Below are 72,089 nucleotides of genomic sequence, written 5' to 3'. Positions count from 1 at the left end.
ATTTACATGAACCACTTTATGCTTTTTTAATTGGTCTGTGGTTATCACATATGTCACTGTGTCAAGCTTTTCCCTTATGGTATATGGTCCCTCCCAGTTGGCCTGTAATTTATCATGTTTCCTGGGTATGAATGCCATAACCATATCTCCCACATCATACACACGTTCTCTGGCTGTTCTGTCATACCAGTAACTTTGCTTCTGCTGAGCTTGACTTAAATTCTTTTGCACAACTTCCATCATTGATGCTAATTTTTTGCGGAAGTCTAATACAAAATCGACTACAGATATTTTGTACTCTCCCAGGGTCCCTTCCCATGAATTTTTTAACAGTTCCAAAGGTCCCCTCACTTTTCTAGCAAACATCAGTTCAAAGGGTGAGAAGCCTGTTGACTCCTGAGGGACCTCTCTGTATGCAAATAAGAAGCACCCCAAATGTTCATCCCAGTCTTGTGGGTGATCTTGAACATAACTTCTTATCATGCCCTTCAGAACTCCATTGAATCTCTCAGTTAACCCATTAGTTGCTGGATGGTAAGTAGTTGTCTTTAAATGTTTTAGACCACAACACTTCCACATACATTGCATCACTTCTCCCATGAATACACTGCCTTGATCCGTCAACACTTCATGAGGGAAACCCAGTCTCATAAAGATTTTTAATAAAGCCTCTGCCACTACAGGGGCTTCCACGGATCTTAGTGCTTCAGCGTCTGGGTATCTGGTGGCAAACTCCACCACCACCAATAGATATTTCTTGCCATGCCTTGTGGGTTTGGAAAAAGGGCCCACCAAATCTATTCCCACTCTATAAAAGGGTTGTTCTATTATAGGAAGGGGCTTCAATGGTGCTTTTGTCTTTACTCCACTTTTCCCCACCTTTTGGCATATGTCACAAGATAAACAATATTGTTTTACGTCTTTAGAAATATTTGGCCAATAATAGTGTGCAGCCAATCTTTTCTTGGTCTTCTTTATTCCAAGATGCCCTGCATATGGGACATCATGGGCTACCTCTAGCAATCTGGCTCTGTATTTGCTAGGTACCATCAATTGTTTCACTGGTTCACATTCATTCTCTCTCTCAGCAGGCATCCACAGTCTATATAAAATCCCATTCTCACACACAATTTGATTCCTCAGATTGTCAGTAAAGGGAATCTTTTGTGTAAGGGCTTGGTCCTTCATTTGCTTCAAACTTGCATCCTTATCCAGCTCTTCCCTGAACTGCTCTGCCTCTTCACTAGAGACCATTCGATACAGTTTGTCTCTTTTAGCAAGCCTGCCAGGGGTTGCTATGGCGACCTTAGGCTCAATAACAGGTTCCACCCTGTTTTCTTCGGCCTCTGTTAACATGGTTTCTGTTGCTTTGCCAAGTTGTTGTCTGGTCACCACATATATTTTTCCTTGTGCCCCCATAACATCTCTTCCCAGTATCACTGGTTCTTGTTGTTGGGCATTAATACCTACTTTACATATTTCCTCCTTTCCTCTCCACTTTAATTTTATCAGGGCCATGGGTATGCTTTCTGGTTCACCCCTCACTCCTTGGATTGTCACAGTTTCCTGAGTTAATATTTCCTCAGATTTTATCAAATCTGGCCTCAGTAACATCTGAGCGGCACCAGTATCAAGCAATGCCCAATAATTTGTCCCTTGCACACTCACTTCTTCCCTCAGACTCGAATTAAAGTCTTTTACATTTGTCCAGTTTATCTGGCAGAACTGAACCTTCTTCGTTTCTAGCTCCCTTGGTTCTGTTTTCACTGCCCTTCCCTGAGCAGGATTACTGGACTTCCGGTTGAGCCGCAGCCAGGGTAAGAAGTGTTTTAACTTCTCTCCAAGACTGTCCTCCTTTTGCCCTTGAGCCTTTTCACAAAGCAAGTCGTTCAAAGTCTGTTTGAATTTATAAAAGACTCTTATTACTACTCCCACTGAAGAGTAAACAAATATTTAAGCGCTCAGCTCAGATAATACGTGAGTCTCTGCCAACTTTTATCTACTCACCCTTAATTGCCTATGTTCATACTATACTATACTGAAGACCTTCACCGGCACTCTCCCAGAAAACAGAGCACAAACAAGCCTCTTTTATTAATTGACTGCTCATTCATGCTTGACCCAGCTATTTATTCCTTTTTGTATAAACTCTGTCAAAGGAATTGCAGGGGTCTATAATGGTCTACACAAGGCAGAAATGCAAAGAATTAGGCTTGTCTGAGGAGGAGAACAACCAACAACAACTTACGATCACACAGTTCTTCCCTCCCAAGCTAAAGCCAATCTCTCCGGGAAGGAAGCCGTTTGAATGGACCTTGGATCGTCAGCTCTCTAATCATTTAATGAGCGATCCTCCACAAACTAAGAATTTGATGGAGGAACTTTTGGATGCAGGCTTTAATTGCTCTTCCGGGGATGATGATGTTCCAACAGAATTGCTAACCCTCGACTCGCTGCATGAATTGCAGGACTTTACAACTCCATTTGCAATTACTCATCCTCCTCCCGAGACGCCTATCCAGCAGAATACAGCTGACTCATATCCCTCCCTACTGGCAAGAGACGATATTATGCTAAAAGAACTGTCCTCGATTAAAGCATATATCATAGAGACCAACAATCTATTGACAACACTAGTCCAAGCCATGGGAGTATTACTCAGCAACAAATCTAATAAATCGGAAAACAGTCACTCTAGCCCAGATGCCTCCTCTAGCACTACAAATACAGTTAATAAAAGGACCTCAAAGATACACCCCTCCTCCAAGGCACCAACAAGGGCCACAAAAAAATCTAAAAACATCAAAAATGTCAAACATAATCCAGGGAAGAAAATGAATTTCAAGCCTCTCTTTAAGCTCCTAGATCCTCCTGTAAAACATCTGGAGACAACTCTTCGGCCTCGCGACACTGGCGTCCAGAAAATTACCTCCCAGAAGGATCATTCTAGGATGACTTACACATCTGATCATCATTCTATTAGACCCAAGGATTCCTATGGAGAGAAAGATTCGTCCTCCAAGTCCAGTCCAGCAAGACAAAGCTTTAAGCCTGATCTACCTAGATTGAATACTCTTCAATCAACAAAGAACCAATTGCCCATTAGGAAGGAAGATCCTTCATATTTATCTAGGACAAAGGCGAAATTCATTCCCCAACTATCACCTAGTACATTTTCCGGGGCCCCTCCCTGGAACCTAGTGTTACAATCAAAGAAGCTCGCCGTTATCTATCATCAAAAAAACTCTAACACTCGACCTTTCTTTCCGAATATTACTTTTTTAGATTCATGCTTTAGCCGTGCTCTTAAATCCACACATAGGCAGAGCTTGATTAATCATATGACTAATCTTTCCTCTAATTCTAGACCTTGGAGACTTATTATCACTTTCCACTCTGAACATGTGACAAACAGGCTATATGATGCTAAGGAGATTTTACAAAGGCAAGGTATTCTGCTATACCGTTATTTTCTAAATACTTCCTCCCCTAGACCGTTAATACTACCCCAGTCCATTAATATAAGTTCTCCTGACAGTTCACTTTCTAGTATTAAGTCGATCTCTTCCCCATATGATCAATCTACTATAAGTATGGGGCACAAAGACAAAGAAACTAATCAGACATTCTCTACTGATAAGGAACTCTCAAGCTCTCAGTTTCTTATGAAAATTTATGGCAATTTCCCCAACGGAGAAGAGACCTTTGCCTCCCACTCCTTCGCATTGCTGCCCCCTCAGGACCAACTTGATGTTCTGCTAAGACTAGAACATTTTAAGGACCATCTGTTGAACATCTTTAAAGAAAGGAAGACTGCAGAGAAACAACGGCCAACAGAGACCGCCCCAACCCTCAACTATTCTACTCTGCCTGAAGAGACTGCACCGTTCTCAAATGATCGGCCCCTTTACCATCCCTTATCTGCCTTCCCTAATACTAATCAGTTTTTAGGGACTTCACCTACCTCCCCTAATACAGTTGGTTTGGGCAGCGATCTACCTGACTCTCATAAAGAAATATCTTCCTTTCCCATTACAAAGGTATTCCATTGACAATATAAATCTCGTTCCCATAACCTCATTCCTTATGCCTCTTGTATTAGCCTTCCCAAACGCGATAAACCAAATGACATTCTTAATTTACTTTCTTGGAACATTGCTGGCTGGTCGTCTAAATGCAAATCTCCTGATATGATATCATATATTTCCCATTTTGATTTAATTTTTCTTCAAGAAACATGGGCAGTTGATTCAATCTCTCTGGTAGATTTTAATACCATAGAAAATCCTGCTGTTATACCTAAGGGCAGAGGTAGACCTAAAGCAGGGTTGGCCATTTTATATGCAACCTCTCTGGCTGCTACTATTTCCAAACTCCCCCCTTGTGGATCCTTGGCTATGGCTGCTATTCTAAAACTAAATGATCTATCACTTTTACTAATCAATGTTTATATCCCGCCTCAGCCAACCAAGAAAGACGTATCTAAAGCCTGGGAGACCTTAGAGACTTATATCCTGGACACTGAATCGCGTTTTCCCCACATTCCCTTAATTTTAATGGGTGATTTTAACGCCAGGATAGGCCCAAATAAATCCACCATGTTTTCCTCCAACCTATGGGATGCCATAGACCTTAACGAAATATGGTCTCCCTATGAATGATCTTCCAAAGACCAAAAGGTAAACTTCGGAGGTACCTGCTTAATTCTTATGGCGGGCTGCTTTAATCTTTCAATCTTGAATGGCCACAGCCTATACGACGGACGTGCTGAATTTACTTTTATTTCGGGTCGGGGCAGTAGTTTGGTCGATTATGCTCTAGTCTCCCCTATATTACTTAAAGATATTACCCACTTCTCAGTAGGATCTAGGCTAGATAGTGACCATCTCCCTCTATTGCTGTCAATTTCAACATCCAAGACAGCCCATTCTAAATCCATTTCTTTATCTCATAATAATAGTTCTATCCAACTCAGACATAGAACAGTTAAGTGGCCCCAGGCCATTTCAGATAGATTAATTGCATTCTTGTTATCCCCTCTGGCTCAGGAGCTCAAGGAAAGGATAATAAGGTCCACAGATTCTCAATTCAAACTTGCTGCCTATTCTGACCTGACTTTAGCATTAGCTCCTGTCTTAAAATGCAACCCCATTCCCCCCAGACCACACGGCTCATCTAACGAGAGTCGTTGGTTTGACAGCGAATGCATTGAAGCTAAGAGAAATTTAAGAATGATCTACTCCCAATATAGAATGAATAATTTAAACCATCTTCCGCCAGAATATTACATCACCAAGCGCAAGTATAAATCTATGTTACGCTTTAAAAAGAAACAATTTATTCATGCAGTGTGGAAGTCACTAATAAATGCTGCCAAATTAAACAATTCTAAGCTATTTTGGGCCATGGTTTCGGACTCTCTTGCTTTCCACAATTCAGCTGCTTGTCACATCCCTTCCCAGGTATGGGAAAACCATTTTTCAGCTATATTCAAGGATATAACTGGAACCCACTCCTTTAAGTTAAACTGCCCAAATATTTCAGAACTTCCCCCTTGGAATCCTGTTACTCAGGATGAGATTATCCTTCTCATCAATGGCTTGAAATCTGGTAAAGCTCCAGGACCGGACTCTATTCCCCCTGACTTATTGAAGACTCATTCTTCATGGTGGGCGCCTCTTCTTTCCAATCTTTTTACATGGATAAATTCCTCCGGCCTTATTCCATCTTCATGGCTTGAAGCAATTGTGATCCCCATATATAAAAAAGGGTCCAAGGATAATCCTAACAACTATAGACCCATCAGCCTACTATCTATAGTAGGGAAACTGTATGCTTCATACCTTAATGATAGATTGACTTCTTGGATTGAGGAGAAATCCATTCTTGGCCCCGAACAGTCAGGTTTTAGGAAAAATAGATCTACCCTAGACCACTGCATACTTTTGAGACATTTAGCTGAAAAATATAACAGCCCCCTAGGCAGAGGTCTATACGTGGCCTTTATTGACCTTCAAAAGGCCTTTGATTCAATCCCTAGAGACAGGCTCTGGAAAAAACTTTCGCAAACTTCCATCGAAAAAAGACTTTTATTTCTCATCTTTCAACTTTACCAGTCCTCCACCTTTCGGGTTCGATGTAGTACCGACGGCTCAATGTCTAATCCCATCTTGGTAAATAGGGGAGTCAGACAAGGATGCATACTGGCCCCCACACTTTTTAATCTTTTTTTAAATGATCTCAGCTCTCATTGTCAATCAGTTAACTTCCACTCCCCTAAAATAGCCAACCAAGCCTGCCCCTTATGACTATACGCTGATGACACGGCCTTACTATCTTTATCTAAAATAGGTCTCAGAAGGCTCTTACGTGCATACATGGCCTATTGTACAACTAATCATTTGTCTATCAATTATGATTTTTTCCCCACAATTAGCAACGCCTGAATGGAGAATTAATGGTCAGAGGATCAGTCAGGTTCGAGATTACAAATACTTGGGGATCACGTTTAATTCCTCATTATCATGGACCCCTCATATCCGAGCCTCTGTCACCGTGGCTAGGACTACAGCCAAAGCGCTACTACACTATCACTTTCATAAAGGTGCTCAATACGTCCCTGCAACCATTAGAGTATTTGCAGCTAAGATTACTTCCCAACTTTTGTATGGTAGCCCAATTTGGACCCCTAATACATGTCCCAAAATAGAAGCGATTCAAACTAATTTTCTTCGTGCCATTCTAGGTGTACCTCGCTGCGTTCCCAACGCTGTACTGAGGCTTGAAACAGGAACGCCCTCCTTAGAATCCCTTGCTTGGTCACGTACACTGTGCTTCTGGGCCAAAATGGCCTCCTCCAATCATACGCAGGGACACTCTTTGGCTATTCAACTAGATCCCTTTAATTCCTCTTGGGCCAAATCGATCTTACATAAATTCTCCTCCCTTGGTATCTCATGGGAATCACTAACTACCTCAGACCCAAACATAATCAAAGCTACCATACACAGGAGATTAAGAGACATAGACCTTCAGCGGGACATAGCTAACGCTGCTAAAACCTGTTCCCCATTATACTCTGGCTTGAGATTCTTCACACCTTTCCCTGCCCCATACTTAGAGTTCTTAGACAGCCCTTGCTATAGATTAGCTTTCACTAGGGCCAGGTTTAACTGCCTAACATCAGCCCTTCTAGAAGGCCATTATCGTGGCATCCCACAAGACCAACGTATTTGCTCCTGTCCCTGTAATGATATCGAATCTCTTACACATGTCCTATTAATCTGTCCCTTCTATACCATCCCACGAGATAAGCTCCTAAAACCCTTATTTAAATATCTTCCACCTCATTGCACATCTACAGACCAATTACATTTCTTACTAAGTGGTAAGAACAAATCCATTTCGTTTGGGGTTGCCAAATTCCTTCATTTGGCCCAATCCATACGTGGCAAAATCACCACTAATCCTCTGCAATGACAGTTTTTATTTGTAAACCTTTTATTGAAATTTTAATTGTCTGTTCTTCCAAATGTACCTATGTAATTTTATGTATAACGGGTCATTGACTGCACAATAAATATTTATTGAGCAGGATTACCAATGGGGTTGGCAACCTCACATTGAAAACGTAGGTGCCCCGGTCTACCACATTTATAACATAATTTCTCCTCCATTTTAGGGTACACAGATCCACTCTGGGGTGTCCTGTGCCCTTCAGACTTTATTGGAGGACTCACTCGCTGTGGTACCACATCCTTTCTGCCACCATTATATGGTCTGGGTTTAAACTCTCTTGATGTTTTCCCCACCCAGCCAGTTCTATTGGAGGCAAAGTGATCTGCCAACTCTGCGGCCTCTTGAACAGATGTAGGGGAACGGTCTTTGACAAGGAGCCTTATTTCTGGTGGTAACTGATGGTATAATTGATCCAGTATCATGAGGCTTTTCACCTCTTCCACTGACTGAGCTTTGGCACTTCCCATCCACTTTCCAAATATGTCCATCAATTTTGCTCCCAGTTCAACAAAAGACCTCCCTGCTTGGATCTGACAGTTTCGAAATAACTTCCTAAAGTAGTCAGGTCCCAGTCTGAATCTTTTGTACACTGCCTCTTTAAACTCGGCATATGTGACAGGCCTGTCTGAGGGGAAATATTGGTATACCTCTGCCAATTCCCCTTTGATCAGATTTGATAAATATTGCATATATTTATCCTCTGGTAGCCCCCACATTTGAGCTGCCTTTTCAAAGGTGTTGAGGTAAATCTGTGGGTCTTGTCCAGGTTCAAACACCGCAAAATCTTTTGGTGTCACCTTTATTTTGGTTTCATTTCTGTCCTTTCTTGTTTCATCAGAATGAAACTTCTCTCAAATTTTAACTTTTCCACCTGTATTTCAGCATCCACTCTCATTCTCTCAATTTCCAACTCCCGCTGTTTTTCCTTCTCTGCACCTTCCATCCTCAATCTCTCAGTTTCCAACTTTAACTTCTCTCTCAAATACTCTATATAAGCGGGATTGCTTGAGTACCCTTCTGGGTTCTCTTCTCTGACAGGTTGTTTTTGTTGAACAGATGCGAATGCTATCAATGCTACTCGCAATTCATCTACCCCTTTACCCTCGTGAGGTAAATTGAATGTTATGCACTTCTCCACCAGCTCCTCTCTTTTCATCTTTATATATTCAGCCATGTTTTTAGTAGTTCACTCGCACTTTGCCACACACTCTGCCAGTCACTCTCACAAGTAATCTTTATTTGTTATTTCTTTTAGCCACACCACTTTTAGGGACTCTCTATTGTTCATATCCCACCACTACCATCACATGTGACGCCCTTCCCTGGTTCTCCCTGTCAGGTTCCCACCTGCTTGTGGCTACTGCCTTTCACTAGGCACCACCAGGGATACCACCAGTCCGGACCGTCCTTTATATGGTTTCTCACTCCGCTCTAGCACAGATCTCACTAGATCCCCCTGCTAGGCAGCACCACCAGTCACCTCCTATAACCAATACTCCCAGAGACTTTGCCTGAGTCTCTCTCTAGCTGGTTACTTTTGTGACTGCGTGCTTATGCTGTTCCCAACCCCCTTGTATCTTTATAGATAACGCATACAACTCTGGGTTGCTCTGGATACTTGAATTGTTATTATTCCTCCCTTCACTGCTGCCACCATTAGATACTGTTTCTGTTCAGCCTTGGTAATTACCTTGCCCTCCCTTCTGGTATGTATATCCCCCAGCCAAGGATCAGGCCTTTGGTAAACCAAATAAGTATTTATTAAATATCAGAAATAACAAGATTAGTTTTAGAATGTTTCACAAGCGTATGGTTTCATCTATTCCTGTTTTGTACTTGACTTATTATTAATCAGAACTCCAACTCCCTCTTTCTCCACACTCCCAACATCCACCACCAAACACCTTCTTCTCCACCCTACTAACATCCACCCAGATTCAACTGTCATTCTTCCATTTATACTCCCAGCCACTCAAATGCTCAGCCAATCATCCAGCATTCTACTGCTCATGTACTCCCCCTTCCTCTTTCACTCCACTTACCATATGTCTTTTATATAAACAGCACTTACCATATTTACCCTACAAGCAGGAACATCACAGTCAATACCAGCACCTTGAATCGAGCTCGGAAACATAAAGGCAGCCAGTGCAAGTGGGCCAGAATCGGTTTTATATGTTCAGACCGTCTGGTCTCTGTTACCAATCTGGCCACTGCATTTTGCACAAGCTGCAGTTTCTGAACCATCTTCAAAGGCAGCCCCACGTAGAGTGCATTGCAGTAATCTAATTTAGAGATTACCAGAGCATGGACAACTGAAGCCAGGTTATACCTGTCCAGATAGGGACATAGTTGAGCCACCAACCAAAGTTGGTAGAAGGCACTCTGTGTCACTGAGGCTACCTGAGCCTCAAGGGACAGAGATGATTCTAGGAGAACCCCCAAGCTACGAACCTGCTCCTTCAGGGGGAGTGCAACCCCATCCAGGACAGGTTGGACATCCACCATCCGGTCAGAAGAGCCACCCACTAACAGTATCTCAGTCTTGTCTGGATTGAGCCTCAGTTAATTAGCCCTCATCCAGTCCATTGTCTCAGCCAGGCACCAGTTCAGTACATTGACAGCCTCACCTGAAGAAGATGAAAAGGAGAAATAGAGCTGTGTGTCATCAGCATACTGATGGCAACGCACTCCAAAGCTCCGGATGACCACACCCAACGGTTTCATGTAGATGTTGAACAGCATGGGGGACAGAACTGACCCCTGCAGAACCCCATAAATTATTTATTTATTATTTGATTTATATCCCACTCTTCCTCCCAGCAGGATAATGTTTACAATATGACTCACTAATTAAAAACTGAAGACAGGATAATTTATCTTTAGTTGTTGGCTTTTTTTATTAAAAAATGGAATACTTTATATATAAGTGAGTTGTACAGCAACAACAGCAGCATCTAATCCTTCATTATTGGATGAGTTTCAGTTGGTGCAGCTTGAGGAAGTGGACAAGGTACTTGGAATGGTGCGTGCGACCACGTCTGTGCTGGATCCTTGTCCATCTTGGCTAGTGAAGGCTAGTAGGACTGGTACCACCGGCTGGGCTAAGGAAGTGATAAATGCCTCCTTGAGTGAGGGAGTAGTCCCTAGTAGCCTCAAGGAGGCAGTAGTAAGACCTCTTTCAAAGAAACCTTCCTTAGACCCAGATGACCTGAACAACTATAGACCGGTGGCGAATGTCCCCTTTTTGGGCAAGGTTCTAGGGCGGGTGGTTGCTGGTCAGCTCCAGGCGCTCTTGGATGAGACCGATTATCTGGATCAGTTTCAATCCGGTTTTAGGCCTGGTTTTGGCACTGAAACAGCCTTGGTCGCCCTGTACGATGACCTTTGTCGGGAGAGGGACAGAGGGAGTGTGACTCTGTTGATTCTCCTTGATCTCTCAGCGGCGTTTGATACCATCGACCATGGTATCCTTCTGGGGAGACTCGCGGAGTTGGGAGTTGGAGGAACTGTTTGGCAGTGGTTCCGCTCCTACTTGGCGGATCGTCACCAGAAGGTAGTACTTGGGGAACATTGCTCGACACCTTGGACTCTCCATTGTGGAGTCCCTCAGGGGTCGGTTTTGTCCCCCATGCTTTTTAACATCTACATGCAGCCTCTGGGTGCGGTCATCAGGAGTTTTGGAGTGCGTTGCCACCAGTACGCTGATGACACGCAGCTCTATTTCTCCTTTTCATCCTCTACAGGTGAGTCTGTGGATGTGCTGAACTGTTGCCTGACCGCGATAATGGACTGGATGAGAGCTAATAAACTGAGACTCAATCCAAACAAGACCGAGACACTGTTGGTGAATGCCTTCCCTGTTCAGATGGTGGATGTTTACCCTGTTCTAGATGGGGTTACACTCCCCTTGAAGGAACAGGTTCGTAGTCTGGGGGTGCTTTTCAATCCTTCCTTGTCTCTTGAGGCACAAGTGGCCTCGGTGGCAAGGAATGCGTTCTACCACCTTCGGTTGGTAGCCCAGCTACGCCCCTATCTGGACAGGGATGACCTCGCCTCAGTTGTTCATGCTCTGGTAACTTCTAGGTTGGATTACTGTAATGCGCTCTACGTTGGGCTGCCCCTGAAGACAGTTCGGAAACTTCAGCTAGTGCAAAATGCAGCAGCCAGACTGCTGACAAGGACCAGCCGGTCAGCACATATAACACCTGTTCTGGCCCATTTGCACTGGCTACCCATCTGTTTCTGAGCCAGATTCAAGGTGCTGGTCATGACCTATAAAGCCTTACATGGCGTGGGACCGCAATATCTTGTGGAATGCCTCTCCCACTATGAACCTACCCGGTCACTTCGCTCAGCAGCTAAGGCCCTCCTCCGGGTACCAACACGTCAGGAAGCCCGGAGGACAGTTACACGATCTAGGGCCTTTTCTGTAGTGGCCCCTGAATTGTGGAATAGCCTCCCCGAAGAAATATGCCTGGCGCCTACGCTGCTATCTTTTCGGCGCCAGGTTAAGACCTGGCTATGCTCCCAGGCATTTTAATGTGTTTACTTTTATATTTCTGTGGTTTCTGTTTGTGTTTATTATTGTTCGGCTGTTTTTATTATGATATTTGTATTTTAATCTTTTTGTACACCGCCCAGAGAGCTATTCGCTATGGGCAGTTTAAAAATGGAACAAATAAATAAATAAAATAAAATAAGGGCAAGCCATCTTTTCCAAAGAAGTTCTTTTGTGAAAATTTTGTCAGTAGTCTGTATTATGGTTGCATGACAAATGGATAAAAAATTCCTGTGTCTAAAAATGATGCAATTATATTTTGGGTTGTCTGGTGGAAGCCAGATCAGAGAGACTTCCTCAGTCTTTGAATATAAGAAGAGCCGGCCTGATGGATCAGGCCAGTGGGCCAGCTAGTCCAGCATCCTGTTCTCAAAGTGGCTATCCAGATGCCCCAATGGGAAGCCCATATGCAGGATCTGACTGCAAGAACACTTTCCCCTCCTATGGTTTCTAACAACTGGTATTTGGAAGCATACTGCCTCTGACAGTGCGGGTAGAATATAGCCGTCATGGCTAGTAGCCATTGATAGCCTTATCCTTCATGAAACTGAGATCTTGGAAGAAGCTAGAGTATACAGGGTAAATGCAAAGTGGTGCACACTGGAGCAAATAATCTTAAGTTCACATATATGCTGATGGCGTTTCAGCTCTCAATGGACACCAACAGACCAGAAAACAGATCTGGGAGTTGTGGTGGATAGTTAGATGGCAATGTCGGTCCAGTCCAGTGTAAGGCAACTGTGAAAAAAGGCATGTTTGTGATCATTAGGAAAGGGACTGAAAATAAAACTGCCAATATCATAATGCCACTACACAAATCTATGATGAAACCACACTTTCAATACTATGTACAGTTCTGGTCACCTCACCTCAAAAATAATATTGTAGAGCTGGAAAAGGTTCAGAAAAGGGCAACCAGAATGATCAATGGGGATGGAGCAACTCCCCTATGAGGAAAGGTTGCAGTGTTTGGGGCTTTTTGGTTTAGGGAAAAAGGTGAGTCAGGGAGAGGGACATGAAGTGCAGTGGATAAGGTTGTGCACGGTGTGGGAAAAGGGGGTAGAGAGTTTCCCCCCCCTTCTCTCACAGTACTAGAACCCAGGGCCATCTGATGAAGCTGAATTTTGGAAGATGGTGGAAAGACAAAAAAAGGAGTAGGACCATAGCATCTCCAGATAGGTCTGGCAGAGACCCCTATCTGAAACCCCGGAGAGCTGTTGCCAGTGTAGACAATACTGAGCTAGATGGACCAATGGTCTGACTTGGCATAAGGCAGCTTCCTATGTTCATATGAAGTACTTCTTGACATAGTGTATAGCTGAAGTATGGAATTCACTCCAACAAGAGTGAATTTTGGTCAAGCAGACAATTCTGGATATTGGCAGACAGTGTGATAGCCCTGTCAAATCACTCCTGCTCCCCTATAGCCCTAGGACTAAATGTTCTACCTTGCAAAGAATGTGCCCTTTATTTTATCAAACTATCTATGCCAAAGTATTTTATTATTATTATTATTTTGTCATCATTATGTGCCTTCAAGTTGATTACGACTTATGGCAACCCTATGAATCAGCGACATCTGTCGTGAACCACCCTGTTCAGATTTTGTAAGTTCAGAACTGTGGCTTTCTTTATGGAATCAATCCATCTCTTGTTTGGCCTTCCTGTTTTTCTACTCCATTCTGTTTTTCCCAGCATTATTGTCTTTTCTAGTGAATCATGTCTTCGCATTATGTGTCCAAAGTATGATAACCTCAGTTTCATCATTTTAGCTTCTAGTGATAGTTCTGGTTTAATTTGTTCTAACACCCAATTATTTGTCTTTTTCGCGGTCCATGGTATCAGCAAAGCTCTCCTCCAACACCACACTTCTCTTATCCACTTTTTTCACTGTCCAACTTTCACGTCCATACATAGAGAAAAAATCCTGTCAAACTAATCTCATCTCTTTTTTTGATCGGGTCACTAGCTTAGTAGATGGTGGAAATGCTGTAGATGTCATCTATCTAGATTTCAGCAAAGCATTTGAGAAAGTCCCCCACGGCCTTTTGATTAGCAAACTGGTCAAATGCGGACTACATGGAAATACTGTCAGGTGAATTCACAACTGGTTGGAAAACCGTACTCAAAGAGTGGTCATCGGTGGCTCTGCTTCGGACTGGAAGGAGGTTTCAAGTGGAGTGCCACAGGGTTCTGTCCTGGGGCTGATACTCTTCAACATTTTTATCAATGACTTAGATGACGGGGTGGAGGGAAGCCTCATGAAGTTTGTGGATGATACGAAACTGGGAGGGATAGCTAACACAATGGAAGACAGGAATAAAATCCAAAGGGACCTGGATAGACTAGAAAATTGGGCTGAAATTAATAAAATGAAATTCAATAAAGACAAATGCAAGATTCTGCATTTAGGCCACAAAAACAAAATGCACGGGTACAGGATGGGAAATACCCAGCTTAGCAGTAGTGCGTGTGAGAAGGACCTTGGAATTGTAGTGGATTGCAAGTTGAACATGACCCAGCAGTGTGATGCTGCGGCAAAAAAGGCAAATGTGGTTTTGGGCTGCATAAACAGAGCTATAGTTTCCAGGTCGAGGGAAGTAATAGTCCCACTATATTCTGCATTAGTCAGGCCTCATCTGGAATACTGCGTTCAGTTCTGGGCGCCTCATTTTAAGAAAGATATAGACAAGTTGGAGCGGGTTCAGAAGAGGGCAACAAGGATGATAGCCGGTATGGAAAACAAGTCTTATGAGGAAAGGTTGAAGGAACTTGGCATGTTCAGTCTGGTGAAGAGAAGGCTGAGGGGTGACATGATTGCACTCTTTAAGTACCTGAAGGGCTGTCAAATAGAGGAGGGTACAGATTTGTTCTCTGCTGCCCCAGAGGGTAGGACTAGGTCTCATGGTTTTAAGTTGCAGGAGCGTAGATTCAGATTGGACATTAGAAGGAACTTCTTGACAGTAAGGGCAGTTCGGCAATGGAACCGACTGCCTAGGGAGGTGGTGGGATCCCCTTCGCTGGATGTCTTCAATCAGAGGCTGGACAGCTATCTGCGGGAGATGCTCTAGCTGTGGATTTCCTGCTATGAGCAGGGAATTGGACTCGATGGCCTACAAGACCCCTTCAAGCTCTATTGTTCTATGATTCTATGATCAAGAAAACCATGGTCTGAATGATCCCGACTTTAGTGTTCAGTGATACATTTTTGCATTTGAGGAGCTTTTCTAGTTCTCTCATAGCTGCCCTCGCCAGTCCTAGCCTTCTTCTGATTACTTGATTATTGTCTCCATTTTGGTTAATAACTGTGCCAAGGTATTGATAATCCTTGACAAGTTCAATATCCACGCTGTCAAGTTTAGAGTTACTTAAATCTTCTGTTGTCATTACTTTCATTTTTTTGACGTTCAGCTGTAGTCCTGCTTTTGTGCTTTCCTCTTTAACTTTCATCAGCATTCGTTTCAAATCATTACTGGTTTCTGCTAGTAGTATGGTATCGTCTGCATATGTTAAATTATTGATATTTCTCCCTCCAATTTCCACACCTCCTTCATCTTGGTCCAATCCTGCTTTCTGTATGATGTGTTCTGCATATAGATTAAACAAGTAGGGTGATAAAATACATCCCTGTCACACACCCTTTCCGATTGGGAACCAATCTGAATGAATGAATGAATAAATCTATTTCAGTCCATGACCAGCAAACAATCTGTTTCTCCATATTCTGTCCTTATAGTAGCCTCTTGTCCAAAGTACAGGTTGTGTATCAGGAAAATCAGATGCTGTGGCACCCCCATTTCTTTTAAAGCATTCCATAGTTTTTCATGATCTACACAGTCAAAGCCTTTGCTGTAATCTATAAAGCACAGGGTGATTTCCTTCTGAAATTCATTGCTCCATTCCATTATCCAACGTACATTTGCGATATGTTCTCTGGTACCTCTTCCTTTTCTAAATCCAGCTTGGACATCTGGCATTTCTCGCTCCATATATGGTAAGAGCCTTTGTTGTAGAACCTTGAGCATAACTTTACTTGCATGGGATATTTAGGCCATAGTTCAATAATTACTGCATTCTCTGGGATCCCCTTTCTTTGGAATTGGAATGTATATTGAACTCTTCCAGTCTGTGGGCCATTGTTTTGTTTTCCATATTTGTTGAAAATTTTGTTTGACAAATTGTTGACAAATACCTATAGGTATGGGGGAGAAATTCAATTCAGTTCTCGTTTAAATCTGAATTTATCAAATTTGCTCTTTACAAAACAATACAAGGACCTAAACACAGCCATCCTTGCAAATGCACAGTAATTTCAATCTTGTGATACAGATCTCCAACCAAACAATGTTTACTAAAAAGCAGGCATTAGGGAAAACTATGCATGAAAATGAATATACTAGTGAAACTAATATACAAAAATATATTAGGAGAAATTGTTTGCAAAAATATCTATGTTAGTCGAACCTTCATACAAACATAAGTTTAGGAGGAGAAATTCACACTAAAATGCTGAAGAATTTTCCTGAGGACTAAACCCCCCCCTCCAATTGCTGCATTTCAAATTGGAAAAATGAGAAAATTAGAGAACCCAAATGGACAGATCTTTCCATCCCTAGCTACCCATCACCCCATCCTTGGCCCATCCTTGGCCCAGCACCCGCCCTTATCTGCGATCACTAGGGGAAGAATTTAGGGCAGAAGGCCATGGCCCCATTCAGCATGATGGGGCCCCTGATATGAAGGGTTATCTTACCACATTAATAAATGAAGTAATACTATCTAAAGAGCTCTTCTTTCATTGCCTGCCTGCTTTCTACTCCCTCTAGTTTTCTCTTGCTGGAGGAGGCTTCCCATTTCTTAACAGGCAGAGGTGGTAAGTGTAACATGTAGCCAGGCCTTTAGCTTCTGTTGTAGAGCTACAATGTGTCTCCTTATAAGACCATTCTCTGGGTCAGGAGTAGGCGAGTCCATTTGGGGATGGAGGAACTTCCTCTGGTTGCATTGTGTTGATCTCTTCCATGGTTACTGGTTGTGCTTGTTTGGTCTGTATCTGCTGAGTGAGATGGGAAAGGTTGGGCAGAGTTGATAGATGTGATTAGTCAACGGCAACAGCTAATGACAGTTGTTTCCTCCTCTTCCTCTGCTGCTGCTATGGAATGTATACTGTAAATATGTTCAACAGATACTTCAAATGTACAGCTCAAATGTCACTAAGAGTTGTGTGCTGAAACCTCTGCACCAGTTTCTTGAAAGGTTTCTTCTCCCATTAAAAAGAGACCTCTGTTTTCTGCCTCAGTTGCAGGGTGCTTTAGAATTTCTTTCGATTTTTGGTGGGTGCAGGCATGGTTGAGCTTACCATCACTGCAGTGCTGTAACCACTGTGCCCCAAATGTCTATCCCAAAATCAAGTGTTGCAAATCTTGCATTTGAAAATTATCAAAAGGGGGTTGGTTTTGATGGATATTCTGGTATATGTATATAGGTAATATAGCACTTGTACCCATTTTGTAATATTTGTAATTATATATGCAAAACAAATGATCAAAGGAGAGAGAAAATTTCAGGAAAATTCTCATGTGTGGGATGCAAGTTTTTTTCTCTGAGCCTGTACTGTGCTCAGTATCTGCACTGACTAGCAGGGGCTCTCCAGGATTTGGGGCAAGGGCCTCTCCTGATCCTACCTGGAGATGCTGGGGACTGAACCTTGGACTTTCTGCAAGCAAAGCAGATGCTCTACCACTGAGCTGCATGTCTTCTTTAGCATGAACTCAGGAGAAGCAGTTATTCCCCAGGCAGAAGGAGAGGCAAGGGAAGGATGTGGCAGTGTGTTTGATCAAAGGGACTCAGCTGGGGCTCCTGACAATGCGCCCACAGGTACCATTTAAAGCTGGTGCCTAGCAAGAGCATGAGTCCTTGATGTGAATGGAAGGGTGAGGGCCAAAGGGCTCTCGTCCTCTGGCTTTCAGTGGAGGGTGAGAAGTTGGAGCATGAGATGGAGAGGGCATTAATGGAGTGTCAATCCAGGCAGCATGATTATGTGGAGATGGAGAATAAGAACTAAATGGCACCTCAACGCACCCTGCACTTCTGGAGGCATGGATGGCTACTTTGTTGTTGGGAGTTCATTGTTCAGTGGAAATATATTTGTTTTTTTCTTGCTTTTGGTGGCTAGGGTTAGACTGTCTTCTAGGTTTTATAGTACCATTTGCTGTGATTTTATTACTGACATCATTGATAATTTACTATTATTTTGATTGTGTTTTGTGATTTGTAATGATATGGCATATTCATTTTTTATGTAAACCGCTTTGAGATCACTTGTGACCCAAAGCAGTATATAAACATCATCATCACTCTGGGAGACAATCTGGGATCAGGGGGGCACAATGCTCCCAGAAGCCAGTTCAGTCCCTAGCAACTCCAGGTGGGACTGGGAAAAGTGCTTGTCTGAAACTCTGGAGAGCCAATCAGTGTACATGGACCCAGTATTGGCATAAGGCACCTTCCTATGTTCCAGAAAAAAGGAAAAAGACAAGAAAGGAAGGGGTTGGACAATGGCTGGAAAAAGGGCATCTTTTGACTGAGCAGAAAAAGGATCCTCTTTATGAGGTAAAAAGACAAATTGAAATGCCAAACTTGGGTGTTGGAGGAAGTCAAGACGCCTGGAGACAGAGCCAGGGAACGCAGCTGCCTGGAGTTCATTGTTAACAGCTCTCTGCTAGCGTCAGAATATGAATGGCAGGAAACAGACACAGGTCTCTCGGCCACAGTGGCCGTCCGCCGGTCTGCATTACCCACCCCTCTGCCTGCCAGGTCCTCCTTATGTCCTTGTAGTGTCCTTGTGAAGGAGCCAGCCACTGTGGCATCTGGGCTTGTTAAATCATTTGGTGATGTTCTGTAGGGAAGTAGGGAAAGCATAGCGAACTCCTGATGTGCTGAGTCAATGGAAATGCCCACATTGCCACAAGTACATTGCATTTCTTGGAATGGGTTCTCTCTGGATCTGCAAGTTTTGAGCTTCAGTAGGTTCCCACACTTTTGGCTGATAGAGAACAAACTTCTAGCCTAGTCTGGAGAATTTCTGGCCCGATTGTTAGACTACAACTCTTATCATTCCTAGTGATTGACCATGGTAGCTGGGGCTGATGTGAGTTAAAGTCTAACAATACCAGGAGGGCACCACATTGGCTGTCCCTGGAGTGGAGAGAGATAATGCATTGGTTGTCCATATGCTACCAGGCCAGGTTCAAGCTTCTTGTATTTATTTACAAGGCCCTTAACCACTTGGGTCCTTGCTATCTGAAGGATGGCCTGATTCTTCCTGCACCTAGACTCACAAACAGTTAATGTGGCACAGTCTTCCTGCACTTATGCTCATAGAAGAAGCATGTGGTATAGTCCTCCTGGACCCAGACTCATGGAAGAAGCATGGGGTACAGCCCTCCTACACCTAGGCTCCCATAAGATGCATGTAGTACAATCTTCCTGCACCTGGGCTCACAGAAGAAGCACATGGTACAGCTCTCCTACATCAGGCTGATAGAAGAAGCATCTAGGCATGCAGGAAAAGCATGTGGTACATCCCAGAAGAAGGTCGTTAGGTGAGGATTCCACTAACTCCTGACACATGGAGTGTGAACCCAACCCAATGAACAGGAACCCAGGTGCATGCTTGGGGCTAGCAAATAGCCCTGCCCCCCTGGCCTCAATGCGTTTCCATTGCTCCCATCCCTTGCTGCTTGCTGCACCCCTCCATCCTGCCCACCTGCCTGCACCCTTGGGCTAAGGCGCAATGTCATACCAGCTCAATAGTATGTGCTGAGGCTCTTGGGTCAGCAATAGCCACTATGATAATATAATAGCCCTGTCTGAGGGCACTTTAATGACCAATTAATCTATTTTGGCATGAGCTTTTGTAGGATAAGAGGGGAACGGGAGTGATTGTCATGCCAAATAAATCCCATGGTGTAAGAACATAGGAACAAAGTCAGAGCATTGGTCCATCTAGCTCAGTATTGTTTGCACTGATTGGCAGTGGCTCTCCAGGGTTGCAGGCAGAGAGTTTTTCCCTACCTGGAGATGCCGGGGATTGAACCTGGGACCTTCCGCATGCAAAGCAGATGCTCTACCACTGAGCTATGGCCCTTCCCTCTAGACCAGCCTTTCCCAACTTGTGGACCACCAGATGTTGTTGGACCACAATTCCCATCTTTCCTGACCATTGGCAATGCTGGCTGAGGCTGATGGGAGTTGTGGTCCAGCAACATCTGGTGGCTCACTAGTCAGGAAAGGCTGCTCTAGACACTCCTTCAGTGGAAGTTTTAACGTTCCTAAATAAGGCATTGCTACATCTCAAGTACCACATGGGTCTCACAAGTGTCCTTGGGGAAAACCTGCAAACAGGTAAGTCAATGTACTAGTAACAGCTGAGATTAATTTGGGAAACCACAAAGGTCATTTTCATACCACAGGCTTAAAGAAGTTCTCGTTTCCATCAGTCTGTAATGCAAACAACAGAACCACCATTGGCAAAATAAATGATCATTTGTGTTATAAATTCTTTTCCTCTGCATTCTCTTTCCCATCAACAACTATGGGAGTTAAGATTAATAGTGGAACAGTGGTCCACAGGTGATTTTAGCCTCCTCTGTGAAAATGCTCTGCTGAAAGACATGATGGTGTGGTCTAGTATTCAGAGAACTTGGGAGATGTGCCTATAAACATGAGCCATTGCAGTTTTCTGTGAAGGGATCCCAAAGTGGCAAGCCAATGTCCTCCCCAGCAATCCCTGCTTCCATGATGATGGAAGCTTCTATGTCAATCATCACCATAGTGATGGATTCAATGCAATCCAATGTAAACAAATATAAAGTGATGCATATCAGGGCAAAATAATCTTAAGTTGACATATATGCTCATTGGGTCTGAACTGGTGGTTACTGACCAGGAACAAGGCCTTGGGGTCATAGTGGATAGCTTGTCAGAGCTTGGAAAAGTTACTTTTTTGAACTACAGCTCCCATCAGCCCCAGCCAGCATGGCCACTGGATTGGGCTGATGGGAGTTGTAATTCAAAAAAGTAACTTTTCCAAGCTCTGAGCTTGATGAAGATGTTGGCCCAGTGTGCAGCAGCTGTGAAAAAGGAATACCCCTTGCTAGGGATCATTATGAAAGGAACTGAAAATAAAACTGCCGATACCGTAATGCCATTATACAAATCTTTGGTGTGACTGCATTTGGAATACTGTGTGCAGTTCTGGTCACCCCATCTCAAAAAGTATATAGCAGAGTTGGAAAAGGTTCAGAAAAGGGTAACCAAAATGACCAAGGGGATAGAGTGACTGCTCTATGAGGAAAAGTTGCAGCATTTGGAACTTTTCGGTTTAGAGAAAAGGCAACTAAGAGGTGACATGATAGAGGTGTATAAAATTATCCATGGCATGGAGAAAGTGAATAAAGAAAAGTTTTTATCCCTCTCACATAATACTAGAACTCGTGGACCTGCAATGAAGCTGATTCAGGATAGACAAAATAAAGTACTTTTTCACATAGGAAGGCACCAGGCTGGTGAAGGTTGCTCTCTCTATAATGTTATTCAACATGTTTGCTTGCCGCCCTGGGCTCCTGCTGGGAGGAAGGGTGGGATATAAATCAATCAATCAATGTTTATATAATAGTGTTTGCTTTGTAGATCTGATGTGATATTTATAAATTTTATTTGCAAAATATACTGCAAAAATATACTAAAAAATATCATGGTAGTGAACAGCATAAAATCAACAATAAAATTACATTACTGAAACAAGTACAAAATTCATCACAATGGGTTGTATTCACTGTATTTCTAAGCAGATCATTTTGTCAGCACAAAGAATTCTCCTTCTGCAATGGAACAATATCCTCCTCTCCTCCCCCCTCCACATTCCCTAAATCTGCGCTAGGGGTTCCCCTGATCCTACAGACTCCATTTGGCGACATCATGGAGTGCACATGGGGGGAGGAGGGGAGGGGGAGTCTGGTTGTGCTAGTTGGAATAATTCTACTAATGCAAGAATTTAGCTGAATTCCACCTAACAGGATTTAATGTATATGGAATCAAAGCTTGCCCCTGGATTTCAATTACAGCTGTTGAAGAATTAACTCCTTGTGAATTCCTATACAAACTGAAGTGATCTACACTTCCCACATTAATTAATTACACATTGGAATGCAGTTATCATCTGGCTTTCATGCTTTCTAAATGTTCTGATGCAGTTGCTGGCACACATAAAAATCAAAACATGTTTGAAAATGCACATTTATAGAGCAAAATACATTTAGAACCTTGTACTTAAATGTAAATCTTCATGCAGCTTAAAGCGGAAATAGGGGAGAGCACAGTGATGCAAACTGAAAATAGACAAATTTGCCCAGCCTTCCTTTGATTAGCATTGTGGTAATACATTTTTCATGCTGACATTGGGAAAAGGTTTTGTTTGAAACTGATCCCTAGATTTTATTTTTTATCACTTTCATAAGCCTACACTGAATAGTCTGAAAACAAATGGCCAAACCTTCCAAACCAAATATATTTGATAAGCAACACAATTCCTCCCACATTCACTGCAGAAGTATTATTTGCAAGATAGGAGATCCTGGCAATTTTATTGTTAAACTGCCTTGTGTTTATTGGGCATTGAGCTCAGAGGCTGATGTCATCATTGTAACTTGAGTCTGCAGCTTTTGCTCTGAATTTGCCTTTAAATAGCCCTGCCGTAGCGGAGTTCTCTACAGGAGCTCTGGGTGAAAGAACTCCAAGGCAAAAACCGTTGCTGCATCTGACATCGTGAAAGCAACGAGAAACAGGTTGCCAGCATGTCCACCTCCTTAAGGGTGAGCCCTTCTGTTCACGGCTATCGCTTTGACACAGCTTTACGCAAGAAAGCAGTGGCGAACATCTTTGAGAACCTGGATCAAGAGTCACTCCAGAAGCTGTTCAGAAATTCTGGGGACAGGAAAGCTGAAGAAAGGGCCAAGATAATCCTGGCCACCAACCAGGATCTGGAGGAGAAAGCAAGATCGCTCATGGCTTTGAAGCAGAGGACAAGAGAGAAACTTTTCCAGTTCCTGAAGTTTGGGAAACACTCCATCAAAGTCCACTGAAGAGTTCTGAAAGGGAGGACAGGATGAAAAGAACTCATTCAGCCAGACTCATCATTCTCATGCAAGAGCGTCTTCAAGTGCTTTGAAACTGGCAGGGGGACAGATTCCAGGAATGTCGGTCGTGGAGATTCAGTCCCGTTTTTGCACCTTTCAACTTTCACAGCCAAAGGCTTCCTCTGTTGACTCAAACTTGCAAGCTGCAATGGGCGAGAAAGGCAAGAAAGCCGGCCTGCGAACAACAGAGAGAGCTGTCCGTGAGTCACAATGATGGAACAGGTGGGAGGACGATCACACGATCAGACTCAACTTTTCCCGGCCAACAACAGACTCAATCATTTTTTTTCTTAACTGTCTGTCTGACAATCTGTCCTGACACTTGTTTATTGAACGCACAAAGCCTTGTCTAAGCCTCCCTGTTGTCTGCTGGGAGGAAAGGCACTGGAAAATGATCAGTGACTAACTCTTTGCATTTGTTGAAAATGCACACCGTCTTGGTGTTTAATGCACGCATACGTCATAGAGAGAACTTTGTTTCAGGACACTGTGAAGCAACCCTATGGCTTACAATGATGCTTACAAGCAGAAGTGGGTCGTTCAACTAATTGCACAAACTTCTTTTTTTAAAAAAGTTTCTTCCTGAACTGTGAACTGTGCAAGTCTTTTGGGGACTCTGATTTCTCTTTGCATCAATGTCTTTTTAAAAAAATTTTTAGTTTGCTATAGTTAAAATTCTTGTAGTGAATTTAACAGGCGACAAGCTCTGTTAATGTTGTATGATGATGCTGTAGTTGTGCTGCCATTAATTTATTGCACATGCTAATCTGAAGAGCAAATAAATTATAAGGTTGATAAAAGTGCTTTTGGCTTGAAATGCTTTACTGGAACCAAAAATAGGGTTTACGTGTCCCTAATGCCCGCCTTCTTTTTGTTTCTTACCCCTCCAACCATTGGCCATGTTGAATGGGGGTGATGGGAGTACCTGGAGGGCCACAGGCTCCCTACCTCTTCCCAGTGCCAGGGCTCAGCTTTGAAATCCAGTGTAGAACTGAGGCAAGGGTGACTTTGAGCATGTGCAAAGTAGATTCTTCTTACTAATAAGTAACATAAGGCACCTCAACACATCTGAGATTAGGAGGTCAATGTGTCTGGGTTGCACACTCTCTCAAGCAACCTTAAGCTTCACTTTCATTTTGCAAATTAAGCCCTACCTATGCATCCAGGCAATTGGGCCCAGAGAAGCAGGAATTTATCACTGGGTCCTTTCAGCTTTTGTTATGTGAAGAATTTGATATAGTATCTATTTGCTCCCCTAACAAGTTTGTGAAGTAGAACAAGAAAATCCCCATTTTACAGATGAAAAACTGAGGCTGAGACATACTGACTTTTTCAAGGCTACTCTATGAGTTCTTGGTTGAGCTCATTGATTCCAAATCAGGATTCCCAAAATTAAATGCACTAACCACTAGATGGAGATAGATATAAATTGCATCTCTTGTTAGGCTGCAATCCAATACAAATTTACCTGGGAGTAAGTCCCATTGAACCCAATGGTACTTCTGAGTAGACATGTATTGGATTGCAGCCTTCCTTTTAAAAGGGCACAGTGGGGAGGAGAGCCCGGCTGGGAGTTCAGAGTCTGTGAGTTCAAATTCCCACTCGTGTCTCCTGGGTGTCAAGGGCCAGCTAAAGATCACCCCCACAGGGAGTGGCTCAGGGGTTACGTGCCCTGCCACCTGTGCAGCCATGGGCAAGCTGCAGAGTCCCAAGGAGCCCAGTTGCCCCCCAGCTGGCAGTTGCAGACAAGGAAGGGGCTGGCGTATGCAGCTGTGGCAAGCTGAGCAGGCCCTAGCCAGCTGGGAAAGACTAGCCTCAGAGGGAGGCAATGGTAAACCCCCTCTGAATACTGCTTCCATGAAATCCCTATTCATAGGGTCATCATAAGTCAGGATCGACTTGAAGGCAGTCCATTTCCATTTCCATTCCTCACTCTTCACAACTCAGAGCACAAACAACCCACCATGTATTAATTTTCTTATTTATTTAGAAAATTTATAAAACAATCAATTTTCTCTCTCTCCAAGAGGTGTACAAAACTTCTCCAAGCCACATAAGGGTCATTAGATTGAACAAGAGCTCTGCAAGAACACAGGAGTCACCTTGGTCCATTAGAACAATTTTCCTAAGTAAAACAGTATATTTATCAGGACCAACATCTGTATGCAAGCTTCTAGGTTGCACAGAACTGTTATTAAGGTGAGGAACCTTTCCCTCAAATTAATTTAATTCATTCTTCCTTCTTTGGGGGGTCATTTTCAACACAGCCTGGGTTTGCCACCCAGCACATATGCAACAGGGTGAGACTTTTTCACACATTGCATGGCAGCAAACCCAGGTTTGGTAGTTGAATGTATGCTTGGCAGGGAGTCTATATCTGCTGACCTCTCCAAGCCTGTAATAAGGACATGCTTGTGGAATTCCTCTTGCTGTGCAAAGGATCAATGCCCTCCCTTCTCCCCACTACACATTCCTGAAGGTTCTGTCTCCTCTATTGTATGCTGAATCCTTGTACTCTGCAAATTCCTATGCTGGGTGTGTGTGTGTGTAAATAATCTCCTGCTGCAATGTGTTATCAGTAGATTCCCAAAGCTTCCCTCAGCATAAATTGGAAACTGTCTGGATTCTTCCAAAAAATAAAAAAAAATTAATCACATAAAAAGCAGCCCTACTAGATTAGGCCAAAGGCCCATTTCGTCCAGCATCCTGTTCTCACACTGGTCAACTAAATACCTTGGGAAACTTTTGGGAAGCCAACAAGCAGGACCTGAGTGCAACAGCACTTTCTCCATTTGGAGTTCCCAGCGACAGTTATTCGGAGGCATTGTCTCTGACAGTGGAAGTAGACTGGAAGAATTTAGAGTCTTTGAAAACTTGTGCCCATCTCTGGAGCTTTGAAACAATAGCGTGGGGGGAGCAACAAAGGAAAAATTGTGGTAGGTGAGAGCAGAAAGCCACTTGCTCCACCTGGATGACTCATAGGGGGTTGGCTTTCTGTTTCGATGCCCCAATTTTACTCCTACAGGGTTTTTACTCATGCTTCATCTATGGGGGAGGTTTCAGGGGGAGGGAAATGATTGGGGGCCACAGGAGTTGGGGTCCTCACTACCACCCTCCAAATCTGCTCCTGAAGCTCCTTTCTACCATCTTGGAGCTTGTTCCGGACAGCCTTTGGGAGGGACTGAAAATAGAGCCTGACACTGATTTTATGTCTTCTACGTTAAATTTTACCTTTGTAGTCCCTTTAGTACCAATCCCTACATATATATATATATATGTGTGTGTGTGTGTGTATACATACATACATAAATTGTATTTTATGCATTTTAATTGTATTTTATGTATTTTAATTTATTTTAATGTTTTTGTGATTTTACTGCTTACAATTTTATTATGTACATGTCTGATTTTATTTTTGTAAGCTGCCCCAAGTGCCCTATTATAGGGTAGAAGGGAGGGATAGAAATATTTTAAATAAATAAATAAATTATAAAAGCTCACCTTTGATTCTGGTCAGCATTAATGAGCGCCTGATGGCTGTTTCTAGGTGAATTTTGATGACAACTCTAGTTATCAACACTTCAAAATATATCTCTACATTGGGTGTAACATCAGGCTATGCAATGCATTATGCCTTAAGATTTATACACATGAGCATTTAAATCTATTTGCATAATGGATTATGCCACTCCCCAACTCAAATTTAACTGCAGGGGAGAGTGAGAGCGAGACAGACCAGGGACCAGAAAACAGGAACAGTGTGGGAGACACACCAATCCTGGCTTCTAGTGAGTTTACATCACTACACATTTGGTTGTATTAAAAAGTCACGTTCTTAAGTGTATATATGTGCATGTGTGTGTTCCTTTGGGAAGAAGGGCAGGATAAAAAATATATAGGTAAAGGTGTCCCTGCACTTGTAGTGCGAGTCGTTTCCGACTCTTAGGGTGATGTCTTGCAACATTTACTAGGCAGACCGTATATATGGGGTGGGATTGCCAGTTCCTTCCCCGGCCTTTCTTTACCCCCCAGCATATGCCGGGTACTCATTTTACCGACCACGGATGGATGGAAGGCTGAGTGGACCTCGACCCCTTTTACCAAGATTCGACTTCCTCCTTCCGTTGGAATCGAACTCCAGCTGTGAGCAGAGCTTCAGCTGCGTTACCGCCGCTTACCACTCATAAGTGTAGACCTAAAAAAATCCAACATATTACAAGAATTGGCCCTACGCCACAGCCTCTCCAGGCTCCCTGATAGGTGTGCCTTTAGGATGCACATTTCTGCTGCAGTCATACTTTACATTTTCAGGTATACACCCAGAGGGACTGTCAGGCTTCATGGGGCCCTAGACTGGGGCCACACTCACACCATACATTTTAAGTGATATTATTCCACTTTAAACAGTCATGACTTCCCCCAAAGAATTCTGGGAAGTGTAGTTTGTGAAGGGTGCTGAGAGTTGTTAGGAGACCCCTATTCCCCTCACAGAGCTACAATTCCCAGAGTGGTTTAACAAGCAATCCTTTGTAGATTTGTAGCTCCGTGAGAGGAAGAGAGGGTCTCCTAACAACTCTCAGTACCCTTCACAAACTACACTTCCCAGGAATCTTTGGGGGAAGCCATGACTGTTTAAAGAATAATAATAATGGAATCCTTCAAAAACAACACTTTGGGGGAAGCCATTATACCGCCCCATAGCTGAAGCTCTCAAAAACAAATATACAAATTTAAAAACACATTAAAAAAAATTAAAAACACATGCTAAAATGCCTGGGAGAAGAGGAAAGTCTTGACCTGGGGCCAAAAAGATAACAGTGTTGGCCATGATTACTTAAAGTGGCATCACTGTGCTTTAAATATATAGTGTAGATGTGGCCTCAGTTTGCATGGCAGAAGAGTAAGAATATATACCATCTGTACCACAAACCTAACTATAGATGCCCTACACATAGGCCTGTGATTCTGCATTAACTGTTTCTTAAGAACATAGGAATATAATAAGCGTATACATGATGGAGATCTCAGGCCAAACACTAGAACATAAGAACCTAAAAAGAATCCTGCTGATTTAGACAAAAGGCATCTAGTCCAGCAGCCTGTTTTCACAGTGGCCAGTCAGATGCCTATAGGAAGCCCACAAGCAGGACCTAAGTGCAACAGCAGCACTCTCCCCACTTGAGATTCCCAGCAGCTGGCATTCAGAAGCACATTGCTTTCCACCTGAAAATAGAAATCCGCTCTTCCACTGAGCAAAGAGAATTTTTGCCCATGCGATTGCTTGAATCAGCCCACCGAATGCAAAGTTTCATTTCATTTTAATTATCTGCAGGGTTTGTAAACTCTTTCATGGCTTCCCTTCTCACAATAGCATACACAACACCATAAAACACCATAAAAACCACAGTTTAAAGATTAAAATTGATATCAAAACTAAAGCACCAATAACAGACAAAACCACGGTATGGAATAAGTTGAACATAGGAGGCCGCTTTATATCATGCAGCCAAACATTTGGCTCAGTATCACGCACACCAGGGCTTCCCATACTGTGGTCTGTGGAGTCGTGGAAAGGGTTCAGTGGTCCACCAAGACCCTCAGCAATTTCCAAGTGGTCTGTGGGGAAAAAACTTGGGGGGGGTATTGGGAGCGGCTCTCTGGAGAATTCTTTGCCGTACCCTGAGATGCTGAGGATTAAACCTGGGACCCTCTGCATACAATATGAGTGCTCTAGCACTGAGCTACGCTGCCCTTGAACTCTATTTTACTCCGAGCCAGTTTAGAATTTCATGCCCTCAGTGGTTTGAAGGCAGGTTACATGTATTGTATTAATTTCTTCCTGAGTGCTTGCTAGAGCAGACTCAGTGTCTGTCCAGGCATGCATGTCGCAGTCATCAAGCAGGGTAGAAAGTCTTCAGGAACAACACAGGCTCTATTGTCAGGGTGTGGTGTGTAACAAAAAGAGGAAAAGACCTATCCAAGATACTTCCTGCTTGCAGAAGCTGCAAGCTTCCATCAATTCTCTTAGTTGAGGTAGAGAGGCTGCCGCCAGGCGTCTCCCTGCATCCCAATGTGCTGCCTGCACCTGATCAGCTAATTTGATCCAGGTCCTCTTAAACTGCTCCCTCCACAAGGTGACGGCGTGCTGACAGCTACATCATAAACAACTTTGCACCATGTACTACAACTAGCAGGCAGCGCTAGGCAGCTGGAACTGGGGGAGAGAAAATGAGACATGCTGCCTTCAAAGTAATTGAATTACTTGAATTAAAACAGTGATTTATTGTGGTTGTTTTTAAAAAAGGAATCTGTTTCAAGCCCAAGGGGGAAAAAAATCTGTAAAACAAGCATATGATTAAATAATCACTAAGAGCCTGATTCTGTGAAAAGCTGCATGAGACACTGCGGGGAAATCTGTTTCTGGACTGTTATCAATTCATAGGGGGGAGGGGGGAAGATGTGCATTAGTGTGCTTCTGACATGTTGTCAAAGCTTTTTCTGCTGTTGGATCTTGCCCCCCCCTTTCAGAGGCTATGCACTATCCCCCTCCAGAACTCATGCCTTTCATGAATTATAACATTTTTGTTACTCCTGTCCATGCTTTCAATTACATTAATTAAAAACCATAGAAGTGACAAAAACCTTAAAACACATTAAAGATACCAGCAACACACACACACACACACACACACACACACACACACACACACACAGGAAGCTGAAGTTAAATCAGGTATTTGTTTTCAATATTTGACAAATAAGTAAGGGTGTTGTTTTTTTTGCTGCTGCTGCCTTTTATTTATTTATTTATTTATTTTTATTTTATTAAGCTTATATACCGCCCGACTAGCAACAGCTCTCTGGGCGGTGAACATTAAAAATACAATAAAAATAACACAATACAGTATATCACAATACAAAACTGTACAAAAAACTGTACAGTCTAAAATCAAAATATAATAATTTAGAATTAACAGGAATTAAAATGCCTCAGAGAAGAGAAAGGTTTTAACCTGGCACCGAAAAGATGATAGTGTCGGCGCCAGGCGCACCTCCTCGGGGAGACCATTCCATAGTTCGGGGGCCACCACTGAGAAGGCCCTAGATCTTGTCACCACTATCCGGGCTTCCCTATGAGTCGGAACCCGGAGGAGGGCCTTCGTAGTAGACCGTAGTGTACGGGCCGGTTCATATCGGGAGAGGCGTTCCGACAGATATCGTGGTCCCGTGCCGTATAAGGCTTTATAGGTAAGTACCAACACTTTGAATCTGGCCCGGAAGCATATTGGAAGCCAGTGCAAACGGGCTACCTCAGGTGTTATATGCTCAGACCGCTTAGTTCTTGTTAGCAGTCTGGCCGCCGCATTTTGCACTAGCTGTAGCTTCCGAATCATCTTCAAAGGTAGCCCTACGTAAAGCTCATTGCAGTAGTCCAGACGCAAGGTTACCATAGCATGTACCACTGATGTGAGGTCCTCCTTACTCAGATAGGGACGTAGCTGGGCTACCAACCGAAGTTGGTAGAACGCATTCCGGGCCACCGAGGCTACATGAGCCTCAAGTGTGAGGGAAGAGTCTAAGATGACTCCCAGACTACGCACCTGTTCCTTTAGGGGGAGTGTAACCCCATCCAGGACAGGGTATATATCCACCATCCGATCAGAGAAACCATCCACCAACAGCATCTCAGTCTTGTCAGGATTGAGTCTCAGTTTGTTAGTTCTCATCTAGTCCATTGTCGCAGCCAGGCAACGGTTCAGCATGTCGACTGCCTCACCTGAAGAAGATGTAAAGGAGAAGTAGAGCTGCGTGTCATCAGCATACTGATGACAACGCACTCCAAAACTCCTGATGACCGCCCCCAGCGGCTTCATATAAATGTTAAAAAGCATGGGAGACAGAACCAAACCCTGCGGGACCCCACATTGGAGAACCCACGGTGTCGAGCAATGTTCCCCAAGCACTATCTTCTGGAGACGACCCGCTAAGTAGGAGCGGAACCACTGCCAAGCAGTGCCTCCAACTCCCAACTCCGCAAGCCTCTCTTTTAATATGTTTTAAGGCTTTGGTTATTTCTGTGGTTTTTAATTAATATATGTTTCTGCGCTCTTCGGAAAAAGTGCATGAACAGCAAACAACTGTTATGGACCAATAACTGTAAAGGGGTGGACTTAGGGGAGTGGCCAATGCTAAAGCAATTTAGAAAAAAAAAGCCCACCCGTATGGACACTTGATCATCAGGTTTTCACAATAATCTGACCACAAACAGGACATGTATGGAGCTCGAGGCCACCAACCGAATGTGGAAAATGCGGATTTTGCAGTTAGGTATGGATTAGGGTTGCCAGGCTTAGGGCCCAAGGCTGATCTTGTATCTTTAGGAGAAGGGAGAGTCAGCCTCTAAGAGGTCTTCTGTACCTTTAAAAGGTGTGCAGGGGGAAGGGAGAATTCCACCTTGTAGTTTTTCCCATTACAATGTTGAAAGGACACCTGCACTTGGCTGACTATCTCTTCTCCTAAAGATACAGGATCAGTCTCAGGCCCTGAGCCTGGCAACCCTAGTATGGATGGGCCCCGATTCTTGCCTGCCCCTTTTGGTTTTGAGTTAGACTCTGACTTTGGATTGACTCTGAACACTGCCCTTGTGCTGCCCTCACTTGTGTTTCTGCTGGGGAGTCTCTCGCTTCCTTAAGGAGCCTGGTCAGGCAGGACAGGACTGTGGGCTGGAAAAAAGTCCTGCCTGAAACCATTAAGAGCTGATTCTGATCCCATCAGCCCCAGCCAGCCTGTTCACTTGTCAGGGAGGAACAGTGATGTAGTCTAGCAGCATCGGGCGGACCCCATGTTCTGGGAATGACTACCCTGAGTGGAGCACGGAGGAATATTAGCCTCTGCCTTTGAAACTGTCTCGCTGTCCCTATAAATAGCTGAAATGTCTCCCCCACCTTCACAGCCTGCAAATGGGGCCATGGAAATGTGTGTGTGTGATTTTCACTCAGCATTAGATAGCTAATAGCTGATGAGAGTTGGTGCCTGCCAAAACAGTCAAGAGATTGCCAACGCTCTAAAGCTCTTGAAGTTTGACAGGGAAATGTCATGTTCAAAATCTGGATTTGAAAGTTTGAATTCAAAATGTTAGGTTCAAAACTTGGGTGCTAAAAGTGGAAATGTTACCCTGATCAGTAGTGTAGTGGCAAATTCAGAAGTGCAGGGCCCCTTCATGATAGTCTCACCACACCCCCTCACAGCCACTCTCCCTTCTAAGATTATGCAATAAAATTCGCTTTCAGTCTCTTACTTTGTTTGGAGTACTTTCCCTTAGTGATGCATTGCAAAGATCAGTGCAGATCTCCATTTATTGCATTTCAGCGAGATCTACTATTTTCTGTGCATGTACCTGGGCATATATATTGTTGTGCGCCTCCCCCAATCTCCAAGCGGTGAGATTTCGGGGGTCCCTGCGCTCCTCCAGAGTTTGGTTTTCTTTGGGAAGAAGGTCAGCGGAGACTGTGGTGTCTTTATGAAATATGGTTTGTTTATTTACACACATTCCAACCTGAGCTCAAGAATCAGCAGTCCTATACCCAGCTTTTCCACCTGGGTTGCGGGAGGCACCCCAAAGGCCATGGTGCAGAGAGCCAGTCTCTCTCTGCCTTCCAGTTCCCAGCAATTCTCTAGACACACTAAAACTACAAGCACAACTTCTGCTAGCTGCCAGGAGTGGGGGGGAGGCTCTCCTGCAGAGTTTAAATGACAAAAGGGGTCTCCCTGGCCCATTCTTTGTTGCTGGGCAACTGATCGGCCCATTATCTTACCTGGCCAATCTATTTGGTTAACAAAAGACTCATTTGACCAGCAGAGAGTTCCTCATTCCAAGGCACAGGATTCCAAATCAGAGGCTGGAAAGGTGACCCACAGGAATCATCCATCCCAACCCCCATGCTCATAAGGTGCTGTAAGGTTAGGAATTTCCTTTGCTGAAAAGAGGCTACTCAGTGGCTGACGCCTCCTTTCACTCTGGCTCCAATCACCAGGAAAGGACATTGAAAACATAGGGACCCTGCTGGGACCTGCTCCCCCCAAAATAAGGGATCGAAGACTCCCTGGGACCCAGGACGACTACACCTCTGACCCTGATTAGCTGTTTGCTACAGAGAGAGCTTTCCATGCAAGCACTAGTGATCTTTCATGATACCATTAAAAAAAGAGAAAGAATTATGATCAACTTGAGAACGCTGTTTATGAACCCAGGACATATTTAATGATGATTTCTTATACTGTTACTCTGTTTGTTGTCATTGTTCTGGAGTTACCCTGCTGAAATGTGTATACCACTGAACTCTGTTTTATTGAGGTGATGATGGTAGCCATTAGCATTCATTTTTATGTTTCTTACCCTGTCTCCCTACCTATATAGCTGTCCACTACACGACTGTGTGTGTGTGTGTGTGGAAGTTAAGGTAGTAATGCTTAATGGTCAGGGCTGGTTCTAAAGGGCGGCCAGGTTGGGCACTGGCCGAGGGCCCAGGAGCCTCACAGGGCCCCTTCACCAGCCTCAGCCCATCCCTGCCACCCCAGCGCTTCTCCTTTTGCCACCGCCACCTTAATACTTCCCCTCAAAGCCTCGATCTTGATCTTTCCCCTCAGAGCCAGCTCGGAAGCTTCCTCCTTCTGTGCATGCCTAGTCTTCTCCTCCTCCTCCAAGAGGGAAGGAGGAGGAGAGGCACTCATACACTTCCGGCTCTCTGTTGTGCTACCAAGAGAGGAGCAGTTGCGAAAGGCACAAGGAAGCCGTTTTGGAGCACTATAATTAGTTGCATTTCTCTTTTTGCTGCTGCTGCTGCCACCTCTATCTTCTTTCCCCTCAAAGCCTCGATCTTTCCCTTCAGAGTCGGCTGGGATGTTTCTCCTCCTTCAAGAGGGAAGGATCACCGTATTGAGCAAGAAGGAGAGGCATGCATACACTTCCGGCTCTCGAGCGAACTCAAAGGGCCCAAGGAAGACCTTTTGCGGCTCTCCACTTGCTGGAATGAAAAGCAATAGCAGCTGCCAGCAAAAGCACAGTGAGGCAAGGGACCCTCTTGCAAAGCAAGTATTTTCAGTCATATTTTCTCTCCCCTTTTTATTAAAAGTTCATCACAAATTCAGTAGCAAAGGGGGAGGGGTGCAGGGAGAAGGCAGGGGTGGGAGAGGATTTTTTCAATTTATTGAGATATGAGTAGGACCTCATATATATATATATAAACAGAGAGCCAGTGTGGTGTAGTGGTTAAGGTGTTGGACTACATTTGAATCCCCACACATCCATGAAGCTCACTGATGACCTTAGCCCAGTCACTGCCTCTTAGCCTCGGAGGAAGGCAATGGTAAACTACCTCTGAATACTGCTTACCATGAAAACATAAGTTGGAATCGACTTGAAGGCAGTCCATTTCATTTTCATATAAAAAACAATAACAAAAAAAGCACTGCCCATGTTCATGTATATTTGGCATACCACCTTGCAAACTTTTAATGGCTTTTTTCTAAAGTCCTTTGCTGCAAGGGCAAGCCTAGCCTTTGGAAGGAGTTGACTTTGAAAGCCCATTCACATGTGTCCTTTTTGGAACTGTTGCATTTGCTTTCAACACGTACCTGGATCAAGGCTCAAGAGAGGCTCAGCCTGGTGATGCTTCTCTTTCCTACCCCCCCTTAAGAGGTGGAGGGGGCTTTGCTTTGCCAACGTGCATGTGTAGAGGAAGGCACTCGGGACAGGCTAGAGGGGGAGGAAGCAAACTTGAAAGCAAACACACAAAATTACAATCCTTATGTGCCTAAGTTTCATAGGGCTTCCCCCCTCCCAGGCAAATGTGCATAGGACTGCAGCCCCAGTTAACACTTTTCACTGGCAGATGTTTCTTCCTCTCTCTCACTCCCTTTCTAAAATTAATATCTGTGTTGTTTCTTTATTACATGGTGAAGAGAGTTATGAAAGGGGGCTGGCTTCTTGTGCTGGTTTCTTCCTGAAGCGGGTGGAGGTAGCGTGCAGATGAACTTGAGTTCTGTATTTGCATGCATGCGGTGGTGTTATTTTCTTGTACTGTTCCTTGGAGGAGTTGTCGGTAGGTGGATGCTACTAAGTCCTCTCTTGTCTTGCCTGTCTCTGATCTGGCAGAAGTTCTTTGGTTGCCTCCCCCTTGCTAGCCCAGCATGTGTGCTTTTCTCATGGTCTGGAGGTGAGCACTACTGAAAAAATTGGGCGGAACGTGTTTTAGTTGCCTGTTAATTTTCTGAAAATTGCACGGGAAGAGGTAAAATTTATGATGGTTGTTTAAGTTATGCACACTTTCTGTTTACATCTAAGTTATGTCTCAAGTTCTATCTCTGTCAGTGCAATCCTATGTCTACTTGGATATAAGGCCCAATCAGTCTATTTTTTTATTTATTCAGTTTATATCACACCCTTTCTCTCAAAGGAGCCCAGGGTGGCAGGTAAGTGTGCATAGGATTGCAGATTAAGGCTGCAATCCAATACACACTTACCTGGGAGTAGGTCCTATTGAATCCAATGGAGTTAACTTCTGAGTAGATATGTATTGGATTGCACTGTAAGTTATACCTCTAATTTTTGTCAACAGTATAACTTAGAGGCATTTAAAAGGCACCTAATGAGATACTAAAGTTTTTTGTTTCTGTTTTTACAATAAGGTGTTGTCATATCATAACTAAAATTTTGTTTTCGTTTGAAAAATGGAAATGGACGGCCTCTAAGTCGATCCCGACTTATGACGACCCTATGAATAGGGTTTTCATGGTAAGCGGTATTCAGAGGGGGTTTACCATTGCCTCCCTCTGAGGCTGAGAGGCAGTGAGTGGCCCAAGGTCACCCAGTGAGCTTCAAGGCTGTGTGGGGATTCGAACCCTGGTCTCCATGTCGTAGTCCAACACTCTAACCACTATGCCACACTGGTTCTCTTTGTTTTAGTTTAACCAAGTTTTAAGTTTAAAGGGGAGGAGCCAAGGTGGAAGGGTGTGGTTTAAGAGGTGGGGCCAAGGGGCCCTCTGACACCCTATGGCCAGGGCCCCCCAGAAACCTGGAGCCGGCTCTGTTAATGGTACTAGTAGCTTTATAAATATACATAAGCAAATAAATGTTAAAAGAAAGAATGATTCTGTGAGCTTCTCAGAGTCACAGTCTCATACACTGTTGTATAAAATTGAGGGCATTCTGAAGTACACAAGTTTTCTTTAGTCTCATCTCTCATTATCAATTCATATAACATTCATTTTAATGTTGCTTATTTATATTATAAATTGGTTTGCATACAGTTTTTAAAAAGAAAAGGATTTCTTTTTTTAAAAAAAGATGTTTACAAACAAATGGTGTTTTATTTGAGAAATCTAAATGCAACATACGTTTTTGTTCTAAAAATGCTTTAAATAAATGATTTATTGATTTCGTTTCTGTCTTTTTATGTCATTTCAATCCTCCTTCAGTTGACTTCCACTGTTGTATTAATTTTGCAGTAATGACCAAAGTGAAGTATTTTGTTTCCAAGGAAAAGTAAATAAAACATGCTTTGCAAATGTTCCCACCCTCCCACAGGAGATGGCTGATGATTTGTGCCATTCACACACAGACAATGATTTTAAATCTTTTGTTTTGTTTCCACCCTTGGGGCAGATGGCAACTTGATGATGGGCAATCAATAGCACTAGCAATACTGTAGATAGTGAAAAATATAGGAATATATTCATTCTATAAACACCACCATCAGGAGAATAAAAAACAATAGTGTTATTTTCACAAATTGCCATACCCACTCAAGTTCATATAAATTTAACAAAATGTGAACCACTGTGGACCAAGTTTGAGTAATGGTTACACAATCAAAAGACGAACACTGTTACAGAACAGTGAACCCCATTCCCTAACCCTGCTAACAATAACAGATTATTTTTAAAGGGCCTGAAAAGCCACCCAGAAAGCAAGGATTGAGTTAAAAAGATGAAGCTGGGGGGGTTAATCTCTCCCAGCTTTGTCCACCTGGTTTTTCAGTACAGCAGCAGCCGAGACCTGGGGGATGGGGAGGTGGGGTCGCAGTGGTCTATCGTGACACTATCCCCCTGACCAAGTGCCCTCTCCCACAGTTCTCAGGGTTCGAGTGTGTGTACTTGAAGTTAGGTGGCCAGGACAGAATAGGGATTCTGTTGGTGTACCGCCCACCCCACTGCTCCACAGTCTCCCTACCTGAGCTAGCCGGGGTAGTCTCGGGGTTGGTGTTGGAGTCCCCTCGGCTTGTGGTACTGGGTGACTTCAACATCCACGCTGAGACTGCTCTGTTGGGAGTCGCTCAGGACTTCATGGCCTCCATGACAACCATGGGTCTGTCCCAAGTAGTATCTGGCCCCACTCATGTTGCTGGTCACACCCTCGACCTTGTTTTCTGTGTTGGTCGGGATGACGGTGATCTTGGTGTGGAAGAACTTGCGGTGGTTCCGTTGTCATGGACAGATCACTACCTGGTCGGGTTTAGACTCACTGGGACTCAGAACCTCTGCAGGGGAGGGGGACCGATTAGAATGGTCCATCCCAGAAGGCTGATGGATCCGGATGGTTTCCTGACGGCCCTTGGAGATTTTCCTGTCACCTTGGCAGGCGATCCTGTCGAAGCCCTGGTTGACCCCTGGAATAGAGAAATGGCCAGGGCGGTGGACACGATCGCTCCCAAGCGTCCCCTCTTTCGGAGTGGAGCCAAACCGGCCCCATGGTTTTCCAAGGAGCTGGTGGTGATGAAACGTGTCAGACGGGGACTAGAGCAACATTGGCGGAAGACTCGGAGCAAAGCTGATCGATCTCGGGCTAGAGGCTATTTGAAGGCCTACTCCGAGGCAGTACGGGCTAAGAAGAAATCTTTCTTCTCGGCCTCCATTGCGTCTGCTGGGAGTCGTCCAGCAGAACTGTTTTGAGTGGTTAGGGGGCTTTTAAATTCCAGCCCCCATGAGGGTAATTCTGACCACTCAGCAGACCTCTGTCAAGAATTTGCACAGCACTTTGCAGACAAAGTCGCTCAGATTCACTCTGACTTGGACGCTAAAATTGATACAGTCTCTGAGGATGTAACTTTGGCACCTGTATGTCCAATTAAAATGGATCCTTTTCAACTTGTTTTGCCTGAGGATGTGGACAAGATCCTTAGAGCGGCGCATACCACCACTTGTGTACTGGACCCTTGCCCTTCCTGACTCATTAGAAGTACCAGAGGGGGACTGGTCGATTGGGTCAGGGGAGTAGTTAGTGCCTCTCTACAACAAGGCAGAATTCCATCATGCTTAAAGGAGGCAGTTATAAGACCACTGCTGAAAAAGCCCTCCCTGGATCCCTCTTTACTAGGTAACTACCGGCCAGTGTCCAATATTCTATTTTTAAGCAAGATAATAGAGCGTGTGGTGGTCGCCCAACTCCAGAGATTCCTGGATGATACAGATTATCTGGATCCATTTCAATCTGGTTTCAGGCCTGGCTATGGGACAGAGACGGCTTTGGCCACCTTGGTGGATGACCTATGCAGAGAACTGGACAGGGGGAGTGTGTCTCTGTTGCTTCTACTGGACCTCTCAGCGGGTTTCGATACCATCAATCATGGTATCCTTCTGGGCTGCGTTGCCGAGATAGGACTTGGGGGCACTGTCTTACAGTGGCTCCAGTCCTTCCTGGAGGACTGAACCCAGAAGGTGGTACTGGGGGACTCCTGCTTGACCCCCTGGCCATTGACCTATGGGGTCCCCAGGGTTCAGTTTTGTCCCCCATGTTATTTAACATCTACATGAAACCGCTGGGAGAGGTTGTCCGGGGTTCGGTGCCATCAGTATGCTAATGACACTCAATTCTATTTCTCTTTTCCACCTGAAGCCAAGGAAGCCGTACAGGTCCTAAACCAGTGCCTGGCATCAGTGATGGACTGGATGAGGGCAAACAAGTTGAGATTAAATCCTGATAAAACAGAGGTCAGTCGGAGGGTAGATCAGGGAATAGGGATTCAACTGGTGCTGGATGGGGTCGCACTCCCCCTGAAGTCTCAGGTTCACAGTTTAGGTGTACTCCTGGACTCAGCTTTGAATTTGGAGGCCCAGATTACTGCTGTATCCAGGAGCGCATTTGCCCAATTAAAACTGGTGCACCAGCTGCGCCCGTTCCTGGAGCTACCTGATCTGACTAGGGTGATGCATGCCTTGGTTACATCCCGCTTAGACTACTGTAACGTGCTCTACCTTGGGCTGCCGTTGAAGACTGTTTGGAAACTTAAATTGGTACAAAGAGCTGCAGCCAGAGTGCTAACCGAGGCTGGTTACAGGGACCATACAACTCCCCTGTTACAACAGCTCCACTGGCTGCCAATTTGTTTCTGGTCACAATTCAAAGTGCTGGTTTTGACCTACAAAGCCCTATACGGTTCAGGTGCAGGTTATTTGACAGATCATATCTCCCTACATGAATCTGTCCGGGATTTGAGATCTTCAGGTGAGGCCTTTCTTGTGCTCCCCACACCTTCGCAAGTACATATGACGCGGACACAAGATAGGGCCTTTTCGGTGGCCGCCCCTAGGTTGTGGAACTCCCTTCCGAGTGAGGTGCGATTAGCTCCCTCCTTGTCGTCCTTCCGGCGACAAGTAAAGACTGTTTTATTTCAACGGGCATTTGGGATAGAGAACGAGCAGGATTAAGTGTCATAGGATTGGTGACTATATTATCTAATTTTATTATTTTAAATATTTTAATATTTTATTATTTTAAATTGTCCGCTGTTTTTATGTATGTTTTATGGTTTTAATTTTTCTCATAGTTTAATTCTTTTTTAATTGTATACTTCTGTATGTTTTAATGGTGTTGTTTTTAGTTGTAAGCCGCTCTGAGTCCTATTGGAAAAAGGGTGGGGTAGTTTATTATTATTGTTATTATTATTATTATTATTATTATTATTATTATTATTAAAAAGAGGAGAAACCCTGTCGTTGACTTCCAATTGAAAAATAGAAGACAATTAATCAAAAGGAAGGGATGCAATTAAATAGAAGGGAAAAGGAGAGGCCAGAATGAGAATATTTTCTGTTGCTGGGAAGGAATCCTAGAGAAAAAGGGCAGCAAAAGATAGGTGTATGAATCAGATAGGTGTATGAATCAGAAGAAGCTGAGGGTCAGCCAAGAGAAAAGATTTGGTAGAGTGATGAGGAAAAAGAACACAAATAAATTTAAAGATCTGAAGATAATACTGTTAAACCACTCCAGGAATTGTAGCTGTGTGAGGGGAATAGGGGTCTCCTAGGAGTGCTTCCATTCTAGAGCTAATTTTAGAAAATCTCCTACTAAGTAGTATAGCGGCAAATTCAGAAATGTGGGGTCCCTTCATGTTAGTCACAGCCATGCCCCCTCCCCTTTTTTGCTGCTGAGTTGGTAATGAGATCTTTGTTAATGCCTTCTCCCACAACAGACATCCCTAGGAGCCAATAAGCATGAAAGGAGAGTGTTAGCTGCTGAGAAGAGTCTCACCTTCTTGCACTTAGATTGGCTTCATTCTGCAGGAAGTGCCAAAGAAGCATGTTAGAAGACTCTTCTCAGTGGCTAACATACTCCCCTTTCATGCTGATTGGCTCATAGGATGCTAGAGAGATAGGGACCCTGCTCCCCGAAGTGTAAAGGGTCTAAAAATCCCTCAAGACCCTGGATGACGACAACTCTGCTCCTACTTAAACCAGAGTTTGGGAGATATAGACCATAGCAAACCAGAGGACTGCCACATAGAAACAAGCCATATGTAATTTAACCTGGATTTGATGATGAAACAGAAGATACCATTTCAGCAATGGGGCCCCATGAACTTCAGGCCAAATAATGCAATTGTGTTGAAAGAACAGGACGAGAACAGGATGTTTGGGGGTCAGGGGCAGCACAGAGGATCACAGTATCTCAGGTGCTCCAGGGCGTTGGGCCAGGCGTTGGCATTGTCTCTTCAATCGTGAGTCAAGTCAAGAACAGTTATTAACTCAGACGGTCCAAAGAGCAAGCGCTTTTTATTTTTGGTCAACAAAAGGCATGCTGAGTTCTACAGGGCGAAGATGTCACTGTTGATTACTGCCCCCAGGAAAACTTGGCACAAAGATCTGAAACACTGGGCGCATTTCTAACCTTAAGACAGGCTGCATGCTAATGGCACTCTTAGGTATTCACTCTGCTCTCTTGAGTGCCTTAGAGATGTCAGTCTCTGGTCCCTTCAGGATTGAAGGTGGTGATAAAAAAGCCAGAAGTATCTGCTTCCTGACTGAGAAGCTGACTCTGGGAAAGAGCAATGGGCTCTTGGGCTACGGTCATGCATGGCTCGTGGCCTGACTCTATCCTTCCACGCATTTCACAGAAGGAAGCAAAACAGCTGAGCCAGATTATTGACTATTTTGAATTCACTGATGGAGGAGGATTGCTGGGTGGGGCAAAACTGGACCTGTGACAGAGATAGAGTGATCTGAGAGGCCCTCGTCCTGGAGGAAGGAAGCCCTACAGTCACAGGCCCGTATTAACTCTGTTTTGGGGAAGAAGATGGGGAAATGTGTGGCTGGCTGGCTGGCTGGCTGTTTTTTGAGGACAGCGTAGGTGGTTGCTAGACGACAGTGAACAAAACTTCTCTTGTTCTTCTTCCCCCTCACAGAGCAGGCTCTTGGCCAATCTCTGAGGCAATGCTCAGGAGCACAATACATTCCTCTCCCTTGCCCTTTGTGATGAAACACTTCACTGTGAGTTCTGAGATAGTGGCAGCACATTAGGCTTACTGGGACTGAGGGTGTGTACACACAAACACACACCATGCATTCAAAGTACATTTAAAGGACATGGCTTACCCCAAAGAATCCCAGGAACTGTAGTTTACCCTGCACAGAGCTATAATTTCCAGCACCCTTTACGAATGACAGTTCGCAGCATTCTTTGGGGAAAATAATGTGCTTTGAATGAATGGTGTGTGTGCAACCTGAGGCCCTGTTTATTAGACTTGTAGGTGAACTCTGGAGACTGTAGGTGTAGACCAGGAACACATTCACACCCTACATTTGTTCCACTTCAGTCATGGCTTTCCCCAAAGAATCCTGGGAATGGTAGTTTGTGAAGGGTGCTGAGAGCAGTTAGGAGACCCTTCTTTACCTGATAGAGCTACAGTTCCAAAGTTCTCTGGGAAGAGGGACTGACTGTTAAACTGCTCTGAGAAGTGTAGCTCTGTGAGAGGAATATGAGTCTCTGAACACCTCTCAGTATTCTTAACCAACTACTGTTCTTAACAAACTACTGTTCCCAGAATTATCTGGGGGAAACCATGATTGTATAAAGTGAAATAAGAGTGGAATAAATGTATGGTGTGAATGTGGCCTAGGGATGGGGAACCTGTGGCCCTCCAGATGTTGTTGGACTCTATCACTCCTGACCCTTGGCCATGCAGACTGGGGCTGTAGGGAGTTGGGAGTCCAGCAACATCTGGGAAGCCACAGGTTGCCCACCCTTGGTTTAAAGCATCATCAGTTCTTCCAGAACCAAACAGCATGCCCCAGAGCTTGGAGGGTGGAGGAAATCCAGAGGGCCACCCTAGCCCCTTCTTCAGTTTCCACCTGCTGTTCTGCCAGTTCCCCCAGTTTTTTGTTGCTGGCACAAATACTGTTATAAAAGAGAGTCCATGCCACATTGGCCTGGTAGAAGAGATGGGGGAGAAATTCTGTTCAGTTCACATTTACAGGCGAACCTATTTAATATGGACTCTTAGAAACAATACGAGACCTGGAACACAGCCATGCTTTGAAATTTGTGCTTTTCTGAATTTTGAAATGCAGTTATCTCTTCAAGTAATATATACAAAAATGCATATACTGGGGTAAAATCTGCATAAAATACATATACTGGTGAAAATAACACACAAAAATGCATTATTTTAGGGGAAATTTCATTGCAAAAATGTCTATATTAGGAGAAATTTGCATTAAAATGCAGATTATTTTTCTTTAAAACATCTGCAAATTGCTGCAGAAATGTAGAGAACTGAATTTATGATTGGAAAAATGAGAAACTGAAAGAATCTCAAATTGACCTACCTGGTAGATTATGAAGGCTACTACTGTCCAGGTATAACCAAGAGCCCCAGAGTGTCTTGTCCTGCTACAATAGCCCCAATCAAACTGTGTCAGCATTCAGACCTGATTGCATGGACTTAATCTTCAGCATCCCATGAATCATTTATTACGGTCGCAGACCAAAAGATTAACATCAGTATAAAAAGCCACATAAATTAAAATGCATATAAAACTGCTGAAAATTACTACAAACCAGATAAATACAGATTAAGTAGTTCTTTAGTCAGATGACTGGCAGCATTTTTTCCTAATTTGCATTGTGATAAAAAAAACCCCTTTGTGATACTTCTGGTAACAGAAGATGACACATCCCTTAAACAGATCAATACCAAATTTGCAGAAATACTCCTAGGCAAAGCCATTAATAGAGGAAAAATTATTTTCTTTCTGCATTCACTGTACAAATTATAAGACAGTAGAACATGTTCAACAGATTCTGTTACACCAGCTCTGCAAAGACATGTCCATTCACTGACTGGAATCTTATTAAATTTACCTTTCAACAGTGCCGATGGCAACACTTTAAAGCAGGCAAAATCCCACTGTACAAGTCAGCAGGTATAACTCTATGTTCACTGGCAGCACTGTTTAGAACACGTTTGTGGGGAAGGTTGGGGACAGGCCCTGGAAAAATCAGCTGTGGTGCAGTGTAGCAGGGACAAAGTGACCCCACTTATTTCACACCAAGGATGATGATGTCATCACCTGGGGTGCTATTTCCCAATCCCCTGCATGCCAAATAAAAGCTTTCCTCAGAGAGGAACTCACCCGGGTAACTGAAGGAAAGGAACATGCAAGTTACAGTAGTATGCATGGCAAAGGGTGAATCCACCACTTTTCAAATCGAAAAGTTCTAAAGTGTTTTTTTTCTGTGGCCAACCAAAGTGTCCCAAAATAGTGAGCAAGCTTTTCAACTCCACTAGAACTCTTAGTCAAGCTGAATATTAAGCAGGGTGGAGGAGTGAGAGAGAAAAAAAATGGGCTTGGTATTAAAGCCATCGGGCTGTATCTGATACAATATTCTCTGCCTGCTAATGTGAAGGGCTCTTGCACTAGTGGACGGGTGAGCTTTAATGTTGCGTAGTAGAGGAATCCAATGCAACAGTTGTGGTAGTGGAAATTCACTGTGCAACAAAGTTAGCAGCAACCTGCCTATGCATTTTCTTATGCAACAACATCCCACTGGTGCAAAATATTTCGCCAGCAGAACCAGTATACTGCTAAGTGACTTCAACTTAGGGAGACAATGGAATGCAATAATGTCTGCATTGATAAAATATGTTTGTTGTATAGTCTCAGTAGGGGTGTGGCTATGAGAGTTGTCATGAAGACCACCTGCCCTTCAGTACCAGTACACCCAGATTTCTTGCCTTTGGCTTCAACCCCATATATTTAAATCTTCCTGGAGACCCTGAGAAGGAAGCTACAACCTTGGGAATCTGGATTAGGCCATGAGACCTGACACCCCTGGTTCTCAGATTGTTCCAAGAGTCTCAAATGAATAACCAAATGTGATACATATCTATCTTCCTCATCTGATCCTAATGGTGCAATGTGTTAGGCTAATGGACAGTGGCTCTCCTTCCACATGCATGTCATCCCAATAAAAAATGCACTAGAAAGTCTTAAAGAATTTGAAACAACAAAGGACAGTAACTGGCACGTGACATTCTTGATTAAAGTAAAGATGCTTTTCTAGGTTAGCAATATTTGCTACCAAAATGTTTATCTCAGCTTTTAAAGAAGGCAGTTGAGGTTTATAGCTTGGTTTGAGTGAATCATGGCACATTCAGCCTGCCTGAAGGCTTCAATGTGACGTAGAGATGCCTTGTTTATCGTCTTTAATTGCTCAGTGCCAACATTTCTGTCCACACCCACTGGAAAACAGTAATCGAGATAAACTGGAGGTGAGAATGGCTGGCACAGAACCCAGATTCCTGAGGCGGCTGAACTGAGCTGTGATCAGAACTATTTTGAGATTCTCTAGCTAAAAGAAGTGTTTTGATTTTCTGTCCTAGGGTTTTACTTTGAGCTTGAGAGGTGGGGTACTGGAGTGGCTCAGAGGGAGACCTGGGAAGACTCAGGTTCAAATCTCACCTGAGCTATGAGCTCATATTGGTTATAGTGAGCCACTATCAACCTGAATCCCCCATTTTCCATATGGGGATGAGAGATGCTGGAGAACCTCTTCCCAACTGGGCTTGGAGAAGAATTTTGGAACTAATAAAAGCTCACCTCAAAGGAAAGGTGAGGTTTAGAAGCTTCTGAATTCTTCTCAGGCTCAGATTTGAATCTGAGCCAGAGAAGAATTTATAGCTTCCCTTCCAATGCCCTGACAGTTTCCTCCTCTCCAAAACACCCTCTCGTTTCCTTTATTTATCTGGCCCTCAGTTGTAGGGCAAGTAGCTGCAGGTTGCTTGGACTGAAGAGAAGTGGTTTCTGCTCTTTCTCCTCTTCTCTTATGTTGCCCTGGTGTACTGCATAGCAGTACACCAGCAGAAATGATGTTGTGGTCCATAGGATATGTAGTTTTCCCAAGGGCGACAGCACAGGTTGGAAACTCTGGGCTTCTCTGTTTGGCCCTTGACACTTACCTTCAGCAAAGCCCACTCCCAAGCCAGACCTTTCACTGGCCCTGCTCTGCACACTCCTGAAGTGCTTTTGCCTAGCTGTAATAATAACACTGTCTGCATGAAGTGTGTGTACAATCTGACTTTAGTTTGTCTGGAATGAAGCCTACTGTACAAAAGTAAGAGCTACAACCTTTGCCCTTCCCATTTTTCCTCAGGACCCCACTTACTTTTCCTCTGGCCATATCTACCCACTGGCCCTCAGAAGGCTGCCCACAAGAGACTGCGCCCCTTGGGCTGTAAGGGTTCCTCACACCTGGACTCGATGGACCTTTGGGCTGACCAAGAAATACTCTTCTTAGGTTTGTAAAAAAAGGCCAGAAGTGACTGAACCCTGACATTTTCTTCCATGTATGGATGTGGGAGCCAGTGTGGTGTAGTGGTTAAGGTGTTAGACTAGGACCTGGGAGACCAGGGTTCAAATCCCCACACAGCCATGAAGCTCACTGGGTGACCTTGGGCCAGTCACTGCCTCTCAGCCTCAGAGGGAGGCAATGGCAAACCCCCTCTTACCACGAAAACCCTATTCGCAGGGTCGCCATAAGTCAGAATCGACTTGAAAGCAGTACATACATACTATGGATGTGGGGAATGTCAGACAGAAGATAAGAGTTCCCGGAGGGCCTTGTTGCCAACCTAGCTTTTGGGAGAAATGTTACTGTGCAACACAGAGTTTCAAAAATAAGAATTCAGAGGAAGGTGGGGGGACGGACCACAATTCACCCTGGAGAACTCAAAGTAACTCAAAGGGCTTTGGGCCATTACTGTGAAAAACAAGTTTCTGAGGTTGTGTAATACACAGCACAGAAGGGAGGGAAACAATGGGCTTCCCCCCCTCCCCAGCCCACACCTTCTTCTTGAATTTCAATTACATCTGCAACTTACCACTGTGCAACTTACCACTTCAGGATAACAGCAGTTAACAATGAGATGGAGATAGCTCAGAGCAGATGAGTAAACAGTAAATCAAACCAGGAGAAAACAAAGCACTCATTCTGTGAGAAAGAAACAATATTTGTTTATTTATTTTAAACATGTCTATGGCACTTTTCAATGGCGACTAGAGTTGGGATTGTCTGAAACTCCATGTCAAGCTTATCTTCTGTTTAAACTCAATGAAAGCATGGTTCACTAAAAATACAAACAACACAGATATACTCACATATACATCTCACATATATATCCATGATGATTCACATTATTATATATATAATATTCTATGCATATGCACTCCAGGTTTCCTTAAAAAAACAAAAACCAGCGCATAAGCAGATACATAAAACAATGTATATAATTGTATAAAATATTTACTTATTAATACTTACAAAACGGTCCTGTAAAAATACAGTGCTGTGTGGGGCTTTACTCTTTTATACATATTATATATATATAATATGTGTGTTTTTTGCATATAATTTTTCATATTATTAGTTGGACTTGGAAACAAAACAACAATGTATGACTAACTCAGACATAAGGGGACACTTGATGCAAGAGGTGATGCAACGTGGGCAAAGCTCAATTACTTGGGACTAGGCATTCAAGAAGGCATCCTTGTTCATCTCATCCTCTCTTCATGACATGCAGCGCTGTTTCTGCTCTGCAGTAGCTTCCCTTCTACCCTAACTTATGTGATTTGTTTTGCGGTGGAGGAATCACTTAACTCACATACATTATGTTGCCATTATGTTACTCTACCCCATTAATTTCAGTGCTAAGGAAACACAGTGCAAAGGGGGGGATGTAACCAATTGTGTATTGTGTGCAGAATAAAAGCAACAACAGCGGTGAATACCAATTGTATTTGTTGGATTGATTTCCATCCTGGTCATGCGATGAATAAGTGAACGCCAATAATTTCTGCTTCCATTTCTGTTTTTGTAGTTCTCTGACATCCCTAGTAACATGTGGCCTATCTTGCATCCCCACAATCGGCCTGTGGACTGAAAGCAACAACAACAGCGAATACCAACTGTATTTTGCTCAGTGGCAGCTGGCGGCTCCATGCCATTGGAATTTAGGAGCTGTCCAAGGCCCCAGCCTGCATGATCAAGGGTGAGGAATAATGGACAGCTCCTTGAACGTTTGGACTAAAACCTGGAGTGGATTCCACTGCCCCACTGACATGGAGCTACCAGCTATCAGCATGATTTTGCCGATGATGCTAAACTGTTCAGGGTTGTTAAAACAAAAAGGGATTGTGAAGAGCTCCAACTGAGTGAATGGGTGGTAAAATGGCGGTAAAAGAGCCCTGCCAGATCAGACCAGTGGCCCTTCTAGTCCACCATCCTATTCTTGCTGTGGCCAGCCAGATGCCTATGGAGAGCCTGGAAGCAGGACCTGAGCACAGCAGCACCCTCCCTGCTCATGATTCCCAGCCACAGGTATTCAGAGGCAAAGTATGTCTGACAGTGGTAGGAAAACATCACTGTTATACCAGGTAGCTATTGATAGCCTTTTCCTCCATGAATTTGTTCACTCTCTTTTAAAGACATCCAGGTTGGTGGCCAACACTCCATCCTGTGGGAGAAAATGCCATAGTTTAACTACATGCCTGTCGGTGGACCCCTTGAAGGTTCTCCAATAAATAGCCCTGGCATTGGTTCCATTTTGGTGCCCTCTGGAGTCAGCCATACTTCTTCTCCTTTGGACTCCCAGCCCCCCAGACATGAAACCAGAACACTCAGAGGCAACTGTGGAGATGAGTCAGCTTTTTATCACTCAGCATCATGGAAAAAATTGTTTTGCTCAGCCTGAGGGTGTAGAATTCTTGATGCTGGACTCTTACCTAATAGTGTTTAGAGAACAAACAAGCCTGCTTACATTACTAATCTCTGCCTATTTCCAAGCCAATTTGAAACTTGACTCACTCTTTCTCCATGTGTTGCAGGGGTGCAGGGAGTCATCTGTCCCTCCCCCTCCAATGTCTCTTCCTGAAGGCCAAAAGGCCCCTTCTGTGTACAGCAGGGGTGAGGAACCTGTGGTCCTCCAGATGTTGTTGGATTACATCTCCCATCATCCTCGACCATTGGCCATGCTGGTGATGAGAGCTGGAGTCCATCAATATTTGGAGGGCCACAGGTTCCCCACTGCTGCCGTACAGTATTTGCTCTTCAGAGAAGCCATTTAGGATTGACTATTGGATGGATGAACAGAGTCTATTATGCAGCCATCAAGGGCCAGCCATGCATGTGTGAACCATCACTGGGTTGCCTCTTTTGGGAACACACATACATGCGTACATGCACAAAGTCTGATCCTGGGATCCATAGGATTTGGCTCATATTCAACTATTTGGAGCCCTTGCTGGATGTTAGGGATAGACAGATCTGTCACTTTTGGTCCTCTCAATTTCACATTTTTCCAATCTTAAATTAAGTTCTCTACATTTGTGCAGCAACTTGCAAATTGTATCCAAAAATATTCTCTTGCATTGTAGTGCAAGTTTCTCCTAATAAACACATCTTTAGATGCAGTTTTGACTAATGTACATGTTTTTTAAGCCATTTGTCCTAATATAATGCATTTTTGTATGTTATTTTCATTGATATATCCATTTTTATGCACCCCTTCCCTTAACATTTCCAATTTTTTAAACCATTGTTTGGTTAGAGAACTGGATTGCAAAATTCGCACAAGTGCAAATTTCAATGGATGGCTGTTTCAGTTCTCATATTGTTTTGCAAAGTGCAAATTTGATAGATTCAGCTTTAAATGCAAACTGAATCAAATTTCTCACCCATCCCTAAAAGATGCACACTCAGGGATTGCTTCAATTACAAGTCCCTGAGCAATAGTCTTTAAGTATGGATGCATCAGAAAATTTCCTCATCTGAATCTCTCCAGATTTCAGAGTTTGAAATTGTCTGGTCTTGCTGATGAAATCAAACAGATGTGTTAGGGGTCTTCCATTGTTTGCTTATTTTTACTTCCAAATTTTGTACCAAGCATCATGCATGCATAGTTCGCTACAGTGTTCAGTTCCTTTTCAGCTTCTTCATGACTTGTTCTCCTAAAAATAAAAATCAGTAATAAACTTGATATGATTGCATATATGTTTGCATCACAATTCTTTTGTATGATGCAGAAAGTGCTCATGTGCCTCAGTCAAATCCTTGCATGAAAAGCAGCTTGATGAAATCCTGTGCATGATCACGGCCAGATAGCTTTCCCCCTAAACTTTACAAATGTATATTTGTGTATCAGAACTGAATTCTGCAACAAATTGGCAAATGCTCCAGTTCCAGAATTCATTTTAAAAATTCTTCTATCCAGAATGCAGGAGTAAAACTCTAGGGCAGAGAAAAAGATTCTGAAACAACCAAGGAACTGAATGATAGGGGACCTTTCCAGTTGCTTGTTCCAGGAAATGGACTGGACACCATGATGCTGATAGAATTCCCTGTCCATTCCCTCCATTTACATGCCTTTTTTTCCTTCCAGGAAACCGCATTACACTGCAGCTCTGTGTAATGAAGTCTTACACCAGAATACCACAACAGTCAAAGCTGTTCTGTCCCTCCCTAAGAACAGCCCTGCTGGATCAGGCCAGTGGCCCATCTAGTCCAGCATCCTGTTCTCATAGTGGCCAACCAGATGCCCATGGGAAACCTGCAAGCAGGACCTGAGCACAACTTCACTACCTCTCTCCCCTTCTCTGAGTCTTTGGGGGGGGGGACAGTAATTGGTAAGGGAAGGGCTAAGCACTCCATTTCCTTTTGTTCCTTTTGCAAGGAAGAAGGGCAATTAATACCTGCATCTTTCCCAGCTCTGACTCACTCCCTGGGTATTATTTAAGTGGTCTGATGCTGATTAGAATGAGCTTGAAAGATTAATCCACCCACTCATGACGAAGTTCAGAATATATCATTCCAGTGGCTTGGTAGAAAGGTTGAATATCCAAAGATCTGATGGAATGTAAAGAATCCATGCTTCATTTCTAGGGAATGAGAAATCTCTCATGAACTGTTTTGTGTGCAAGTGAGCTCTCCCTGCTACCTGCTATCTCTTCTACCTTCCACAAAGGAAGGGGAATGAGGAAGGAAGGGACCCATGCGTCAACCAATTGGGCTTTTTTTGAGAGTTCCTATCAAACGCTTTAAAAAAAACCCCTCCATTTTTGAGCATTCAACAAGAATGCTTGAAAATCCCAATTGGTTTTTGAAGTGAGCGGAACAGAACTCACACATTATTTATTATTATTTTATTTTTATAATTATACAGCCACAAGAGTGCCTCTATACTATAGTCAGCATGGATTTTTTGCATTCCGTAATGTTAAATTGAAAATACCTCCATGCCATTCTGATCCTTCCCATAAGCTTATTTCAAAACAAAACCTTACAAAACTATAGTTCTGAACTCAGAAATGCTTGCTTAACAAGCATTTAAATTTTCACGGTGATACACAAAGCAGTCAGAGACAATCAAGAGTTCAAAGTGTAAAAAGAGAGAGAGAGGAAACCAGACACCTTTTGGACTTTTTTCTGTCAGATTTCTCATAATCTGTTGAAATTCATTAAAAATCAACCATGTTCACAGAGTACCTGTAATCATATTACTGACCTTGCCCCATACTCTCACCTTCATCTTCGGCAGTTTAAAAGTGCCTGGCTAATTTTTAATTAATTTAAGAAATTTAGCATTGAACCCGATGTTGGGCATGCTCAGCAAGAACCAACTGTCAGTGTTCTAAAAGTCAGACTCACAGCTACTGGGCTTGCCTAATCAAGGGGCCACACCCACACCAGAATTTGATTTCATGTGAGACAGTCATGGCTTTCCCCAGAGAATCCTGGGAAGTGTAGTTTGTGAGGGGTGCTGAGAGGAGACTCCTATTCCGCTGACAGAGCTCTAGTGGCCAGAGTGGTTTAACAGTCAGCCACTCTGATTGAAGCTCTGTGAGAGGAACAGGACATCTCCTAGCAACTCTCAGCACCCTTCACTAACTACACTGCCCAGGATTCTTTGGGAGAAGTCATGACTGCCTAAAGTGAAATAACAGTCTGGTATGGATGTGGCCAGGGACAGCTTTGGTTTAAATTTGGGTGGGAGGCTACATGTGCCTGCTGTAGAATAAAAAGGTGGGGGAAATGCTGAAAAGCAATGATACTGTTCACAATGTTTTCCTTTTGGAAAGGAAAGGGCTTCCCCTCTGCCCAGTGCCCACCCACCCAATCTCCTCCCCTCCCCCTCCCCTCCCCTCCCCTCCCTCCCCTCCTTCCCCCTGCCCCTCCCCCAGGTCAGTTTCACCTATCCTGAGCATGATTGCACAGGAGTAAATGCCACTGAACTCAATAAGCATGCAAATGATCAAATGTGCTCTCCCCTCCTCCTCCCTCCTATCCCCTCCCTCTTGCCCCTTCCCTCACCCTTCTCCTCCCCTTCCAATCCCCTCCTTCTCCTCCCCCTCCCCTCTGCCCTCCCCCTCATCCCCCTCCCCTCCGCCATCCTCCCCATGGTCAGTTTTACCTATCCTAGGACTATGACCTGGGAGAGCAGTGTTCAGATCCCCACCTAGCCATGAAGCTCAGAAGAAGGCAATGGTAAATCACCTCTGCATACTGCTTGCAATGAAAGCCCTATTCATAGGGTCGCCATAAGTTGGAATTTACTTAGATGTAGTCCGTTTCATATTCAAGCATGATTGCATGGAAGTAAATCCCATTGAACCCAATAAGCAATGGCGTCACTAGGGTTGTGTTACCCGGTGCAGCCCGCACCTGCCACACAGCCCTAGTGAAACCCCGGAGGGAGCGCACTAGTGAGATGGAGGGAGCTGGGAGAGAAAGAGCGTGAGGGAGCGAGCTGCGAGGGAGTGCGAAGGAGCCAGCCTGTGAGGCGGCAGGGTGGGCACTGAGGAAAGAGGGCAGTCACCGTGCTTGCTCCTGATCTCTCTCTCTCCTCCTTGGCTGCGACTGCCACTTCCCAACGGCGGTGCCTAGGGCAGGGGGCGGCTCTGGTTGTCACCCCATCTCATGGTGTCACCCGGTGCAGCCTGCACCTGCTGCACCGCCCTAGTGACGCCCCTGCCAATAAGTATGCACATGATCAAACCTTCCCTCCCCTCCTCCTCCCTCCCATAACTTCCCTTTTGCCCCTTCCCTCCCCTTTCCTTCACCCTCCCTTTCCCCCTCCTATTCCAATCCTCTCCTTCCCCTCCCACTCCTTCTCCTCCCCTCTCCCCCTTTTTTCTTCCCTCTACTCTCCACTCCTCCTCCTCCTCCCCCATGGTCAGTTTTACCTATCCTAGCCATGATTGCACAGGAGTAAATCCCATTGAACTCAATAAGCATGCAAATGATCAGACCTGCCTTCCTCCTCCTCCCCCTCTCCTCTCCCTTCCTCCTCCCCTCCCCTCTTCCTTCTTCCTCCTCCTCTGCTCACTCCAGGCTTCCCTCCCCATAGTCTGTTTTACCTATCCTAAGCATGATTGCATGGGAGTAAATCCCACTGAACTCAATAAACATGCAAATGATCAAACCTACCCTCCCCCCCTCCTGCCTGCTTCCACCCCCCTCTTCCACTCTCCATCCCCTGTGGTCAGTTTCACCTATCCTAAGCACGATTGCAGGGGAGTAAATCCCACTGAGCTCAGTAAGCATGCAAATGATCAATCCATTCTCAGCAAACTTGCACAGGATACCATTTCTTACCTCCTGGACTAAAAAGCTGGGAAATTCACTAATAGGCAAAAATACCTTGCGGTTTACGAATGTACCTATAGCCAACAGATATTTCTATCAAACTTTAAAAAGCAGAGAAATTGGGCAGCTATAGTGAATGCACCAGGGGAGCAGGAGACCTGACCTCCTCTCTGACATATTGTACTGCCCTACAAATTGGTCAAAATGCAAACACAATTTGGATTGTTCTTTCACAGTCGAATCCACTTCCTGTGTAGCTTGGAAGAATTTGGTAACATGTGCCTCTCAGATATCTGAGAGAGGAGGTCAGATCTCCTGTTCTCCTGGTGCATTCACTATTCCCATGGAGCTTTGGGAACTGTAGCTCTGTGATGGGAATACGGACTTCCTAAGAAATCTCAGCATAAATGTGTGGGTCCGAAACCCTTGCAAAGTCTTCCTACCTTAGCAGCAGGTTGGGGGCCATAGCTAAATCCTAGAACATCTGCTTTGAATGCAGAAGGTCCAAAGTTCAATCCCTGGCATTTCCAGGTGGGGTTGGGAAGGTCCCCTGCCTGAAACCCTGTAGAGTCACTGCCAGACAGTGCAGACAATATTGAGTGAGATAGACTAATGGTATGACTCAATGTAAGGCAGATAACTCTATCCCTATATTCTCTGAACAAGGATTTGGCTCTCTTTACTTTTGCCATGTTATAAATCCTCCTTATACACTTGACTGAGGGTCTTAGCGAATTCTCTGATGTAAGCAAATACATAAGCTTGTAATTTAATATTAAATTACAAGATTTACTATCATTTTACAACTTCTCAGGTGAGCACTTTGTAATTGATCCAAAGTGAACGACTTCATTAATCCTGCTCTTCCAAGGAGGAACAGTCAGTAATGGCAAAATGAAAGGAATAAATGCAAGGAAGCTACTGAGGCCATGGTTCAGTGATGGAGCCCTTGCTTTGCATGCAGAAGGTTCCAGGTTCAACCTCATCTACAGGTATGGCTAGGAAAAGCCTCTTGTCTGAAACTCCAGAGAGCTGCTGCCAGTCAGTGCAGATGGCCCAATGTTAGTTTAGGGCAGCTTCCTGTGTTCATATAAGATTCCACCAAAGGTTGTTACTCACTGTGGAGCACATGCATTATTATTATTATCATATCTGCAAATTTAACAATGAAAGAAAAGAAAAAAGGAAAAGGAAAAGCAATGAAATGAAATAATAAAATAAATAAAAATATTAAAAATACAAAAAAAAACAAAATAGAGAAAAATATATGAATACTACTAATAACAAAAATAAACCATCATCAGTTTATATTACGGACACAACTATCAGTGCATGCATTGTGAATTAAACATATAAGTTAATATAAGCTCTCCATGTATTGAAATAGGTATCCACTTGAAAGTGATCTCTATATGAATTATGTTCAAATGGAGCCAGGCAGTCCTCAGTCAACTGTGTAACAGACAGTGGGTATTTTCAGCACTTCAAACAGCTCCTTGAAAGTTTAGACTGAAGCCTGGAGTGGATTCACTGCCCCACAGAGCCGCTAGTCTCCAATAATACAGTTGTATCCAACTATATTTGACTCTGAGTAGACCCATAGAAATTAAAGGACTTTGTTCGTCATCTCCATTTATTTCAATGGGTCTGCTCATAGTAGAACCAGCACTGAAAAGTGTTTGGTTTAAATGAAATAAGAACAGTTTGTAGTCGTATTTCTTAGCCAAGTATACAGGCAACAGCGGAATTGAGAGTCCCACCTAATGCACACTAGTTAAATAAAAAATGGAGGCAGTCTTCTTAGGTAAAAAGTATAAAGAATGTTTACTCATGACCTTTCATATGTTCAGGAAACATAGGCTCTAGCTTGGATAGAAAAATAGAAGAGTCCATAGTAGGGATCATCTTGGAAGAGAAGCATGTGTGTGCTTTTCACTCCCTCAAGCTTAATGGAGAATATGCAAAAAGGATCAATATCCCTTAACAAAGGAAAGAGGAAGAGAAGGTAAATAACCCCACCCTTTAGGAAGTTACATCATGGTAAACAAGCATAGAGATGTCCTCCAGTTCTAGCTAGAGGGGACATCTCCCTATCAAAGGGGGAGGCATGCAAGCTTGCTTAAACCCAACAAAAATAACCCATAATAATCAATAACAGTTCCATTCCATTTATCAACAATCCCAAAAGAGATCCAAGCAGAAATAATTCAAATTTAACATCCAAAGAAAAAAAATGTTTTCCCCATTTGATTTCCAAAGAGATAAAACTCACAGCATAGTAATCTATATTAATGTTTTCCCTGACTCCCATGTAGGGGTGCTAATCATATAAGAGCTGTGCAGGATCAAACCATCCAGCAGGGTCCATCTGTTGGGTCCAAATCTAAGCGTCCCCCTTTCTCCTGAAGGGGCGAGCTAACACATCCCTCCGCCCTGGATGGGAGTGCAAGTTTGGCAATGTAATTTACCTGTCTCAGTGGTTCAGCCAGATACCAAACATAAATAGAAAGTAGACACACAATACTGCTTGATCAAGAGGGGTCTCTAAACTGTACAGACAGCAGTCTGACAGGGAAGAGAGAGCACGGTTTATTACTTGAAGCATCATTATATAGATTTCATAAGCAAAACAAGGCATAATGTTACTAAAATCATAACAAGAAGGGAATACAGTATTTCATACAATACAATACAATACGTTTATTACGGTCAGTGACCCATCAAGAAAATAAAATTGCAAACAGTTACATTCAAGTTAAAAAAGTAATAGACATTACATTATGGGGTTAGATAACATACATTTGCGTTGTGCTGTATAAAAAAACTTAGCAACTGGAATCAAATGAGGGCTGTTTTTGCCAGATAGAAGCCATGTTATCCACTGTTCTGAAGATCTGTTGGATTGTTTTTGTATAAGGGGTGCAATATATAAGTCCCTTTCCTCAATATAAAGTGGACAGGCAAACAGGACATGGTGAAGTGTTTCTAGGTGTCCTTTTCTGCATATACAGAAACGTTGGGCTAAGGGCATGCCCTTGAATCTGCCCTCCAAGAGCACAGACTCTAGGCAGTTGAAACGAGCCTTAGTAAAGGCTAGTCGAAATTTAGGATTCGTTAGGACATCTAGGTATGGGGCGTGCTTTGGAAAGTGGAAACCGAGATTATGCTGGGAGGGGGAACATACTTTAGCTGCCGCCTGTATTGTAGATTGTCTGTCAATATCCTTAAGCCTATCCTTAATGATCTGTCTGGCCTTACTAAACTCTATAGAAGAAAGGAATTCTATTGAAAGGCCTAAATAGGGTAGTTTGTCCAAAAAGCATTTCATCCAAGTGGATAGGTGCCCTTCTTCCCCAAGAAATGAAAGATGACCTGGCGAGCATGCATAAGTGATTTTGGTCCAAAAATTAAAAGCAAATAACCATGCTAAGCATTCGACTGAGTATGATCCCGCTTCCATTCTTAAGGCAGCGTTAGGAACACAATTTTGGACTCCGAAAATTCGGCGTAAGAAAATAGATAGCACTGACTCCACTTTGGGGTTGAAAGCATGTATCCAAATCTGGACACCATACAAAAGTTGGGGTAATATTTTAGCTCTGAACACCTGTAATGCTGCCGGGATGTATTGCCCCCCATTATTATAATAATAGCGGACAATGCTCTTCATCGCAGTTCGGGCCATCGCAACAGCCGCACGGATGTGAGGCACCCAGGAAAGAGAGGAATGGAATAAAATACCTAAATATTTATATGCTCTAACTTGCTCAATAACATGGCCATTGATTTTCCATTTGGGAGTTAATGATGATTTTGCAAAGACTAGAATTTTAGTTTTTGAGAAATTGATTGTTAGTGCATTCTCTGAACAATATTTCATAAAAATTCTAATCAAACGTTTTAGGCCAACTTTGGAAAAGGAGAGCAAGGCTGCATCATCAGCATAAAGCAGGATGGGACATCTACTTCCTTTAATTTTAGGCGAGTGAAGGTCAGCAGAGAGACAATTGGAGGCCAAATCATTAAGGAAAAGATTAAAAAGGAACGGGGCCAACACACAGCCTTGTCTGACCCCTTTTGATGTGGTGATTGAGTTGGAGAGATCACCATTTTGGCCACAGCGAACGCGGAGGGAAGTGTTCTGATGTAACTTATATATCAAAAACAGTAATCTCTTATCCAACATTGTTTTAGCCAGTTTTGCCCACAGCAAGTCACGTGGAATAGAATTGAACGCCGCCTTCAGGTCAATAAAAGCGACGTATAAACCACTCCCTACGTGATTGCTATATTTTTCCGCAAGGTGATTAAGAAGGAGGCAATGGTCCATAACCAATCTACCACTCCTAAAGCCTGCCTGTTCCGCACCCAGGACATTTTCTTCCTCCATCCAGTTGGCCAATTTGTTCTTTAGATAATTAGCATATAGCTTTCCAATCACAGAAAGTAAGCTGATTGGTCTATAACTGGCAGGGTCGGTATTTCATAGATAAAGCAAGCGCATCTTCTTATCCTTGTTACATTTCTCATAATTCTTAAAAAGCGATGAATTGATAAAGAGTTTATACACTTGTCAATCTAAGAAAACTTAATTTGAGATAAGAACTGAGGAAGGCAAGGAAGAGAATTAGATTGACACCAGTAAAAGATAAAGATAGGGCTAGTATGCCTGTGAAAGTTATCCACTCAGCAATATGACGTAAATCTATGGATACAATTCTTAGCAAAGTATTTTGGGAACACTTCTTCCTTTGTGCTGAGTTTGCTACACTGCACAGGATGTGTAAAATGAAGCAAGACAAGAGAAATAGCAACAATCCAGAAGGGATACATTTTATCTCCTTTCCAAGATGTTACAGCCTGAGAGGCGCCTCTGGGTGTGATCTCTCATGAGAGAGAAGAATCGAAACTTAGAGTCGTCTGTTCCCCACCCTCTCTTAGTTCCATGATTCATTGCGGTACTAGCTCTGGCTACAATTTAGCATCTCTGAACAATTCTTGGGGCCTAGAAATAAAATATTTCCTAACACATCTAGTTCTGCCTTCCTCAACCTGGTGCCTCCAGATGTTTTTGGACTACCACCCCCATAAATCCTGATCATTGGCCATACTGGCTGGGGTTGATGGAATTTGTAGTCCAACAACTGGAGGGCAACAGGTTGGGGAATGTTGTCTGATCTACTCACACTAAGTCATACCACTGGTCCATCTAACACAGTATTGACTGCAGACACTGGCAGTGCCTCTCCAGAGTTTTAGATGGTGGGTTTCCCAGCCCTTCCTGGAGATGCTGGGAACTGAACCAGGGACCTTCTGCATGCCACATATGTGCTCTGTGGCTGAGCAACTGCCCTTCCTACAGCAACCAAAAGGATACCATAGAAGTCAGCAGGTTGTAGCACATGTCAGCATCAATAGCAAGTGGAAATGCAGTTGTGTGGTGGTGGGAGCCCGTTTTAGGTTGATAGGTAGGAGGCTGAAAGCCAGGACATCCAAGGCAGCTTTCTCTGAACTGCTACCTCTTCCACGTGCAGCTTGAGAGTTGAAGCAGATGGGTCTCAATGTGTGGACGTGGCAGTGGGGAACATTTTGGGACAAGTCAGGTCTGTCCAAAAGCATAGGCTCAGGGATGTAGGCCCTGTTTACATGGGGCCACGGATCCACATTTTAAATGCTTCTTTTTGCAGCGGAATTGATTTGGACGGTTCATATATGTCCGTCATAGAATCATAGAATCATAGAGTTGGAAGGGGCCTTGTAGGCCATCGAGTCCAACCCCCTGCTCACAGCAGGAAATCCACAGCTAGAGCATCTCCCGCAGATAGCTGTCCAGCCTCTGCTTGAAGACATCCAGGGAAGGGGATCCCACCACCTCCCTAGGCAGTCCGTTCCATTGCCGAACTGCCCTTACTGTCAAGAAGTTCCTTCTAATGTCCAATCTGAATCTATGCTCCTGTAACTTAAAACTATTAGACCTAGTCCTACCCTCTGGGGCAGCAGAGAACAAATCTGTACCCTCCTCTATGTGACAGCCCTTCAGGTACTTAAAGAGTGCAATCATGTCACCCCTCAGCCTTCTCTTCACCAGACTGAACATGCCAAGTTCCTTCAACCTTTCCTCATAAGACTTGTTCTCCATACCGGCTATCATCCTCGTCGCCCTCTTCTGAACCCGTTCCAACTTGTCTATATCTTTCTTAAAATGAGGCGTCCAGAACTGAACGCAGTATTCCAGATGAGGCCTGACCAATGCAGAATATAGTGGGACTATTACTTCCCTCGACCTGGAAACTATAGCTCTGTTTATGCAGCCCAAAACCACATTTGCCTTTTTTGCCGCAGCATCACACTGCTGGGTCATGTTCAACTTGCGATCCACTACAATTCCAAGGTCCTTCTCACACGCACTACTGCTAAGCCGGGTATTTCCCGTCCTGTACCCGTGCATTTTGTTTTTGTGGCCTAAATGCAGAATCTTGCATTTGTCTTTATTGAATGTCATTTTATTAATTTCAGCCCAATTTTCTAGTCTATCCAGGTCCCTTTGGATTTTATTCCTGTCTTCCATTGTGTTAGCTATCCCTCTAAGTTTCATATCATCCGCAAACTTCATAAGGCTTCCCTCCACCCTGTCATCTAAGTCATTGATAAAAATGTTGAAGAGTATCGGCCCCAGGACAGAACCCTGTGGCACTCCACTCGAAACCTCCTTCCAGTCCGAAGCAGAGCCACCGATGACCACTCTTTGAGTACGGTTTTCCAACCAGTTGTGAATCCACCTGACATTATTTCCATCTAGTCCGCATTTGACCAGTTTGCTAATCAAAAGGTCGTGGGGGACTTTGTCAAACGCTTTGCTGAAATCTAGATAGATGACATCTACAGCATTTCCACCATCTACTAAGCTAGTGACCCGATCAAAAAAAGAGATGAGATTAGTTTGACAGGATTTTTTCTTGACAAATCCATGCTGGCTCCTACTAATCACAGCATTGTCATCTACATAGTTGCCAATGGACTCTTTTATTATCTGTTCTAATATTTTTCCCAGTATTGAAGTCAGACTGACCAGCCTGTAATTCCTCGGATCTTCTTTTTACCCTTTTTAAAGAGCGGGACGACGTTTGCCAGTCTCCAATCCTCTGGCACCTCTCCCGTTCTCCAGGATTTCTCAAAGATGATGGCAAGAGGTTCCGAGAATACATCTGCAAGTTCCTTCAATACTCTGGGATGCAGTTCATCAGGCCCTGGAGATTTGAACTCATTTAGGTTAACTAGGTATTTCCTGACTATCTCCTTATCAATCTCGAACTGAAATCCCGACCCCTTCCTGAGATTGCTACCGATGCAAGGTTGCACTGTGGTGTTGAGCAGTTCTGCCTTTTCCTTGTTATCTGTCAACATTTTGCCATCCTCATTGAGCAGCAGTCCCACCGTTTCCTTGGTCTTTCTCTTGCTTCAGACATATCTGAAAAATCCCTTTTTGTTGTTCCTCGCTTCCCTCGCCAGCCTCAGCTCATTCTGGGTTTTAGCTTTCCTTACGCTATTCCTGCAAGGCCGAGACGCTCGTCGGTACTCTTCCTTGGTGATGCGTCCTTCCTTCCATTCTTTATACATGCTCTTTTTTTACATATATACCTCCTCCACCAGTCTTCCGTGTAGCCACATTGGCTTTTTCCGATGTCTTCCGTTTTTCTTCCTCTTTGGAATTGTTTGCGATTGCGCTTTTTGTAATACCTTCTTCATGAACTCCCACGCTTCATGGGCTCCTTTTTTCTTTAGTCTATCTAGCCACAGGATCCTACCCATCATTTCCCTGAGCTTGCTAAAATCGGCTTTCCTGAAATCCAAGGTCCATATTTGACTATATTCTTCTTTGGCTTTCCCCAGAATCCCGAATTCCAGCATTACGTGGTCACTTTCCCCCAAGGTACCGACCGCTTTACTTCCCATGACCAATTCGTCCCTGTTAGTTAAGATCAGGTCCAGGATTGCCGATCCCCTTGTTCCTTCTTCTACTTTTTGAAAGAGGAAATTATCAGCAAGGCCCATCAGGAATTTGTTGGAGGTTTTGTGCTTCGCAGAGTTTGTCTCCCAGCAGATATCCGGGTAGTTGAAGTCCCCCATCACTACTACTTCTTGCCACCTTGAGATTTCAGAGATTTGTTTGAGAAAGGCCTCATCTACCACCTCTTCTTGGCCAGGGGGTCTGTAGTAGACACCTACTACCATGTTGGTTTTATTTGTTTCTCCATTTATTTTTACCCATATGGTCTCTACCGGACCCCTTTGTTCGCTCTCTTGGATTTCCATAGAGGTGTATTTGTCTTTGACGTATAACGCTACTCCCCCTCCTTTTCTGTTGCTTCTATTCTTTCTGTAGAGTTTATATCATTGAATGGCTATATTCCAATCATGGGAGTCATCCCACCAAGTCTCTGTCATTTGCCTTGATGCACTAAGACTTCAAGCTCCTCTTGCTTGTTTCCCAAGCTCCGCGCGTTGGTATATAGACACCAGAAGTCTCTTTTGTCCTGATTGGATTCCTCTGTTAATATACCGTGAGCTTTGCCGTGCATCCCTTTCTCTCTCCCAGTGTCTCCTGTACCCTTCAAATCACTGCGTTTACAACCCGCTGTCTTTGGATCAGTATTTAAGCTATCATCTCCATCCCCCAGAGGCTTTAGTTTAAAGCCCTCTTGATGAGTTTTGCCATACTTCTGCCAAAGAGATTCTTCCCAGTCCATCTCTTGCCAACAGTCCCCCCTCCAAGAAGCTTAGACCGTGGTCCCAGAATCCAAACCTCTCCTGTTCACACCATCTGCGTAACCAGTCGTTGACCTGCAGTATCTTCCTTTCCCTTTGTAGTCCTCTATCCTTCACGGGAAGAATTGACGAGAAGACCACCTGCACCCCAAAATCCTTGAACTTCCTACCCAGAACCTCATAGTCTGAGGTGATCTGTTCCAAGGTGTTTCTGGCCGTGTCGTTCGTGCCCACATGGATGAGGAGAAAGGGGTACCTATCTTGGCTCCCAATGAGCCTCGGCAGGTTGTCAGTGACGTCCCGGATGCGTGCCCCAGGGAGACAACAGACTTCCTGATTCATTTTGTCCAGCTGGCATACTGGTGCCTCTACCCCCCTGAGCAACGAGTCTCCAACCACCAGCACCCTCCTCTTTTTGCCACGAGCGGTGGTTGCATCAGCTTCCTTCTTCTGGGGTGTGGAGTCTTCCTTTGCAGCCAGTGGCTCTTGATGCAGGTGAGTTTGTTGAGGCTCTTCAGAGGTGCTGTCTGCCGAGAGATGCTGAAAGCGATTTGTTAGTTGCAGCAGTTCTGAATCCCTCCTGTTTTTCCTTGCCCTTACAGTGACAGTCCTCCATGGGGATTTGTTGCTGTTGCAGTCCTCTTCTTCCTTGTTGCTTTCTTCCTGTACTTTGTGTCATTCCCTTAATTCCTCTTGTGTTCTATCGAGGAAGTCCTCATCTTCTCTGACAAGTTACAGGGTGTCGATGCGTTGCTGCAGCCCCCTGACCTTTTCTTCTAGGAGCGCCACCAATCTGCACTTGCTGCAAGTGTAATCGCGGATGGTTTCCGTCAAGAAGATGAACATAGTGCACACCTTGCAGGTGACAACAACTGATTGATCCCCCTCCATTTTCTGTTTGTTGTTTACTATTCCTGTTGTCAGTGGCAGTCTTGTTGTTCCTGTTGTCAGTGCCAGGAATTAGTTGAACGGATTGTAGAGTGTGTGTGTAATTCACAAGCCGTCAGCCTCACCAGAGCTCCTCCTCCTCTCTTGGTCAGCTGCCTCCCAAGTCTTTCAGGGTCAGAAATCCCGAGTCCCTTCTCCCTCGCAGTGAGCGCCGCTGAGCCTGGTGGGAAGGAAAGTATGCAGATGAGCTGCTTACCTCACCAGAGCTCCTCCTCCTCCTCTCTTGGTCAACTGCCTCCCAAGTCTTTCAGGGTCAGGAATCCCGAGTCCCTTCTCCCTCGCAGTGAGCGCCGCTGAGCCTGGTGGGTGTCATGGCCCCATCAGAGGACTCATCAGACGAGGATGACTCGGGAGTAACAGCAGCAGACCCAGAAGCAGCAGACCCAGAAGGAGAAATGGAGGAAACTCCTGAGAACCCAGCTCCTTCTCCCCCTCAGCTGCAGAGCACCCCAGACACAGCTGAAGCCCTTCAGCCAGACGCAGACAGTGAACAGGATACTCCCCCCTCACCTGCAGAACGTAGACAACAGAAGGTCAGGCAGAAGAGGGGCAGGCCTGTCCACTTAAGGCCAAAACGCTGATGGCTCACACCTGCTGACAAACCTGCTCCTTAAAAGTCAAACCTTGGCTTCAGCTTGTTGCTGACTACAGTGTCAGGCGTGACCACTGTGTGTCTTCCTATTCCCTGAACCTTGACTTGGACTGATCTCTCGGCAAACTAGACCCGGACCTTCACTGACATCTCTTCTGAATTTCTGGCTTGGCACGTAGGCTTTGAACGGCCTCTGCCCTTATCTTGCTTCCTCCTTGCTAGCCTGGAAGATTTATAGCCAAGCTGCCGGCTGAGGACTTACTGCCTGGCAAGTACCAAGGAATCTCCAGCCCTGCCTGCACCCCCACCGACAGTGCTGTCTCAGTGAAGAGCTAACAGTGGGAAGGAAAGTATGCAGATGAACTGCTTACCTCACCAGAGCTCCTCCTCCTCTCTTGGTCAGCTGCCTCCCAAGTCTTTCAGGCTCAGGAATCCTGAGTTCCTTCTCCCTCGCAGTGAGCACCACCGAGCCTGGTGGGAAGGAAAGTATGCAGATGAGCTGCTTACATCACCAGAGCTCCTCCTCCTCGCTGTGGATTTTTTTTTTGGTGTTCACATGCACTGGTGTTAACTGCTTTTGGGTTTTTTCTTGCCACGCCCCCATATTAGCATGTTAACTGAAGGGGCGGTGTTTCCTTGTCTCCTGCAGGTAAAGTCTGCGGACACTGGGGGGTGCTATTCTCCTATTTTCTGCTGTTAGTTTCATGCAGGCAAAACCCACGTCCCTGCGTTACATAGCCATAGAAAAAATGGAGCAATGAAAAGAATGTGTCTTAGCCACTGTGAAGAGTCTTTTGACAGACTTCCTGGACCATTCCTCCTGTCATGAGAAAGGTCTCCCAAGGATGACCGTTCTTGTGATAGCCATGAGACCCACTCTAGCCATAGAAAGAACGGAGCAATGAAAAGAATGTGTCTTAGCCACTGTGAAGAGTCTTCTGACAGACTTCCTGGACCGTTCCTCCTGTCATGAGAAAGGTCGCCCAGGGATGACCGTCATTGTGATAGCCACGAGACCCACTCTAGCTACAGAAAGAACGGAGCAATGAAAAGAATGTGTCTTAGCCACTGTGAAGAGTCTTCTGACAGACTTCCTGGACCGTTCCTCCTGTCATGAGAAAGGTCTCCCAAGGATGGCCGTTCTTGTGATAGCCACGAGACCCACTCTAGCCATAGAAAGAATGGAGCTATGAAAGGATCGTGCCTTAGCCACTGTGAAGAGTCTTCTAACATGCAGAACAGAAAATCTTCAAAAGTGATGGGGTTTTACCAGTTCCTGCAAAGTGCTGTGTTTATAACATATGTTACATTTGTTTACACACATAGCCTCCTTTGCTTCAGTTGGGGGGTTATGAAGCATCAGCAGTCGATGAGATGGTTCATTTTCCATCAAGGTTAACGCTAGCAGCCGAAAGTCATAGTGGAGAGAGCCAACATCTCTGCCCGCCTCCATTTGCCATACTTTCTCTCCCACACAACTAAAAACACAACAGCAGGTCTTTGGCCGCTGGAAGGGGGGGTACGGAATAGTGTCAATAACAATAGGATCTCCCAAGTCCATTCACCAACTAATGGGCAATGCAGAGGCCCATTAACTCATCAGTCCAATGTATTAGATTAACAAAAGGCTGATAATATTTTTTTTCTTCTGTTTTGTCACATGAGCAACCCACATTCCTTTTCATGCAGCTTACATCTGGTTCACAGGCAGTATACCATCCAAGCACTGACCATACCAGAACATAGCCTGGTATCATCTATCTCTTCCTTTAAACCCATATCAAAATGTGACCAAATTACCTGTGCATTCCCCTCCCATTGTACGTGTTTGATATCTGCATTCACACAAATACATTACAGTCAGCATTATGACCACCAAAGGAATAATTTGTTTGTATGGGCACAGGCCTACCTGGCAGGGTTGTTGTTGCATGGTTCAAAGGAGAGCTAGCAAGAATGAAACTACAGTAGGAGAGGAAAGATTGTTCGAAACATTGCCAAAGAAGACATTGTCCAAAAAAAAAGACACCTTTCCACTACAATACCCAGAAATCTTTGCAGGGAGCTACGGCTATTGTATAAAACTGTTGTAAGGTGTGTCTTCAGGGATTGGACACTTCTATTCAGCACAGCTGACCTCTGCAGTTCGTGCATCAGCTGGTCTTCATCCTGGGTTTTTCAAGTGTACATACACACCCAAACACACACATTCCCCTATTTGCATAGTAGTTGGGGACCAAAACCAGGTCAAGGTCCATTGGCTGCCTGCAACAATGCTGCAGGGTTACAGGGCCCCCAAATGAGTGTTCAAATTAAATTTGAAGTATGGCAACACCTTTCAGTAGCAAGCTTCCTCATTTCTCTCCCACCAACAATACTCCCACTCAGTCTTCTGGCATACCGGATGGCATCATTTGCAGCCCCATCACTTTGCAGCCCCATCACGTGCAGCTATCCCAGGATTCTGTTGGAGAAAAGGTCATAGGAGCTACATGTAGGTCCAAGGTGATGGTTTCCTCGAAGAGCAGCAGAGCCACACTGTAGCCACCTCTGTATTGCGGAATGTCCTCATAAGGGTAAACCCCAGCAGTGTGGGTCCCCTTGGCATGGCCCTTAGGATGTGTCAGCCTCACAAAGATAGCTGTGCTTTCTGTGGCCCTGCCAACATTAAAGAAGGGGCTGGAATAATTCTGTTCCAGGTCAGATGAAAAGCAGTAAGGCAGAGGGAAGAGTGTAGGCTAGTCTATTAGGGCAAAACGATGACTTCCTTGCTCTAGATAGGGCCCATAATGTGGGCCAGGGGTGAACAGCAGGCTCACATATGTTTACATAGTTTATCTGAAGAACCAATTCCTTTGTTCTCTTTAATTGTGGGTTTGTTCATACAGTAATGAACGAACAATATAAACCTGACATTGACATATGTTAACATTAATTTGGGTCTTGTGAATCTCATGGCATCTGAGCTCATCATGTCTGTTCCTGCGAGTAGTCATCTCCCTTTCCTGCCTGTCCACTGGACAATTGTCCCTTGCAGACTAGATGGGCAAAATACATGTGCCTCTTTCACATTCATCCTTTAATGAAATGACTCCCCACCAGGGCTGGTTCTAAAGGGCGGCCAGGTTGGGCACTGGCCCGAGGGCCCTGGAGCTACAGGAGCCCCTGAGGGGCCCTCCGCTCCCCTTCCGCGATCCGTGCCCCCCACGCCCCCCACTTACCTGTCAGCTGGCTTTTTAACATTGCCCTTAATGAAGATGGCAGCCGCAGAGATGTGCGCGCATAGCACGCACATGTGCCATCAACAAAGATGGCGGCGGAGGCTTCATTCCCCTTAGGGAAACCACGGCCACCATCTTCATTAAGGTCAATGGTAAAGACTAGACAGGTAGGGCGGTGTGTGGGGCGCGCGCACATGCACGCGCGCACACCCACCCACCGGGGGGCCAGGGCAAGCTGATGCCCATGGGCCCCCGCATGCCTGGAGCCGGCCGTGCTTCCCACCCTTCCAAGCAGAAGGGAATGGGTGTATATTGATCAATGGAGTCCCATAAAACAGCTCTGATCTTCTAGCACAGGAGTGGGGAACCGCTGGGCTGTGGGCTTAATTAAGCCCACCATTTGGCCTGCAAGGTGATTTCAACCAAGCTATGTCCACCTGACCACTTGTCAAACTTGGCCCTTGGTGGTGTGTGGAGATAAAGACCAGGCTTGTTGGCCAGATCCAGATCCTAGCAGAACAAACAGCATTACTCAAAAGGGATTTGTTTAAGAAAATGCAAAATCTACAATTTCTGTCCTGGGCCAAACCATCTAACTCAGTAGTAACAGTGGCCAAGTAGATACTGAGCCTTTTGCCCATGGCACTGACTGTGGAGGCCAGAAGAGCAGACCATGTGAGAAATTCCAAGCTTTTACTCACTCTCTGGTTTCTGTAACAGTCGAAGGTGCTGTTTAGGCGCCAGATCCCTGGGATACATTTTTCATGTCAGTGGAGCAGTAATGTGTGTGTATACTGTTGCGCACCTCCCCCAATCTCAGAGCGGGGAGATTTTGGGGGTCCCTGTGCCCACCCAGGGTTTGGTTTCCTTTGGGAAGAAGGTCAGCAGAGACTGCTGTGTCTTTATGAAATATGGTTTATTTATTTACACACATTCCAACGTGAGCTCAAGGATGGAGGGGTTCAATGCATCAGCAGTCCAATATTCAGCTTTCTCATCAATGTTACAGGAGGCACCCCAAAAATGCCATGATGCAGAGAGCTCATCTCTCTCCTGCCTTCAAGTTCCCAGCCAATCTCCAGACAGACCCCAAAACTACCTTCTAGCTTCTAGCTGCCAGGACTGGGGGCGGGGGAAAGCTCTCCTGAAGAGTTCCAATCACAAAAGGATCCTCCTGGCCCATCCAGCAGTTGCTGGGCAACTGATAGAGCCCATTATCTTACCTGGCCACTCGATTTGATTAACAAAGGAGATTCATCTGGCTAGCAGAGCATAGGATTCCAAATCAGAGGCTGGAAAGGGGACTCACAGGAATCATCCATCCCAACCCCCCATGCTCATAATAATACCATGGACCACAAAAAAGAAATACTTGTGTGTTAGAACAAACAAAACCAGAACTATCATTAGAAGCTAAAATGGTGAAACTGAGGTTATAATACTTTGGACACATCATGAGAAGACATGATTCACTAGAAAAGACAATAATGCCTGGAAAAACAGAAGGGAGTAGAAAAAGAGGAAGACAAACAAGAGTGGATTGATTCCATAAAGGAAGCCACATAACTGAACTTACAAGATCTGAACAGGGTGGTTCATGACAGATGCTGTTGGTGGTTGCGAATGCATTGGATTGTAAGCCTGAGGGAAGGGACAGTCTTTTATTTAGTTGTAAGCTGCTCTGGCAGCCAGTTTTGGCTGAAAAGCAGAATAACTGAAATGAAATAAATACTGCCCGGGCAACAGAAGTCATTGCTCCTACTGTGCAAAAAGTACCAAGGCTAACTTTGCCCCTGCCCATACCTCCTGCTCTAGACCATTAGTTTCGCATTGCCAAAGCTGAATGGATTATGATGGTGGAGTAAGAAGGCAGAGGGGATCACCCCACCTGCCAAAGCTTCAGGCTGTAGTTCAACAGTAGAGTACATGGTTTGGCTGCAGAAGGGATTGGCAGGGTCTCTTGCTATTAACCTGGTAAACTACTAATGCGCAGCACAGCTGATGCACGGGAATGTGGAAGAAAGGAAAGAACCTCCAACACGCACACACACACTCCCTAACAAACAGGAGATGGCTAGGAGTCAAGCAAATGAAAGGAACACACGACGAGGAAGGCAGGAAACCACCACAAACCAGCCAGGAAGGAAGTCAACGAGGGAACAACAAGTAAATGGAGCTACTGCGCTTGATTCCAGATTCAGACATTGCTTTCTATCAATCCAGCATAATGACATGAACCACAGATGCTAGCAGTTTGATTTATATTTATTGAGTGTGCACCTCTGATTTAATTTCTTTAAGTTAAAAATGTCATGAAGCAGTGCTACAAAATTGCAATTGCTGCACATCAATTATTCCAAATCCAAAATAATGGTTTGCGGGAAATACAGTAGATCTAAAACTTCCTGGCATTTAAATGGACACTGTATAGAACAGGTAAATACCTTCAAATATCTGGGTATTCACATTAATAACAATCTTGCTTGGTCCCATCACTTAGTATATATTAAATTCCAAGCAATGAAGGCCCTAGGGCAACTGAAGAAGTTTTTTTATACCGGGGTGGACAACTTGTACGACCATTTTTTAAACTGTATGTAGCAAAATTCCTCCCGATAATCCTTTATGGATCTGAAATATGGGGTCCCTCTTTACATTTAGCCCTTGAACCAATTCAAAACGCTTTATTTAAGCAAATCCTGGGCCTACCTAAAGGAACCCCTGCAGCCCATGTGAGAGCTGAACTAAATCTTCCTTCTTTAGCGGCTAGAATAAACCTGGCTTTTTTACGTTATTGGCAAAAGCTATCAGCAACAAATTCTAGGTCTTTGGTCAGGCTTTGTTGGGAGGAGCAGATGGAGAATGAAGGTTGGGCGGCACATTTTTCTGTTTTAGCCCTTAATTACCATCTAACCGATAACCTGTTTAGAAATCTTAACTCTAAGGCACTACGTATCCACATTTTTGACCATGAGGCACAGCAAGATAGGACAGTAATTGCCACATCGCCCTTTCTATTTGGTTTCCCCTCATTAAAACAAATCAAGTGTGGCCCCCTTATCTAGATATCCTAACGAAGGCTTCCCTTCGCAGAACCTATTCGGAATTAAGACTCCAGGTTATTCCCTCGGCAAATTTACAAGGCAGATATCTTGGCATCCGTTATGCTGACCGCCTATGTGTATCAGGTTGTAAGGTCCCCGATGACTTGATTCACTACATGCTAGTTTGTCCTTTATTTAGTGTCCCAAGAGGAAAATTCCTACTCCCTCTGATTCAAAGGAACAAAGATTTGTGTGGGCCCCAGATAGTGGTTTTCTTATTATCATCCGATCAAACTCATATAATAATTTCTACAGCCAATTTTGCACTGGCAGCAAAGAAACTTAGAGCCAGCTATGTTAAAAAATTTTAAACTATAACTGTTTTAGATTTTTATTAATTTAGTGTGGTTTTGCATTTTTGTTCAATGTTCTATGTACATGTATTGCTGTGCTTTTGTAACAGCCAATGGCTATATACAGATTATTAATAAACTGAAACACTCCCTAACAAACAGGAGATGGCTAGGAGTCGAGCAAATGAAAGGAACACACGACGAGGAAGGCAGGAAACCACCACAAACCAGCCAGGAAGGAAGTCAACGAGGGAACAACAAGTAAATGGAGCTACTGCGCTTGATTCCAGATTCAGACATTGCTTTCTATCAATCCAGCATAATGACATGAACCACAGATGCTAGCAGTTTGATTTATATTTATTGAGTGTGCACCTCTGATTTAATTTCTTTAAGTTAAAAATGTCATGAAGCAGTGCTACAAAATAAATTTTATGTCCCTAAACCTCATGCATCCATTCATCTTCTTCCTCCTTCTCCTCTGTCACCATCACTTATTTCACGTTCTCTCATTAAAATCCATTTTAAATGCAAAATAATAAATGGCAGAAATAATAGAAATGTGGAAATGAGAGAGAATGTTAGCACTGCCTCACATTTTGAGATGTGTACAGCTTGCAAGCTATAGGGTGTGTGTGTGAGAGAGGGTGAGTGAATGAGAGAGACAGAGAGAGATGGGTGCCTTTTGCTCCTTTGAACACCTGGTTGCCATAGCAGCCTTGGTGCCCCAGGGTTGAAAGACATATGGACAACTCCTAATTTGCAAGTGGGATGATCCCCTGAGGCAAACCAAGTGAGATAGTTACCTACATAACATAGGATAATAGCAGAGCATGGTTCTTGAAGTGCTTGTTCCACTGCTGATGTTGTTTTTCCCCTCTGCCTGTACTGATCCCTGCCAAATCCAACGTTTTAAAGTGTGTGTGTGTGTGGGGGGGGGGTTCCCTTTAAGTTCAATCCCTGCGCGACAGCTGTTCAGTGGGTAAATCTCACACCTCTACATTGTTGCAGGCAGGCGTTTTAATCACGCCGCTTGCTCCTTGCCTTCCCACAGCCGTTTTTTTGCGGCTTTTGCTGTGTGTCTTGCTCCCTCTCTTCCTTTGTTTCATTTTCAGTGGATTGGTTGGGGGCTTAATAAGGGGATTTAAATTTGGTAGTATTTAATTTTGGGATTTAATTTCAGGGATCCTGCTTATAATTAATAATAGGTAAATAAATAATAAATTCATTTAAATAAATAAATAGTTCATAATTTATTTAATTTTCTAGCTGGTGCAGCAGGCCACGCAAGTCACACCTGCGGAAATTCCTTCTATACAACAGGTGCCTGAAGCCAAAGTCTTCTGCTTGACAGAAGACTTGGCTTACGAGGTGGCTGGGCTTGTTGCCAGAGCAGCCGGCCCGCCCATCATCTCCGTTTCCCCAGAGACCCACATTTGCTTCTCTCCACATCTGTAGATGCATGTCCAGGGGTCT

General features: G+C 44.2%; 1 protein-coding gene and 1 long non-coding RNA gene across 2 annotated transcripts; both read left to right on the top strand.

Annotated features, from left to right (window-relative positions):
- Nucleotides 1-22,834: 22,834 nt before the first annotated feature.
- TCIM (transcriptional and immune response regulator) lies at nucleotides 22,835-24,077 on the top strand. Its single transcript, XM_061593092.1, has one exon. It carries the CDS (start codon nucleotides 22,933-22,935, stop codon nucleotides 23,218-23,220), a length of 288 nt encoding a protein of 95 aa, XP_061449076.1. The 5' UTR covers nucleotides 22,835-22,932; the 3' UTR covers nucleotides 23,221-24,077.
- Nucleotides 24,078-35,422: 11,345 nt separating this feature from the next.
- LOC133368459 (uncharacterized) lies at nucleotides 35,423-49,587 on the top strand. Its single transcript, XR_009758643.1, has 3 exons — nucleotides 35,423-35,489; nucleotides 46,202-46,345; nucleotides 47,928-49,587. It is a non-coding gene; the product is annotated as an uncharacterized LOC133368459 (long non-coding RNA).
- The last annotated feature ends 22,502 nt before the right edge of the window (nucleotides 49,588-72,089 follow it).

The sequence above is a fragment of the Rhineura floridana genome, chromosome 12 (assembly GCF_030035675.1).
Source record: "Rhineura floridana isolate rRhiFlo1 chromosome 12, rRhiFlo1.hap2, whole genome shotgun sequence".
Classification (NCBI taxonomy): Eukaryota; Metazoa; Chordata; class Lepidosauria; order Squamata; family Rhineuridae; genus Rhineura; species Rhineura floridana.
Note: the sequence above shows the minus strand (reverse complement) of the source record. Positions and strands in the feature narration are given on the sequence as shown.

Bases quoted from the DNA above. Each gene is read 5' to 3' on its own strand.
- TCIM (XM_061593092.1), top strand. From the start codon at position 22,933: ATGTCCACCTCCTTAAGGGTGAGCCCTTCTGTTCACGGCTATCGCTTT.